This window comes from Megalobrama amblycephala, linkage group LG11 (assembly GCF_018812025.1).
Source record: "Megalobrama amblycephala isolate DHTTF-2021 linkage group LG11, ASM1881202v1, whole genome shotgun sequence".
In the NCBI taxonomy this organism is placed as follows: Eukaryota; Metazoa; Chordata; class Actinopteri; order Cypriniformes; family Xenocyprididae; genus Megalobrama; species Megalobrama amblycephala.
In genome coordinates this window covers 12,558,133-12,624,817 of record NC_063054.1, presented here as the reverse complement: position 1 = coordinate 12,624,817, position 66,685 = coordinate 12,558,133, and the positions used below count along the sequence as shown (strand labels likewise).

The window sequence follows — 66,685 nt, the reverse complement described above, 5'->3', positions numbered from 1 at the left end:
AAAATGCAGCAGCTAGAGTTCTTACTAGAACTAGGAAGTATGACCATATTAGCCCAGTTCAGTCAACATTGCATTGGCTTCCTGTTAAACATCGTATAGATTTTAAAATCTTGCTAATTACTTACAAAGCACTAAATGGTTTAGCTCCCCAGTACCTGAGCAAGCTCTTAAAGCATTATAGTCCTTCACGTCTATTGCAATCTCAGAATTCAGGCCAGCTGATAATATCAAAATCAAAATCAACCGCAGGTGGTAGATCCTTCTCCTATTTGGTACCTAAACCTGGAATACTCTGGAATAATCTTTCTAGCATTGTTCGGGAAGCAGACACACTCTGTCAGTTAGTAGACTAAAAACACATCTCTTTAACCTGGCATACACATAACACATTATCAATTTATATTTTCAAATCCGTTAAAGGATTATTAGGCTCATAAATTAGGTCAGCCGGAACCGGGAACACTTCCTATAACACCAGATGTACTCATTACATAAGAAGAAGAATGGCATCTACGCTAATATTAGTCTTTCTGTTAATCCCGAGGTTTACCGTAGTCAACCGGATCCAGGCCGTATCCAGGTGAGACAAGGACCTGGTGCCTTGACACGACCACAACACAGCCCTGAAGTATCAGCAGAGATTGAGTCAACTAGATCATCCACTGTGAAGGCCTCATCGACACGACAACCAGTGGCGCAGCTCCTCAACAACCGTCCATACCAGCGTGATGAATATGATATTTTGCAAGTTCTTTACCAACCTACACTTCACCCAAAAGGCCTGTAGGTGGAAAAGACTGAAATTTAACCATACTTTGAAACTTCGTTGTGGTAAATCCTATCGGACGCTTATGATAGTAACCTGAGTCGTAAAGCAAAGCACTGTTTGCAATAAGCAAACAGAGGGGAACTGGCCCCCTGACTAAGCCTGGTTTCTAGCTGATCAACATTATGAAAACTGGTAAAACCTTTAGGAACTTCAAAAGATAAAACAGCAAAATTCCTAATAACACCAATGTTTGCCACCTGATGTCATTTTCCTGTTGGAGTTTTTAAAATCAATCGGAGAAGCAGATTCCTTGCCGCTGTAAAATACGCTTAATTGGCTTGCTTAGTTGGGGACACTTGACATTTGACTTGACATTTGATATTCAACAGTGCTTTGATCTGCCTGCATTGACACTATTCTTTAAGAGCTGCTGTGCAGCCAAAATAATGTACCAGTTATCAATGTAAAGCTGCTTTGACACAATCTACATTGTAAAAAGCGCTATATAAATAAAGGTGACTTGACATACTGTACATGGAAGACAAAATCTATAAATCTGTTTACAGGAAAACAATACATGACAAAATATGCAGGCAGTTTACAATTACGAGCAATATACAATGATCTAAACAATTGCAATGGCATATCTTACTTTAACTGTAATAAATATATTCAATATCTCTGAAGTATATTCCCATTCATACTTACATTTTTAGCACACCAGGGTGACTAGGAGCATGAAATTGTCCAGCCATGACTTCCTGTTCCACAGGAGTACAAATATGTGTAAACACAAAGGCCAAATTATCTTAATCATTCATCACAAAGAGAAAAAACAAAGAATATAGTTCTGATGTGCAGCAAAAGATTGTTGAGCTTCACAAAATAGAAAATGGCTATAAGAAAAAAAGCTAAAGCATTGGAAATCCTCAATTTCCACTATCAGGGCAATAATTAAAAAGTTCCAGTCAACTAAAAATGTTACAAATCTGCCTGGAAGAGGATGTGTGTCTAAATCGTCCTAATGCGTGGTGAGAAGGAAAGTTAGTGGCCAAAGACTCTCCAAGGATCACAGCTGGAGAATTTCAGAGATTAGTTGAGTCTTGGGTTTCAGAAAGCCTAAAAAAATTTATCAAACAGCACCTACATCCCCACAAGTTGTTTGAGAGGGTTTCAAGAAAAATCCTCTGCTCTCATCCAGAAACAATCTCCAGCATATTCAGTTGTCAGACAAGACTGGAACTTCAAACAGGACCTGGTTCTATGGTCAGATTAAACTAAAAAAAGAGCTTTTTGGCAACCCACCAGATGGGTTTGGTGCACGCATGGATAAATAGTACCCCATGCCCATGGTTAAATATACTGCTGGATCTTTAATGTCGTGGGCCTGTTTTTCTGCTGGAGGTCCTGGACATCTTGTTCAGATACATGGTATCATGGATTCTATCAAATACTAACAGATAAAAATCAAAACCTGACCGCTTCTGCTAGAAATCTTATAATGGGCCGTGATTGGAGCTTCCATCAGGACAATGATCCAAAACAAACATCAAAACCAACACAAAAATGTGTCACTGAGCACAAAATGAAGCTTCTGCCATGGTCTTCCCAGTCCCCTGACCTGAACCCTAAAGAAAATGAGTGGAGTGAACTGAAGAGAAGAAGCACCAACATGGAGCTGGGAATATGAAGGATCTGGAGAGATTCTGTATGAAGGAATGATCTCTGATCTCTTGTCAGGTGTTCTCCAAACTCATCAGGCATTATAGGAGAAGACTCAGAACTGTTATCTTGGGAAAAGGACGTTGCAATAATTGGGTGCCAATAATTGTGGCCAACGTGAACTAGAGAAAAACATTTATTTCATAATGAGCTTTCCCCCCCATTTTCAATTGTTTTACTTCAATGATAGGTTAGAATTTTGTTAATTTTTTGAATGAAAGATCAAAAGGATAAACATTGCAGATTTATTTTCACAGCCGCCTTGGCTCATATTTACTAAGGGTGCCAATAATTGTGGAGGGCACTGTATATACCGGTGACAGGTCGAGTTGCAGGGATATATAGTATTAGCCTGACGTGGTCATACTCAATTCTAGTCAGAATATGAGTCTGATACTGCTCCATTGGGCTTTGATTATGGGGGCGTATTTCAACCGATCCAGGAAAGACCTCAATTGGATAGACCTACAACCAATCAGAGCTACAGAGTAAGTGACATATGTTGAGCGACGCATAGTTGTCAACAGAACTCAACTGCACACATGCTGGAACTAGTAGAAGATGAGCGTAAACAATCTTTGCTGGTGTTGTAAAAAGAATTTAAGTATACACAGAGTACTTGCCAACACGAGCTTAATTTTTGAGAGAAGTATTAAAGGTAAGGTACAGCCATCATTGTTGTAAACTAATTCAACCCAAGCGCTCTTTGATGACGTGGCTGATTACATTTCTGGTGATAATCTGTCAATCATCGCCCTGACAATGTGATTGGTCCGAACAGTTTCTGTTCGGGCATAATTACTCCTCTACGGATCGAGTCCAGACCAAACTTCTCGACCTAAAAATGTTGTGGGCGGGGCTAAATTCGGCTGGCATCCAGACTAATATAGTATAACTTTGTCCTGCCACAGAAAGATTTTACCCCAGCTCGGAAATTGTCATCTGTGACGGTTATCTTCCCCTGCATGAGAGAGCGTCGGTAGCCATGAGACGCAATGAAGTGATGTCATCTCCCTCTCTTCTATTGATTGGCTAGAGGAGGAGCTGTCAATCTAGAACTAGTGGACCAATGAGGATGCTTAAACCCGGCCTAATTTACATGAAACTCGAACTGCAACATTTGGAAACGTAAGAACAGAACATGGAAAGTCCAAAAACATTTACTTACATTTTAATTATATAAATTATAATACATTACTTGAACATTACTTAAATCTATACAAACATCACATTATTATGAAAGCAATTGTATGTTCATTTGTAAAGAACTCAATTGATCAAGTTGGCATAAAGACACATTTTTTTACAAAATGTATTTACAAATCTAAATTACATCAAATAGCAGCAGTTGTTATACAATTATTGTAAATAAAATTTTGAAAAATTACACTTGTATTTACTTCTAAACGGACTGTAAACATAAATAACAATAAACATTAGTTTTGATTAACACATTGGTAAATGGAAACGGTTTTGCAGTTAAACATTTTGTACTTAGCAAAATAATTAGCTGAATAATTCTGCTGGCAGGATCGGGCACCTCTGCAGTAGTACTTCATTAAATAAAAATACTAACTAAAAAAAAACACCTATGCATAACTCAGGCTAATCATGATTTCATCATGATGGTGTTCAGCATAAACTAACAAAAATAAAAATAAATAAACCTTCAGCTGTACAATTGAAGTTTTTTTAATTAGTCTAGGACTATATAAGCCAGCTCAGTAGCCCATCTCAGCCAGCTGGAAAACTTCCGGTGAAATGTCACTTGTTGGTGTGTTAAGCATCAGTAGTGTAATACTTGGTCTAGTCTGGTGCTCCTCATTTGGGAGTCACACTTGTGTTCTACATGGTAAAAAGTGACCAGACACCTGAAATGTAACTTTTTTCTCCCTAAGCAAAACCAGTGTAATATATTTTTGTTCAAGTAATATTTTTTCTTTTTTCTTTTGTATTTTATGATACTAATTAATATTTATGCAATAATTATGATCCATTTTTCCCAATTGAAAACAATACAACATTTTTTCCCCTTATTTTTCTCAATTATTTTTCAGTTAATGCAGTATTTCTGATTAATATAGAGACTAATATAGGGCCTTTCCAATCTATTTTTTTCTAAATTGAAAATCATGTCATTCCATGGTGTAACCACAGCCTGTATAGCGCCCTATACAGAGAGGCTTGTGAATTCCCTATTAAAATTACTTACTTTTAAGTTGTGGATTTGAATGTATATTTAGAAATTCTCAAATACTACTTTTTGTCAAGGTTTATATATTTTTTGTTGTTTGAAATTTTGATTTTAACCTCTTATTTTAGTCTTCTGACTCATGTATGTGTATAGCCCTACAAATGAATTTGTGTGTATAATTGTGTGTGTGTGGGTGTGTTTGTTTTGCACTCATTCCCAAGGTTTCACAGACAAGGCTTAAGCTAGTCCTAGACTAAAATGTGTGTTTGAGCTGTTTTAACTGAAAGCAACTTGTACTGACATATCTTAAAATATGTCAGTGCCATTGTTTTGACTCAAGATGAACACAAGTAATGTTTTTTTTTTCTCTAGTGTATGTTTATAAAAGCTATTTAAATATCCTAATTGAACTAAGGTCTAATCCTGGCTTAGGCTAAGCCCTGTCTGTGAAACTGGGCCTTGATGTTTTAGAGTGTAACCTCTTCCTTGCTGTCCATTTCTTTTTTTTTTTTTTGTAGGAGAGCCGGAGAGGTCTCCTAACCTAGTAAGGAGTAACAAGATGTCTCCTGCAGCTGGTTGCCTTAAACATTTAAGTTTTCTCAACTTTAATTTTTTACAGTGAATAAATTATGAACATGCAAAAACAAGAGGACCAATGAAATATTAAAAACTGATTATGTTGTAGTCAATATGTGCTTTTTTTCAGAGCTTTTTTGTTTTTTGGAAACCTGTAGCTGTAGTTTCCTTTTTGTCAGATAAATACCTTTGCTTAGTTTAGTTTTATTCTTCCCTCATATTTTAAAGGTGCTAAAGAGGATCTTTTCGTCGACTGAGAAACCAAAGACTGTTAGTGAGTTTTTTAAATGAGCGCATGGGTAAGAACAACCACCCTCCTTCACAGCTCATTTCGAGGGAACGCCTCCCAAAACTCGTGCACGAGTATTGGAACACAAGTGTTTACCACTGGCATTCGCTGTGTCATGTTAGTGGATTCATTATGTCGGACTCACCGCAGGTAACTCATAATCTGCAGTTGTTACTCCTGTCTCCTGACAAAAACATCGCATGCGGCGCCTGTAGAGTGTGGTAAGTTACTGGAACGCGCAGCCGTGCACGTCTCGCTCAAGGGACGTCATGGCAGTGATTGACAAGCCAGAGGGCCAATCCGTGCACGTCTTTCACAAGGAACGTAGTGGCAGTGATTGACAAGCCAGAGGGCCAATCGTTTACGCGATGATCGCGTAAACTATTGACAATTGGCTGATGTTTTTAAGGCCCTACCTCGTGCACAGATGATGTATATTAATATTATTCCTTTCAGTGCACCTAATAAATAGTCTTTTATCAGTTAGTAAAGACAGTTTCAAGTAATATTGCAAAAATGTATAAAACAAAACATCCTCTTTAGCACCTTTAAAACATATAAATAATATTAACATAAAAATAAAAATATTTTCCTCAAATTTTGATGGTTTAAGCATAAAAACCTCTTGCACATCAAGTTTGTCCACTATGTTTGGTGTGGTAAGTTTAGCAATAGTACTATTTAAGAGCCTGCTTACTGTGGAGTGATAGGCTCAAGTCATCACCAGTGCACTGCTGCATTTTTACAGTTACCAAAAAAGGTAATTACTAATGTTGTAGGACTCGAGAACCGGTCTTGGTCTCGAGACCGGTCTTAAGACCATTTTTTTTTTTTTGAAGGTCTTGGTCTTGTCTTTGTTTCGGCCACATCTGGGCCCGTATTTATAAAACTTCTCAGAAATGCTCTTAAGAAGAGTCTTAAGAGTCTTAATTCTTAGTAAACTAATCCTGGCTTAGCCTAAGACCTGTCTGTGAAACTGGGCCATAAAGTTACAAAAAGTTTATTTAAAGTCATTAAATGTATTAAAAATGCATTAAACATATTAATTATTGTTTAAGGTAATATTTATTACATTTATTTAAAGTTATTACATTTCTTATTAAATCAGTTACAAAAAGAATCGCCAATCAAGTTTATATCTCTTCCAATCCGTGGGGGCTATATGGCCCTTCTGCAAATCACATTTTATTTTGCCTTTTAAGATGATTTGATGGCTTGTTTTTGGACTATATAGGACATTTTGAGTTCTGAAACTTGTTTCTATAATACAATGACCTCTTATGCGGCCCAGACAGTGCAACTTCTAGCCCTGGGGCCATATTCACAAAATATCTTAAGGCAAAAAGTAGCTCCTAAATTGCATTTAGGAGAAACTCTTAAAAATAATGGGCATGTCAGTCCTAATTTTAGGACTCCTAAATATTTTACTCATCATTTTAGTGCTAAAACCAGCTCCTAAATCTGTGAAATGTTAGGAGTAGTCAAGAGAACTCCTAAGTCACTAAGACCAAATTACAAACAATCCTAATGGCCGTTGCTGCCAATCCACCTAAGCAATCCACCCAAAGACACTGAACACCATTAAGGGAAAAGCGATAGAGCCTTGGGTGCTGAAACGTTTCTTCATAAATGCAATAAATATTATGATTTATAGATTCGAAACTACCATAAAACTGCGAAAATAAATCTTTAATAAATAAATAATGTCCGATTACCTGTGGCAGTTGTTTTCACGAGTTTACACTTGCAAATGATCGAATAAAGTAAAAAATAGAAGTGTATTTGGCGTGCTGTCCAAGGGGATCGAGGACTCAAAGCTTGGAATTTAACCCAAACCCAGAGTTCTCCCTCATATCCCCAGCCGAGGAATGGGGTTAGCAGAGGGATACAGAAAACTGTTGATGTAACTATAGGTGAGTCGGCTCTCATCTGTGTATATATACTTCCTCTTGAGCTGATTAGATAGACCGTTTGAACGTGCCTCTCCCAAACTTTGTTTATTAAACATAATTTGTCACTTGAAATCTGCATTCTCTTGAGACGAAGACATGTAAGAGGCTGATAATTAGCTGAACATACCAGTTTTATTAGTGACACAGCCTACATTTTAAAGTTGGTCTCCGCAGCTTTGTGAATAGGTTTTTGAAAAAAAAAAAAAAAACTTAACTAAGAACTTTTACTGCCATTTAGGAGAACTCTTAGTGGTAAGATAAAATGTTTTGTGAATACGGCCTCAGATTTTTATTTAGTTTGTGACAGGGCTACGCAAGAGGAGGTCTGTATCTGATGTTGAGCTGCAGAATCTAATTTGGAAGCAAATGACAGCAAATATTGAAGCAGATGCAACACCTGATGCATTCACAACATTTGGAAACAAGGTAACATCTGATTTGAGGATACTACATAACACACCCAAAACATCCAGACTGAAAAGGAACATGATCTCAAGGTTGTATTATTTTACTGCTGTAAAAGACATAATATCAACATTGACCGTGCATATTAAACAATAGCGTACTTGTATCAATGTTTTGAATCTGTACAGTAATGCACAGGACTATAGTTTTAAAACTTTATACTGTTATTTTATGTACTTTTTTGTAATGTTTGAAATAAAGGTTACAAAAAGAATCTTTACATGCATTTGAAACAATAACAAAGAAAATCAAATACACAGTGTTCTCCACTACAAAAATACTATTCTGACATCCTTACAATACTAAATGTGTTCCTCCTGCCAAGGAACACAACCTGCAGGTGAGACAAAATAGTCACACAGAAGGTTTCGTTGGCTTTCTGCTGTAACTGATACACTGCTTTCACTTCTTTGCTCCACCGGCTGGAAAGACCCAGTCCCTTGATTTCTCCAGGTTCCCTCAACTAAGCTGTGGTCCTCATTCTCCCAATCTGCAAAGGCTGGTGGTGTATATGCCTCAGACCTGCGCTCACGGAGGAAGTTATGGATGCATAGGGAGGCCATAGTTATCTTAACCACCTTGTCTGGCTCCAAAAATATGGTGTTCCTGAAAACCCTTAATCTGTTTGCAAGAATTCCAAATGCATTTTCTGCCACTCTACGTGCCCTTGAAAGACGGTAGTTCAGTACCCGTTGACTCCGGTCTGTCTGCTTGCATGGATACGGCGTCATGAGATCAGGCCTTAAAGGATATGCCTCGTCACCCACAAACATGTACGGCATCTTTACGTCACTGTTAGGCAATTGTTTAGGTGGAGGAAAATTCAGCGAACCCTGATCCATCGCTTTGCACAAGTCCGAGTGAGCGAACAGTCCAGCATCAGAGACCCTACCTTGGGTTCCTACACTGGCATAGATAAATTTGGAATTTGCATCTACAGCAGCCATGATTGTCACAGAGAATCTGCCCTTGTAATTATGGTCGAGGCTGCCAGTTTTTGCTGGAGGCTGTAAATAGATCCGTTTTCCACCAAGCACACCTAGGCAATGTGGAAATTGCCATTTCGATTCAAAGTCATGGGCTACTGTCTGCCATTCTGCCTCTGTTGATGGCATCTAACAATAGAACAGAAGAATAGAACAGAATAAGATTTTGTGCTTCATTTTAACTTCATTTTGTGCACATTCTTTTATTTGTAACATGATAGATACTATGTATATATAGATACTACTTTATGTAAACATGCCCATCTTGGTGAGTATCCTAGCAAGCAAACATAGTTGGTTATGTCTTAAGTGAATGTAAACAGTGCACATGCAGAAAGACTGCATGTGTAATAGTATGTACTGGATTGTGCATTATGTCTTAAAAGGGAAAGAAGCCTAATATTCCTGCTGTCTGTGTTTTAAATGACAAAGAAATCACTCACTGCTCATGACTTAATAGCTTTGGTAACTTAAATAATGATTCATCTTTATTCAATTCATACAGTGAAGATAATATGCAGTGTTATTTAATATTTTATTATTATTCAATTTCTGTACCTGAAAACTACTGTTAGATACATAAATAACCTGAAAAGCACTATTTATTTTATTCGAATATTTGCTCTATTGTATTTATTTGTGCTGTTGCTTGTAGTTTGATTATTTAATCTTATTTTCTTTAATTTTCTTTTACAGTTATCCTATTTTCCCTGAGCATAGCACATACCAAACCATACCAAAAGGTGTGACCCTAAAAAACTGTGCTAAAAACCAAATCGTGAGTAATTTGAACCGTTACATCCCTAACAGATACCTTGTGGTTGTGACCGCATTATAAAGTTCGAATTATTACTAACTATTACTTAATGTACATACATAACAAAAAATACATTTTTATTAATTTCATTCTCATCCCAAGTCTTTAAAATCCATTCTCTGACCATGTCTTTTAATTTTTTTGTATTTCTGTATAATATATTCATTGTTACATTTCATTTTCCTCTTCAATTCAGGTTCTTCTTTACTCAATTAATGCTCTGCATTATCTTTTTTTGTTTTTTTGTTTTTTTTAATACTCAAGTATATATTTTTTGTTAATACTGTAAATATCTGACAATCATGCCAGTGAAGCTTTGGTTTTATATGATTCCTGTAGGCCTATGCAGTAGGTGGCAATAAATTAACCAACTTCGCTTTATGGGAAGTTAACACTTATATTAGGCTATATTTCATTTCACTAGGCTAATCAATAATCAGTTATTATAGTAAGGATAATTATAATGTAATAATTAGTGGTGTTTGTGAATGAATCGTACAAGTGAATAAATCATTTAGTTCATGTTCATTGTTTTGTTTGTACATGATTCACTGTTTTTAACAAAATCGGTTGAGTCAAGGATATAATGATTCTCTAATAACACATAAAACACTAATTTTTCACTGCCTACAGAAATGGTCCGAGTAAAAGCTTTATTGGCATAACTGTCGTGCATTAACAGTATTTACAAAATATGAATGGTGCTTTAATTATAAGTAAAATAAATATATAACAATAAATATAGTATATACAAATATTAAATAGAATTTAGAAAATCAGTGAATGGATTTAGAAGACTGCGGGATAGAATGAATAATGTTTTTTTGTAAGCCTGTATTGCTTGATGTTAATACATATTCTTGAAACATACATTAATAATAAAAATTATTTCAACCTCATTTTAATGCTTTCTATACTTGGCGTGAACAATGCAATATAATATAGCCATGACTTAATGCTGTACCGTCTTTATGTCATTCTTAATTTAAAATAAAATGTTAATTAATAATCCCCGTTTCTGATAATCCCAGGCTGCTATAGTTATGCAGGTTTGTTTATGCATGAAACTTTGTTCTCTCAACATAGGATCTCGAGGCCATGACTTCACATTGCGTGGTCACGACAAGATACTATAAAGTCAGATACGAGATACTATCATATAATAATGTAAATCAGAGCCTACCTTCAGGAAGTCTTTTTTCATGACCTGGTGAAGAGCAGCACAGGTCTCCATAACTATCTGTGAAATAGTGCTGGCCCCAATCCTGTATTGCAAACTGAGGGAACTGAATGTTTCACCTGGATAACAAAAATAATTACAAAATATACAGTAATAGACCCTTAAATACACAATAGCTAATTTAATTTGACATTATTTTAATATTGCCCTGACAGACCCACCTGATGCCAAATAGCGCAAGGTCACAGATAGGCGATCTCTTGGGGATATTGCCCGTCTCATTTTTGTGTGCTGCTTGGTTATGAGGGCTCCAACCATCCCCAGCAGGAACTCAAACTCCTCCGCTGTCATCCGCAGCAGCTCCCTGCATCCAGTCTCATCATTCAACTATTTGTATGGTGGGCACAAAAATATAATTTCTATCAGAATAAATCTGAATAAATAATGTTTCTATCAGAATAAATACACAAACGCGTTTCAATTGTTGGTAACACTTTACAATAAGGTCTCATTTGTTAACATTAGTTAAAACATAACTAACATGAACTAAAAATGAGCAATACATTACAGTAGCCTATGTATTAATCTTTGTTAATGTTAGTTAATAAAAATACTACCGTTCATTATTTGTCCAAGTTAGTTCAGAATCACAGTGCAATAAATAAGGTTAACAAATACTACTTTTGATTTTAATAATGTATTAGTAAATATTGAAATTAACATTAACTAAGATTACTAAATTCTTCAGAAGATTGTTAGTTCGTGTTAACTAAAGTAGTTAACTAATGAACCCTTATTGTAAAGTGTTACCCAATTGTTTGAAACAACAATAACAAAAAACCTTGTCGAGGCGCAGCAGCAGCTACCTGCGTTCATTACACAATTATTTACCTCCAACACTCTCTGCGGAACTGACACTCCTTGCTGCCCGCGTCTCTTCAAATATTCTCTCCTCCATATTCGCTTTTTTTTCTTTTTTTCTTTTTCGCTGCAAATCAGTGCACAAATAACTTGGATTGCAAGCTGCTTGTTGTTGTTTGCCATATTTGAGAGAAGAATTCTCGCGCGTGCGCTTAGATCTCTTCTTCTTTTTTAATGGCGACCAACTAGGAGCATTATCGCCACCTACTTTACTGGATGGCAGATTAAACTTGCATGAGTGATAAATCTGAATTCTATGGTCTGAATGGATGTTTTATCAGCCTTCCTAATCTAATCCTAACCTTTCTCTAAAAAATCACATACAGTCTTTGTAATCCATATAAACCATTGACAGGGCTCTCAAGTTTTGGAGACAGGCAAGAGTGATTTAAACCATTAAAAATATGTAGCAAAAGAGGTTACCTTTGTTGAATTAATTTATTTGTGGGAGCCTGTGTCTGTATTTGTGGAACTAATGGTCACTCTTTGATTTGTTAACCAATCCAGAATGCACTAAACACACCACTTCATTATAGATAAAAATAACAAATGAATAAAAATATATAATCATAAGCTGACCAATAAATACATAAGTAACTAGGTGAGTATATAATTCAGCAGCAAAAAGTATTCTAGCCTAATTCTTGGAAGAAAAAAAAAAAAAGCTATGGAATGGCTTCAGATGACTTTGAATATAGGCAAGGCAAGGCAATTTATTTGTATAGCACATTTCATACACAATGGTAATTCAAAATAAAATTATTAAAACTATTTGGAGAGAGAGATGTTTAATGTAACAAAATGTCAGTGATCGTGTGATAGCAAAATATAACTAGGCCTAGACAGACTACTTGTTCTGAGCAGGTGTCAATGAACAGGCTGTAAAACTGTTGGCTAAGTTCAGACACTCATGAAAAACTGATGCTGATTATCTGATTATCTAACAGCAGTCAAGTTGTCATTGTTTGTGTCAAACAAGTTGTGAATTTGTTGTAACATTAAAACAGGAGATCGTGACTTACTGCTCAAAGTGATGCTCAGAGCTCCAGTGGTTCCCTCTGTGGGTGAACGAGGATGATGGTGAACAATTCCAGGATATGCTTTTTTTTTTTCATTGGTTGTTGCGTTAAATCTTACCCAGATACAATAGTGCTATTTTCTGATTGGCTATTGTGTAGCCTCTTTCTTTTTTTTGATTGGCTGATAAGTGGCAGGTTCGAGACCGGGAAGGTTCCAGAGAGAGCGGCGCGGCCAGATACATTTTGGGCGCTGCGGCATATTAAATATATGATAAATAGTTTTTCTGCGTGAGAAATACAATGTGTGGCGGGAGTGCGTGACAAAAGACCGAAATGAGTGACTGTCACGCTCAATGCGTGACACTTGAGAGCCCTGCATTGATTCTTATCCCCCGAGAGAGACTTCATAGAGCTTCATCCGGTGCTACGTGTTCAGCTCCTCCGTTCACACTCAGCCCCCATGGCGGGATTAGTGCTCCTCAGACTATTCCCATTCATACATATTATATTCTAGACCCTAGACCTGAGTCATATATAAATTTAATTAATGTTCTGTATATAGCTGCCTGTCCGTTAAACCTTTTCCTATAATATCCTCATTCTTCATTCTGTCCTCCCCATTCTTAAAGTGCTAAATAAAAGAAATGCAAAGAAATTTGCATGAGTTAATTTACTTTTTCTTTAGAATCGATTTTGCCTCCTTTTCTCCCATAGGTACATTAACATCCACCTCCCTCTCATCTAGAGAGCTTTTTTTTTGCTAATTTATCACCAGCAATATCATTATACTCCAACATGTGCTGGTATCCAACAAAAATACCCAACTATTTCAGCCTCTTTCAATCTGTATAGTGACAAATATACTTCCATTAATAAATCTTCTCTGTCTGATCTTGCTTGTATATTATTAAAGCTGAAAAAGAAACTTTATCTTTAAGCATATTTATTTGGTCTTACGTGTTCAACTCATTGTAAGTACTATTATTATAGCTGTTAACTCTGCAGTGTACACAGATAACTCATCGGGCATCTTCAAACTAATTTGTGCTTTAAATTTCAGAATATATACACCTATTCCAACCTTTTGAGTGACAGGTTCCTTAGAACCATCTCTAAATATTTGTAAAATTGAGTAAAATTTGTTATTTAAAATAACATTAACCTCATTTCCAATGTATTTTCTTTGGACTTGTCAGCTCAAATCTACAACAGTTCAGGGATTTTCCATGGTGGAGCTTCAGTAATCGGTACATTAGGACAGAAGATCTTATTGTCCATGCCACATTCCTTAGCCCACATTCTACTCTTCCATCCAAAACTATTTTCTCCATCATATGAATATTCCCAGTACTCCTCCAGTACTTTGCAAGTTAGATGATTATTTGCTGATTGTTGAAGATTCACCCAGTATGTCATTGTCAGTTTTTCTCTAGACATCTAGAGGCATCTCTCCCATTTCTACCCCAAATGCATGTACAGGGAATGTTGGGGGACTGCTCCACAACATATGCTTAAAGCTCTGGATTGAATAATATCTCATTTTTTCAATAAAGTCTTGGTTGCCGACCCATATACAATACACCTATAATCAAAGCAAGAACTAATCAATGCTTGATACATGCACAACAATGCACTACGACTAGCTCCCCAATTGTGACTAGCAACTGACGCATGCAATTTAAGATCTTTTTACACGAAGATTCAAATTTACTAATATGATATTTCCATGTTAATTTTTCCTCAGACCATGAAGCAAGGTATTTAAAAAACGATACTCTTTCCAGTGTTTGATCATTCAACTTCAGATCCATAAGTCCTCTTGTTCTTTGTGAATAACATATATTGTGTTTTTGAGACTGAAAACTTAAGACCCCAGTCCTGTGACTATTCCTCCACTTTTTTAATCAACTCCTGCCTTTAACTACATTTTTAATATTACAGCCTCTCTTCCATAATGCTCTGTCATCTGCATAAAGAGCTAAATCAGGTTTGTCTTCCAGTGGCTTTGGTTCCATTTAGTTACATCTCTTCTTCTTCTTCTTCTTAGTTTTATGGTGGATTGCAACCATGACGTAGGTGCATGCCACCACCTACTGTACCGGAGTATGTAGCATTATCGTTCGATGAAACTACTTTACATAATAATAAATTTATATAAAATAATAAATCCTATAATATACCCCTATATCTGTCACAAACAGAAGAGGACAGACGAGGTGAGTATGTAAAACAGTTCTTTATTGCAGGTAATGGACAGAGCTAGAACACAACAGGTAAGGATCTTGACCGATGGATAGTTTGGCTTGAATTTAGCTGAATGGTAATATAGTCTTTTCTGATGCAGGTGATGTGGAGATGAAGCAGACAGATGGACGGGAACCAGGATGATGAGGTAGACGAGACTGACGATGAGGATCAGGAACCACAGGTAAGTGCTCAGGTGAGTACGGGTGAGTCTGTTTGTCGAGTGACGAGACCAGACAATGGGGTGAAGGGAGTACACCATTTATAAAGGGTGCACTGATGATGGTGAACAGGTACAGATGATCAGTATTCCGGGGATTGTGAGTGAGTGGGCAGATCTGGTGCTGATGGCTGGGTCGATGGTGTTGCTGACTCCGTGACAGTATCCCTCAGGTATTCCACAACATCTTTCTGTGCATCTTTTTTATGCATATGTTCCCAAAACACCCTCAAGGTTCCATTTCTTCCTGTCTGACTTATCTTTTGCTTTAATCTAATCCTCTCTTCCCTATACTTCCCACAATGCAACAATATGTTCTGCACTTTCTGTGATTTTACATTCCATACATTCATCTGATTGACTTTTACCTAACAAAAACAATGTTTTATTTAACCCTGTGAGCTCAAACCTCAGTCTGGTTAAAACTGACTCTTTCCTTCTGTTCTTTCCATTCACACCCTGTGCATTGATACATTTCTGTTTATTGTAATAACTAATGCTGCATTCACGCCACCGTGTAATTACTGTAATCTTGAGATGACAACACATGACGTTATATTTGGAGCTGTTCACGTCTTCAGACTGGGAATTATGCGTTTCTATAGGTGCGTTCACGACTTATATTTTTTATTGTTTTCCTATTGTGTCTCCTTCTCAGTGTGTCGCTCACCATCTTCTCCAATCTTGTGTGCCTCCTCAGTGTGAAGCTGATCGCTTTCTCCAGCCTGGTGGACCATAGTCTCAGCTGACTGCAGTCATGTTGCAGAAAGTGCATTGTCTCTGTGTATCTCAATCAACTCCTTAGCTTGTGAATCACTATAATGTACACAAATTCAGGCACTGGTAAAGACCTTGACTCACTACACATTGGGACACTGATGACTCTATTTATGGCAACATGACAACATCCTCTTTCTACAAGATCACTACGTTTAAGAACAACAGCAGAACTATTTTTCAGATTTCTGATTTTTTTTTTGTATTATGCTATTTAAAATACATTATGATAAATACTTTGTTACATATCCCTTCAACATATCAGCTGAAAATGAATTATAAATGGTTACTAGTTCACTATCACTTCCTTTCTATCAATGTGTGTTTATGCTGAAATAATTAAAGAACAGTTTGTTTTTCTTTAAATCATCTATCATGTCATAATGTATATTTCCATTAAAGGAAGGTAATGAACATCGATTCTACCTGGTCTATACAGGGCATGCTGGGACTTTTTAGGGAGCAAATGCCGAGTGCCTTGATAACTGAACTTGAGAGCTGATCGAGATTTCATATTATATGAAATAAAAATGTTAAAGGCTGTTTTTCGTGTTTTTTTGAAGCTTTGATTGTGTTTATAGTGTGCAATATAACATGTGTTCATGTTTCGCGTGTAAAAAAACACAGTATTTTTCACATAATTTACTTATCTGTATACCGCTGTTTCCACTGTCATAAAAACGGGCTGATGACTTCCTTGTTCTATGAAGTCCCTCCTTCAGAAATACGTAACGAGTTCTGATTGTGCCAGCGGTTCCTGTGTTGTGATTCGACAGCAGCTTCTGCTCCATCTTTCAAGAATAATCTTTGTGCGAATCTGGCATTAAACTGATTGAGATTGAGGAAGCTGTCCTCAGCAAAATGTGCTGCACATAGTTTTACATGTGGATTATAATTTTCGGGAACCGAGTTAAACATAAATTGTAACCATTGATCTCTAAGTACAGCGTCCCTGGGAAGGCCAGACAAAGGTGATTGGACTGCGGGATGAAAATAACAGCGTTTCAACGACAGGGCAACAAACACACTCTACAAACGCAACTCTTGCTCTTCTCCGTGGGAGCACAACAAGACCACGCCCCCTTTTTTTGTGTATTCCTGTGGGCGGAGGTTAGTCAAAAAACTGTTTTAGTGACGTCATTAAAGAAGGAAGTAGAGGGATGTAGTCCAAACTGGCCGTTCGATGTAGGCGACTTCTGTTAAATAAAATATCTCGCTTGGCATTGAACTTTGAGCTTTAAAATTTTACAGATTTTATTTATACTCTAACAACAACATTACACACTAACTAAAGTTTGAAACATGGGATCATGAAGAACGGGACCTTTAATAAAAAACCTATCGTGAGTACTTTTCAAGCATTAGCAAAATTGTAAGAATTAAAAAGTTTTTCTTCTTTTTTTTTTTTTTTTTGAGATATATTTAAGTAACAAGGTTCAGTTTAAATTGCACTACAGGGCGACAGCATGACATTTTACCTTCTGTGCTGAGACAGTGAAGCAGTACAGCTCTCCTGCTTACATCCAGACAGGAATCTCCTGAAGCATCAATAATTTGTAGGTAATTTTCAAAGATCCGCACCCATGTGCTAAATGGCATAGTAGGCTCACCAGGGCAAAGCAGGAAAAAACTTGGGACAGGCCCGTTAGCAACAGCCATCTTCATGAACATCGATCATGACCAATCCTCATCGCCAATTTGTGGTATCTATCAGGAGTTAAACAATGAAGCACATAAGACAGGAGTAGAGAGCTTCATCCATCTTGTTTTTTTGGTCACTTCCACATTATATCTTTAGACAACTGTTCAGACTTCCTTTTCAAAATAGTAGTTTACAACACAATTCACACATGAACACAAAATACACCAAGATATTGGTGCTTATTGACTGCTGATGAGCATCATATCTTTAGAGAAAATGTTTAGTTGTCTGAAAAAGTGATTACTAATTTTGGTTTGCTGCTCTTCTGTTTATGTAATAACTGTACTAGTTTATTACTGGGAGCTATTTGATTCAAATATGCAGATGACACATCGAGCGCAGCATTAGTTCAATCAGGCCATGTAGGCATAGTGCTGCGACCAGCTGACGCGGTCAGCTGTCAAATCGCTCCAATCACTACCATTCTCCTATTAGACACGGGACATATATAGGTGGCATTACTGCTCGGTAAGTATGCTCAAACTGCTCGCAACCCTCCCTCCCCATTATAAGCGTGAGCATATTACTGTGCACCTTCTGGTTGTCGTCTTCTTTAGTTTCAGATCACTAAGGCTTTCAAGTCCCGGCTGGCATGGACCTCACTGCTGAGAGACACTCATCCTCATAGCCAAGTTACAGTATAGATGTCCCACTTCCACATCTACACAATTACCATTGTTCGCTTTTATCATTGTTCCAGGGGATTAATGTTAAAGCTCTTGTATGTTCAATTAATTTTGGAGCAAGAACCCCCATAAGGAACCATGCCGCCAAAGATAAATTGTGTTCAATAAACTCAAGTAACTTGCCATAGTGGTCCTGTCTGAACTTTAGTTAGTCTCTTCCAAAGGAATGAGAACTGTATAATGAACTCATCTTGGAAGAGTTTATCCCGTCATGTGATATTTCAAATTAACACTTCTAAAACCAAAGATATCCACATACATTTCAGGAAAGAGCCCAAACTGGTTGCTACTATTACTTTTTTGCCTGTATTTGCATGAGTTAACAAGAAACATTGTACAGTACTGTATAGAGAGAGGGGATTGGAAAGAACTCAAACTCAGGTCACCTGTGATATGTCGGAGTGTTGACCACAAGGCTATTATATCACCCCTAAATTCTGAACAGCCATTAAAATCTCATGACATAGGCTATGTTCTTTATCTAATGTCCCAGATATGGAACATTTCCTTTGCAGGGCCACAATTAAAGTCTCACATTGACCATTACAGTGGGTCTGGCACACGACAGGAAATGGGTGTTTGCATCCTCCTCTTAAGTACAGACTTTCCTTCATTATGACATCACAGGGAACAGGAAGTCATTGGAATGGAAAAAAATCTTTAAAGCCTGAGCAGCCGTGAACCACACAATATACAAACAGATGCCAGGTGCCTGAGGAAAGACTGAGAGATGAATGAAAGGGAAGGAGACATGACCTGCCCCAGCTCAGAGCACTGCTGGTGGGCCACAGGCTTCGTCAAGGGACTCTGGAGTGCTGCGAAAAGCAGGATGTTTTGGTTTATTTAGCACTAAATGTGGGTGTTTCCGACAAGGTGCACAGTGCCCTCCTCACCACAAAGAAGTAGATTTATGAGAATGAAGACTGGTAGCATGGGGGATAAGTAGAGTAGAATCTCTACTGTGCTACTCCTATGCCACAATTTATTTAAAGAAAATACATTTTTCACAAGGGGCATTTCAATATATATGCTGTGCAAAAGTCTTAGACATGTCAGTATTTTCAAAAAAAAAAAGTGAAAAATTTGGTTTTAAGCCAGTTATTTATATCTTTTGCTGTATGTGTCTATTTTCAAACCTTCATTTTTGCCATTCATTGAAATTATCCAGTGAAATTTCTGAATGCACAAGGAGTCTGACAAAGGCTGTTGCTCTACACGGAGATCTGATCTCACCATCACAAGTAATCACGAGTAATCACTAGTCTGTCTGTGATTACATGAAGAAACAGATGAAACTGAGACAAATTAAATCCAGAAGAACTGTGGCCGTTTCTCCAAGACGTTTGAAGAAACCAACCTGCAAAGATACAGTACTGTGAAGAGTTTTAGGCACTTGTGTAAAAATGCTGTAAAGTGAGGATGCTTTCAAAAATACTGTCATAAATAGATTTTATTTATCAATTAACTTTTATGAACTAAATCAAATCAATATTTGGTGTGACCACCCTTTGCGTTTAAAACAGCTTTTGTCCAGGTACACTTGCACATAATTTTTCATGTAGTTTTGAAAGCTTTCTTCAAGCGTCTTGGAGACTTGGCCACAGTTTTTCTGGATTTAGATTGTCTCAGTTTCATCTGTTTCTTCATGTAATCACAGATGGATTCGATGATGGTGAGATCAGATCTCCGTGTGGAGCACTGGCTGTTGTCAGACTCCTTGTACATTCAAAAATCTCACTGGATTATTACAATTAATGGCTAAATGAATGTTTGGAAATGTGAACTGATATTTCCTACTGACACACTACAACAAAATATATAAATAAGTGGCTTAAACTCCTTTTTTGGGGGTATTCATACTTAAACCCCTTGTTTGGGGGTATTCATATACGCGTATTCATACTGAACGGCTCACGAGGAAAATTCCAAATGGAAGTGATCATCCCTATGCCCTATGCGATCATCCCTATGTGAGCAGTATTTAGTATGTAGCCGTTTGGAATGCACCTGGCAAAGGGAGCGGTGTAATTTCCCCATTATCTTCAGCAGGGATGTTCCTGTGACAACGCAGCACAGTGTCCATCAGCAGATGTCGCTGTTTTAATGGCATAATTCTTTTCTTTCTTTTTTTTTAGCCTAACTGTTGCAAATAAAAAACATACATTTTATATTTTAAAAATAAAATATGCTATATAATATATAAAAAGTAATATATATATAAAACTTTTAAAAATATAAATTGTATATTTATTTATGCCGGCGCTGCATTGTCACGGGAACATCCCAGCTGAAGATAATGAGGAAATTATGTCACTCCCTTTGCTAAGTGCATTCCAAACGGCTACATGGCTACAGACAATTCATCCACAACTACAGTTTGCTCAGCTCATCACTGACTTCACTCCTAAAGGACTGGCCCATGTCTCTGTCCTGGACCCCATCCGCTATCGAAGCATTCCATCATCTGAAAGAAGTCTTCCAATCCATTCCGATCCTGGTACATCCTGATCCAGATCTCCCTTTTGTCGTTGAGGTTGATGCCTCCACCACTGGGGTCGGAGCGGCAGGGGATCCTCTACGCCTCCATCCATGCGCCTTCTTCTCTCAGAAACTATCCCTGGTGGAGCAGGATTATGACATCGGTGATCAAGAACTCCTTTCCATCAAGCTAGCCCTAGAAGAATGGAGACATTGGCTGGAGGAAGATAATCATCGCTTCAAGGTCATTACATAGAATCCTGGAATATCTGCGGGAAGCCAAATGCCTTAACCCTCGTCAAGCTAGATGGGCCCTTTTCTTCACCAGGTTTGACTTCACAATCACCTATCGTCCTGGTAATAAGAATGGCAGAGCAGATGCCTTGTCACGATTTAATCAGACTGATCCTGAATCTAGCTCTCCAGAACCCATTCTCCCTCCAGCCATGATCATCAGTCCCATTCAGTGTTCATATTGCCACCAGAACCAAGACAGCTGGAGCTGATTCCTCCCCTGGGTGGAGTACGCCCAGAATTCCCTCAGGCAATCCACTACCGGACTCATGCCATTCCAGTGCATCCTGGGTTACCAACCTCCTCTGTTCCGCTGGTCTGGTGAACCATCTGAGTTTCCAGCTATCAATCATTGGTTCCAGCAGAGCGAGAGAGTGTGGGACTCAGCACACGTGCATCTCCAACAGGTAGTGCGGAGACACAAGAGACAAGCTGGTGCCCGCATAACATCGACTCTGCAGTACCAACCAGGTCAGAATCCGTCTCCCCGTGCCTTGCCGTAAGTCACCGTTACATAGGTCCCTTCACGGTGCAGAGGCAGATCAACAATGTCACTTACAGGCTAAACTTGCCCCCACAATACAGAATTTCACCATCATTTCACGTTTCACTACTCAAACATTACACTGAACCCTTGTCTCCTCCCCTCACAGGATCTGGTGGTGATGAGGTACCTCCTCCTCCCGAACTAGCTGACGAGAAGGTCATCTACCGGGTCCACTCCATCATCATCTTGCGGCGATGGGGTAAGTAGACAGGTGAGTAGCAGGGGCAATCGGATCAAATACCTCATTGACTGGGAGGGCTACGGCCCTGAAGAACAATCCTGGGTAGCTCGGGATGATGTACTGGATCCATCTCTCCTCACCCAATTCCACACTGACCATCCTAACTATCCAGCACCTAGAGGTCGAGGTAGGCCCCGTCGTCGCACCTTCCGGACTTCAGGAGGCAACCCGTTAAGGAGGTGGTACTGTCACAGAGTCGCAACCATTTCAGACACCCATCAGCCCATCGTCACCAGATCGGCATGCTCCGCACACTTGTTCACTCTCCCCGGAATTCTAATTCATCACACCTACACCTCCTCATCAAGTCACCCTTTATCAGCTACTGCAACCTGCACTCCTTTGTCTGGTCTCGTCTATCAACACGTACAGACTCCTTACCTGCTACTCACCTGTCTACTTACCTGCCACCAAGGATCCAGTCTCTAGTCTTCTGTCTTCTGTCATCAGTCATTCGCTTCCAGCCATCATTTGTTCCTCCAAGCCATCAGTCTGCATCTGCCAGAGAGACACTCAGTTTACATTTCAGCTAAGCCATCATATCTATCTATCTATCTATCTATCTATCTATCTATCTATCTATCTATCTATCTATCTATCTATCTATCTATCTATCTATCTATCTATCTATCATTAATAATAAAAATCTGTATTAATAAAAACAATTTGACTTTTTAGTTATTTATTCAGGGTGCGGACATTAAGATTTATTGAATGGAAAAGAGCCACCCTAACACTCTGCTACCCACATGAACTCTCATTTTATGTTACCCTGAAGATGGAAAGTCATACAGTTTACAGATTAAAGAATTTTAATTTTTGGCCGAACTAACCCTGGCATGGATTCACATCAGTGTTATTTTGGAGCTAATCTATTTTCCAGAGTGTAATCTTGATGTGTAGCTGCCAAAAAATTTATATTAGTAGATTTTGGCAAAGCCTCAATTGATTCACACCTGTGGTTGTTATTGTTAAGATATTGTTTTACTTTATTGTATAGACAGCTAAATGATTGAGAAACAGTTTAACCCATGAGGCGCCACGAGGTCAAATATAATTACCACGTGTACTACAAACGCACCGCTCTTATCTATGTTATTCCACTTAATCTTTATTAAAATATCAGGTATAACTGGAGTACTGTTTGAAGTAGACTGTCTGGTGACCTTCTGTCACACAATCAGAAGGTCAGTAGGTAAGAGAACATCAAAGCCCAGGAGTAAGGCACTCGTGAAACGTGAAAATAAATAACCAGCGATTAGACAGATTAGATAAATAATAATAATAGATTAGATAAATGAATAGATAAATTAGATAGATAGATAGATAGAAACTAATTAGAAGAGACAGAGAGAATCCTGACTATGATGACCATCACAGATTAGTGGCCTGCATGTCATTGCACTCCAGTATGTGTTTGCTAGTTGGCCAAGTGTGCTGCACTCTCTGTCATTAGGCCCTCTGTTTTTCTCTCACACACAGTCTTTTCCCATTTTATGATAAATAGAGAGATAGTCTTTTCGCATTTAATAAAAAATAAATAAATAAATAAATGACGGGGCCGGGGTGGCTGGCCTTCCTTGGGGCAAAAGCTGCTTGTTCCAAAGGTCTTTTCTCTTTTTTCAAAATCATCACAATCATGACCTAATGATCTATATTTGAAATGAACATCTTTGTCTTGTGAAAACACAGTTATTCTGATGATACAAGTTTTTCATAACAGATCCTGGGTTTGTCAGATCTTGGTCTGATTGTTTATTTAATTGTTCATTTGTTTGATGTGGAATACAAGCTCCACTTTAAGGGTCATTTGAAATTTAAGAGAAAGAGCTTGTCCCTTTACCCTAATAAATGTAACACTGCTCAGATGAGTGGTTGTGTTCTGTTAAAAATAGTATTTATACTTTCATTTCTACATTGCTAGCAAAACAATATGAAGATACAAAGATACAGATAAAAGATAAAAAACAAGGACAAAATATGATTTCCAGTTAGGTAGTCTGAACACTGCTACTGAATGTGGAGTTAAATTTCAAAGGTGTACACTTTTTCCCCCTCAAAAAACAATTTAAAATTGTTATCTGATTATCTTGACATGTACTGTGAAATGTTATCATCCCTCTAATTTTTGTCTTTCACCAAATAAAGACTTCATAGATTCAGAATTTTTTTTTTTGCTCCCACTTCATATTAGGTGGCCTTAACTACTATGTACTTTCATCAAAAAAAAAAAAAAGTAAAATGTATTTATTGTGTTCTTATAAAACGGTTAGTTCCTTTCCTTGATTCTGATTGGTCAATAGTTGTGTTTTATTCACGATAAAACACGGCTATGACTGCTTCACCCAGCGGTTCTGTATATCACTACACAACACCCTTAGCAACCACTTTTAGCAATGTAAACTGTTTGTTCTCAGTTGATATTGTTCATTGAAGCTTACTGTATTATGTAGAAGAGTATTGTGTGAACGAGATCAAGTAAGCGAGTTTATTTCCTGCATTCAGATTTAGCATTTTCATTCAGGTCAGTCCTATGTTCATAATAATAAATCTGTTTAAATGTCCGCTGCAATATCTTGTCCTTTTAACAGTCAAGGGGTTTTCCAGTAACTGACAGTACTAGTCAAAGCATTTGTCAGTTGCGCCTTGTTCCGTGTTCACAACAATTCAGTCTTTTCAATATAAAAGTCTTCGCTACTGACTGACACACTCGTAAAAACAGTCTTTGCTGCCATCTGATGGTGTAATAATGTAACTTCTGTTGCTGTTCACGGTCAGGGACTATTTTTTTCTGGCGGAAGGAAGGCTTTTAGTGATTTTGCTTCATGAAAGTTGCATTAATACACATACCCTTCAGCCGTGACTTATTCACGATACAGCACAGCCTCGAGTACCTTATTGCTTACATACTGTATTGCAAATCCCTTTTGCTGCAATTGAGGTGGGATACGGGTAAGGTTAGGGACAGGATTGTTGGTATAGGTAGGTTTAAGGGTGGGTTAAGGTTTAAGGGGTCAACAGTGTAATTATCAATGTAATTACAGAAATTAATTACAGATGTAATTACAGGCAGGTATTTTTAAAATATAAGTACAATGTAAACACATGTATGTACACAATAAGTGCATTGTATCAAATGATTAATTTAAATGTAAGTACATAGTAGTTAAGGCCACCTAATATAAAGTGGGACCATTTTTTTTTTTTCACGGACACTATGGTGCTGACAAATAGTGGAGAAACTTGAGAGGGGAGCAGTTACCCATGCACTAATGCTCTGATCAAAAAAGCAATTTTTATTTTTACTTTTATTTTTTTTTTATAACTCATACAAAATTCAACTCATTTTTAAAAATCAGTTATAGGCTATACATTTTAATTACTTACTCAGCCAAGTTGCTTGTACTTAAACACACACACACACACAGACACACATATATATATAGGCTATATATATATATATATATATATATATAATTGTATTTTTGTTTTAAACAGTGTAGCTGTAATTATTAATGATTAAAAGTAATGATTACTTTTTAAAACAGCAACAACCTTTGTGCCAAATCTATCTTATTTGGCACTTGTGGTTTGGTTTTGGTTTTGGGATTGTGTGAAGCAGAGTCAGGTGAAAAATAAACGGGACCATTAGGTCTGTCATGAAGTCTGCTCGACCAAAGCCTGGACTCTGGAGGGAGTCCGGTTTGTCAAAAGAAGAAAAAAAGACGCGCAATAATTTGAATAAACAGTTGGAATATCACGCTGGGTTCGTTGCTCTTATTGGTAGGTACGGCGTTACATCACACTAATTTAATGACGCGGAGTCCCTGTTTCCTTCATTTGTGTCTTTAAGTGCTTCTTGCAGCTAGAGAAGAGCGTGCAGAGCGCTGGTACTATTCTATTCCATCATTATTGCCTGTCACTCATTTTCTGCTTCATTCATATGCCGCCTCGTCCTGCTAGAAGGTTTTATATCATATTATTCTATTTATCATCTCACAAACCACAGCAGCTTTTTCTCCAGTCATTTGCGAGGTAAGTGGCATTTTGTCCATAGGCTATGACAATGAATGAAGTTTATCGTGAAGGAGTTGCTATCTACTGACGCTCACATTTTTGTTGTACAGAGTCCTCTGAATACCCGCACCGTCTTCTCTCGCTTTGTATTTTTCCCCGTCTAGTATCATTTTTGTGTTTCTTTTCGACTTTTACGCGATTGTTGTTTTCTTTTTCAAAAGCTCTAGGCCTATTATTGAAAAATATTTCGGATTTGGGATGCTGAACATTATTGCCTTATTTCTGTTGTTGTTTTTTTAGAGTTTGGAAACGTAATATGAAACAATGTTACCTTAAGCACAATGCTTGTTGCTGTTTGATCAGAGGTTTAGTAATATTTTTCTCGACGTCTTCATCTGCGGAATTTAGAGAGAGAAGTTTGCTATGTTTTATACGTGTTTTTTTTTTGCTCATTTGGGAAGCTGGTTACAGGTGTATTTAACACGATTTGCTCTACACATTGTATTGATACTATTCAATAATGTGACAATAATGTAAAATTAAGTCATACAAATAAATATTGTTAGGTCAATGAAGTGATGATATTTTTTAATATATATATATATATATATATATATATATATATATATATATATATATAAAAAACAAGTCATGTATAGCCTTAATTTATTCAAAAATACTTTGAAAAACAATTCATACATACAAATGACTTGAATTCCCCTAAAAAAAATGTCAGGTTAATATAACTGTCCTGATGGCATAATGAAAGAAAAAATCTTCTTAAAAAGGTAATTGTTAAGAGGATAACCTTTTGGCATAATGTTTTATTATTATTATTTCTAACATTTTACAGTCCAGTCTTACATTTTACAGTCCTGTTTCATATGTAGGCTACATAATTAACTGGGTAATAACAAGGTACTAGTCCTGAAACTACACCTAAACCAAATCTTAACCCATGTAGTTACTTTATATTATTCAGTACTTTCTAGGTAAGTACACTCTATAATGCACATACTGTAAAATAAAGTGAATTTCAATGAAATTCAATTTTCATTGAAAATCTTGGCAAACTGTTTAAGTTTTAAACCTCTGTTTAAACTAGATTTATGAAAGATCTTAAGATATATGATGAAGGCCATGAAGTTGGTCATAACGTCAGAAATAAAGTCAAGTCTGTGTTTGTAGAGGGAGTGTCACACTTTTTTCTAAAGTTTCTTTATTTTTGCCAATTTTTTGATTTTTCCATTTATTTATTGTGGACATGCTTTTGTGGACACACTTAACATGGGTGGTAACACAAACATTTTCAAAGAGGTGTTAGTGAGGATTGTACAGGTAAATGCACAGGGGTCCAAATAGGAAGATTGAAGTCACATTTTCTCTGACTAAACAAAGCACAAAGTACAGAAAGAAAGAAGATGGGAAAAAAATGAAAAACAAAAACCTGTATAATGTAATGTACTGCTAACTCATAACTATTGCTAAAATAATAATCACATTTCATTTATGATATAAAAAAATCTTTAGACTCAATGAGCCTTCAATCTAGCTCTGATACAAATTAAAAACAGCATATTTAAAATGTCTGCATTCATTCTCTCCCCTTCCTAATAGTTGTAATATTAAATATAATGAGCCATATTATATATTTTTTGTAATTATTTGTTTTGGGTTTTTTAATATTTTAAGAATTCTAGTTTTATGATTCCAGTACAAAAAAAAAATCTCTATTAATTTTGTGTTTGTCTAATTATTATTATTATTATTTTTTTTTTTTCTGTCAGTAGGGGATTGAGAAGATGGTTTGAAAGTTCAGGCTTGTGGGAAATAGGTCAATTGCAGCTCCACAAATGCCAGACCATGGCACAGAGTTCCATCTAAATCAACAGACCAAGAGAAAACGAGTGGACATTGGAGTGAAGAGAATTGTTAGCTCAGCAACCACATCAACACATACAGCTTCTGCTGTCATCACTGTCACTCGTGCAGCCAAATCCACTGTCATTTTTGATGCCATGAACTCCCATCACAGTAGGAAGCAAGATGTGCTTGAGTGCCAAGGGGCTCATCTCAAGCATCGGGACTCAGGTGAGGCTAAGTCAAATGTTCTCCGCAAACTGCTTAAAAGGGCTAGCTCATATGAGGATAACATGATACCCTTTTCTGGTGCGACAATCATCACCAAGCTACTGAAGAGCAATAAGGCAACGAGAGAAACAGGAGGCAGGGAGCCATTGTTCCCCACCGGAAAGCAGAACCTGAACCACCACAGGAGGACACTTGCAGCAACTCATCCCAGGAGAGTTCAAAAGAGTGTCTCTTACCATTTGGACAAATCACACGGAGCCACTTGGACTCTGAGCAGCTAAATGAAGAGCACCTTCAGGCCAAGCGTGCACGTGTCGAGAACATAATTCGTGGAATGAACCACTCACCAAATGCGATGGCACCCTCTATCCCCAGTGAAAAAGATTGTGAGCAAGAGGGAGAGGGAGAAACCAAGGTTCCTGCACAGTCCTTCAGCCCACGGGAAGGCAATCGTGAGAACAAGAGGAAACAAAAATTACCTCAGCAGCAGCAGCAGCAGAGCTTCCAGCAGCTGGTTTCCACACATAAAGAGCAGAGGGCTGACGAACGCAGGCAGTTGAAACTACAGTTAGAAGACATGCAGAAACAGCTGAGACAGCTTCAAGAGAAGTTCTTCCAGATCTATGACAGCACGGATTCTGAACCAGATGTAGGGAATCTCTCAGAAGACAGTGCACGATCTAATGGAATGCTTGGTCACAGCGGTATCACTGAACATCTCATTCAAAATTCTGTGGCTGATCGAACTGATAATGAGATAGCGGACTTGGATCCGGAATGCATTCTAGATGAGGCGAGGGTCCTGCTCAGTGAACAAGTATTTCTAGATGGAGAGATGGCCAAACGGGAGGGTTCTATGAGGAGCAATGGTTTGATGTCTATGCATGCAGTAGGCAAGCATCTGGCAGAAACCTTAAAGCAGGAGCTGAACTCTGCCATGTCTCAAGTGATAGACACCGTGGTGAATGTTTTTTCAAAACCTCCACGGCCACTGTTACAAGTATTCCCATCACTCCCAGCAACCCAGGACCGCTTTGCTTTTAACGGGGACAACCCAAATTTCCACACTGCTAATCAGAGGCTGCAGTGTTTTGGTGATGTTATCTTTCCCAGCCCATTTGACTCATTTGTTGGAGTCCCTCTTCCTAGTGCCAGTGACCAGACGGAGGCACTACCACTGGTGGTACGAAAGTCTGCATCTGATCACCACCAGTCCACAGATCTTGGAGCTCAAAGTGTCCACCCACATCCCTCCCTACACACTTCTTCTCTTTCTGGAAACACAAGCTTCATCTCCCCATCATTCCGCCATCCATTTTCGCTTCCTCTCATGGGTTACTCATTCCAGAGCACACTTAGTACTTCATCAACAGGATACTCTACTAAAGACTCTCCTGATTTGATGGATCTGTCAAGGGAGACCACCAACTTACGAAAAAAAGGGGCATCCAGCCACCATCTGATGCATAATGATTCCTGCTCACCAGTTCACTCAGAAAGCACTGCTGAAGGGATGTCACTCATCAAATCTGAATATGGGGACATCCAGGAAATGTCAGGCATCTCACCACTCTCAGCGAGTACAATATCCTTTTCATAGTAGTGAAGGCTATTTTTTTGGTGCTTCAGATTTTACAATTCAGTTTTTCTCATGCTTCTCTCATTTACATGTTTAACCATAGTTACACAAATTTCTCATTATAGTATAAAGGAGATTATTCCCCAAATGCTTTTCTAGAGAACTAGTTCAAACCAATTTTAAAGTGGTTTTCATGACAAGTCAACATGACATCATATTTAACTTTAGTTACTATTTACATCTCACATGTTGACATGTTTTGAATCAGTGCACAGTATTCTCCAGGAAAGAAATGTCAGCTACACTTTATTTTAAGGTATTCGTGTTACCGTGACATTTAAGTACCGAGTAATATTAATTAACTACATGTACTTACTATAGGGTTAGGGTTAGGATAAGAGTTTGGTTTAGGGTTAGTTGCTTGTAATTATGCATAATTTACAGTTATTACTACAGTAACTTAATGTAACTTGTAATAAAGACACTGTAAAACAAAGTTTTACCGAAATGTCTTATCTACATATTAATTAATATGTAATTGAACTTGCACACTCCACCACTGAAATTACTTTCCTTTTCACCTGATGTTATGTCATGTTAATGTTAATCAGCAGCCAAATAGCATTGAAGTGAATGTACTTTTCATTTCATGGATATTCTTTATTGAATAATAGAAAGAATGACTTCAGATTTGGATGTAGATCTTTGAGCACTAAAATAAAAATGCTAACTTTACAATTCCATTGTTATGGCATGTGTAGGATTATGTCCAAATAGGACAATGCAGTTGAATTTGGTTCATGTTTATGGCACATATTGGGGAATCGGTTTATTGCCTTATTGAGACGATATGGTGCCCCTCTTGGTAGTTTGTGCCCTGTATTCTGTGAATAGGAAGTAGCATAATTGGAATATTTTTAATAAATTGATATAAATTATTGATAAATTTGTGGGGCAGCGCTGACAACAAGTTTCTCTGTGTGTGAATGACTGTGTGTCCAAGAATCTGTATGTGTGTGTGGGAAAGAGAGAGAGCAAGAGAAAGATATATTGCGCTTTACATTAAAAGTAATTTCTTTTAAAAAATAGAAATAGTTTGCCATTTTTATTCTATTATTTTTCATATTCATTTGCTTTACTGATGTCTTTGTTGTTTTGATTCTAGCAGCAAGACTCTTTAAAATAACTGAATTAACTTGTGGCAAAGTTATATGGACCTTTAATGGGGTTGACAGACTTGAAACTACTTCATAGCTGTGTGTTTAATAGGAAATGATTGGAACTATTGTTATATAAAATTTTGATTCAGATAAACCTAAACAACATAGATTTGCTTGCTGTTTTTTTAGCAGATGAATGCTCTCCTGTTTGTCTGCTGTTATATTGGCAGTGGTCAAGGTTTTTTGTTTGACAGTCACAAAAAATGCTTTACACTGATGTCAGAGCTCAGAGAGGCCTTAAAGGAGGCAACTCAGCCCTCTTTGTCTGGAAAATTTGCCCAGTCAGCAATTTCGTTGTCTGGCAGAGGTCAGTGCAGGACAACGGCAGAAGTGTCACACGCAGTGCAGTTTGAACTTTCAGTGTGTTCTTATCTTGATTATTGATGGACGCTGAAAGAATGAAGGAAAATGTGCAGTGTTGGCAGAATGATCAGACAGTTAGCCAGACTGTTTGTTTCCCTTCAAACATCTAACATTTAATAGCACCAGGCATCAATACACTATGTAGGGTTTTTGTTATTTGAAATCAACAAATATCATTAGTACATAAAAAAAAAAAAACTTTTAATTGATTTTAGTTACTAGTTACGTCTTAAAACATGTTTTGAATCAGTGCACATTACTCCCCTAGTAAACACGTCTTATCTAATTATTAATTAATATTTAACAACATGCTCGCTCCACTTCTGAAATTCAACAAATTTCATTACTGAGTACATAAAAAATGCCCTACCATGATTCACTTCTGTAATCTTATTATAATTATTTATTTTTAAGAGTGTCTTTTCAGATTATTGTCACCTATGAACAAAACATTCCTAGTTTGCCATGCCCAAAAGATCCTCCCAAAGCCCTTACCGCTATATTTGTGTTCCGTCCCTGGTAAAATGAAGGTTACAAACACATTTGGAGGTGATATGCAAATACTATCTTTATCTCTTTGACATCTGGAGGTTTGGGATCAGGGCACGGGGAAAGACGTTGCTCGCTTTGCCTGTAAAATTAGTTTCTGATGTAAAATATGCTGGTGTGGTGTTTTTCATGTTTTATTGAACGTGACGAGCCGACACCTTGAGTGATGAGATAATAATGTCAAGCAAATATTGTGCCTTAGCATTGGGCTTATTTTCCTTCACTGCTGGTCTCACATCCAGGAGGGCTTGTCCCCAAGTCACCTGAAGAAGGCCAAATTAATGTTCTTCTACACTAGGTACCCAAGCTCCAGCATGCTCAAGATGTACTTCTCAGATGTGAAGGTGAGTGTAGACTGATAGTGATTCTTTAAATCCTAATGTAACTCATTAGCATTTAACATTCTGTGTGTCTTAGTTTAACAGGTGCATCACGTCTCAGCTGATAAAGTGGTTCAGTAACTTTAGAGAGTTCTACTACATTCAGATGGAGAAGTTTGCCCGGCAGGCCATAAATGATGGTGTGGTGGCAGCGGATGACATCAGAGTGAGCCGTGATTCTGAGCTTTACAAAGTGCTCAACATGCACTACAATAAGGCCAACGATTTTGAGGTATGTGCTCACTTACAAACACATGTACAGGCTCAGATGTTCTGACAGTGTTGATGATTGAGATGTTTATTAAATCTTTCCCTCCCATTTTTTTTTTTTTTATTTGCCAGCCAGTCCTAGCATTTTTGAAATTTTCACAAAACTTTCATGGCCCTCAGAATATTTTGTTGTATTAATATATGGAACGTGCAGTATATAAAAAGAAAGAACACAGCCTTTGCTTTTAAACAAAACAACAAAAAAAAAGTTTTATTCTAGCTTCTTGCATTCTTTTTTTTATCAACACTTCAATGTGGGTAAGTTTCATAAAAAAAAAAAAAAAAAAAAAAAAAAATATATATATATATATATATATATATATATATATATATATATATATATATATATATTTCATTGGTAATGTTAGGCAGTTTTGATTTATATGCTTTATTGCATTATTTTACATGTGCGTGAGCAATGCTTCTATGGCTTGTTTCTGCTTCTTCTTCACCTGTGTTTTGATCTGGAGATTCTGTACTCTTTTAGAAGATGTGTAAAAGCATCACCTACCGTATAAAGGCCTGTTCACACCAAGAACGATAACTAGAAAGATAACAATGAAGATATAGTTCTAAAAATCATTCTCAAAATTAAAGAATAGCAGAGTTCACAACACAGCTATAACGATAATGGCACAGGGAAACAATATCTTTGGAATCACTTTCAGAACGATTTTATCCAGCTGATGAATGAACGATAAATACACTGACAGCCAGTCAGAATCCATCCTGCTGTAATGAGCTTGAGCATTTAAAGTGACAGACAAGAACGTGATTAGAATAAACAGAACGATATTGTAGGCTGGTGTGGGCGCTAATATGGTTATCTTTATAGTCATCGTTCTTGGTGTGAACAGGCCTTAACAGTGAATACATGGATTGCCCGAAAATTCCGTCAATGGCGGCGAAAGAGTTTTGGTTAATGTTGAGAGTGAACTATAAGAAAAAAATGATTTCCTAAAGAGAGTAACCATTGTGGCTTTGTTTGTGCTTTCAAAACATTGCTTCAAAATGCACTTTTGTGCACAAAATCGCACACTTGCACATTTTTTGCTGTTCGAGTTGCAATCCATTTATGATATTGTAATGCAACACAATATATTGAATAGATGTATTGTACTAAAAAAATGTATTGTTTTGTGAATCAGTCAACCCGTTCTAAGTTTGTAAAAAAATATTTTTCTGTTCTCACGCAGCTCACTCATAAAAACACACAAAGACACTGTTTAGGGATGTATGGACACAGCCCTTCAATAGAGGAACTAAAAGATATTCACGTAAATGCAAAATAAGTCTTCACAAGAAATGATCCAATAAGAAAAAAAAAAAATAGCAAAACATGTAACCTGAGCTTTTGGACTTCATATCACCAACATAATTAGCTTATTATAAAAACAATGGAAAGTCTTTGCTGTCTTCACTAGAGAGTGCAGAAGACATCATTTTGCAGCAGCAGAGTGGGACAGAAGTGCTGTGAAAGGCTTTGTTTGAGTGTGTTTATAGGGGAAGGTGACCTGCCAATGCTGAGTGTTCCTGTGGCACAAATGTGCTGGAATCATGTGATAGAAATCTACCCCCTCTTTCTCACTGCAACAGAATCTCTCCATGCCCCTCCCCCCAAGACTCCATCCATGGTCAGGGAAAAATGTTATTGCTCTGAACTCTATTAAGTCAAATAGATTCAAATATCAACTTTGTCTCAGATGTTTCTCCTAACATTCATGTGGATAACATTACTTAGATCATTTGGTCTTAGATGAATTTGACAGAAATTGTTTGAGTTCATATTTAAGTCATTGACTTTTGATTGCTCAGATTTCCAAAGATACCAAATGTTTGCATAGTTTCAGACATTTTTGTGATCTTTGACTAGCTAGAGTAGGCACATATCAAATATGTTATATTAAAGATACAAGATATTAAATGCTCTGGTTTCACTTCCTTTTGTTGGTTCTTTAACACATTCTGTTGACTATAAGTAACACTGCACCTACTGGTCTATTAACTCTCATTAGAGTGTTAGTAGAGTATTAGTAGACTGGTAGGGTTAGGGTTAGAATGAGTTGACATGTACTTGCAAAGTTACTTACAGTCAGTAAAATGTCTGTTGGGGACCATCACAATAAACAGTTAGCAGATATTAAGCAGACAGTCACTAATACTCTGAGAGTTACTTGTCATGTAGTTGCAAAGTTACTTATAGTCAACAGAATGTTCAAAAGGGACCATTAAAATAAAGTGTTACTAATGATCCCAGTGATCTAATTTTTCTTCCTGTTGATGTTCTTTCCTTATTTGACTGAATCAAAGAAATGGGAATATTTTTATACACACACACATACACACTGTTCTGGTTCCAGGAACTGCATCAATACTGTTATTTACATAAATAAATGAGGAATTTGCAAATAGTGCAGAGATCAGTGTACAAATCTACTGTTAGCTCCATCACATGCTTCATGAGTGTGTATCTGTGTGAAGACATGGAAGGGAACATGTTTTGCATGTTAAGGATTTTCTCGGTAGGTGTCTAAGAGATGTGATGGCTGATTAAAACTTTGCTTAGGGAAAGTGTGCCAAGCCATGCAAATTTCACACACAAATCAACCACCTTGACTTTTACCTGCAGTAAGTGTGTGTGTGTGTGTTTATGAGTCTCTGTTTATCCACTGAAATGGGAAATCATGCTACTTGTGAACTTAAATGTCCCTTACACCCCTCCCCTACTGCTTACATCATCAACTGAAACCAGATCCATGCCTAACTAGCAGCACACACTCATAGGCTGCGTACGAAATCGCATGCTCTCCTGAGTAGGTACTTATTTTGAATAAGTACCTTACTTTGCGAGCTCTAAAAAAGTATGTTCTATATAGTATGAATGTGTATAGTATGAATGTAATACGAACATACTATATTCGCCATGTTGTCACTCTCATGTAGCTGTGTTTCCATTACCCTTCAAATTGTGCAAATTAAAATTATGCAAGTTAAAATTACGAATTGAAAATATACCCAAATTGAAACACGTCAATATCGCAAAAACTCCCATATATTGCAAAAAAGTTTTTACACTTGCATGAGGTGGTTTTTCAGGTGATTCGAAAAAAGAATATTTTGCAACACTGCAATGGAAACAGTTTTTTTGTATTTACAGGTCACCTGGCGTATGTAAAAGTCGTTCATTCTTTAAAGATGTTTGGACAGAAGACGAGACAGAGTTCTTTATTAAACTCATAAAAGGAATTATGGGTATACTGGATTCTAAACGACAAAGAAATGCCACAATTAATCAAGACCTCAAAGCATATAGGAGGGTGAAACACCAGAAACACCTCACACATAGCCGTTCCCAAGCATAAAGGGCTTTCCTTACCATTATTGAATTACATGCCTACGTCTCCTTAGATTAAAAATAATGGCTAGTGCAGTGGCTGTAATATACTTAAACCTAACATCTGTTGCCATGATTTGTGGAATGACTTATTGCGAGAGGAAAAAATTAAGTTTTAATCAAAAGATCAGTTAATGGAAACGGCATCATTTCACAGTAGATTTATATAGACAAATATCTCAAAAGTTTTGTGCAAATCTTTAATGGAAACCTAACTAGTGTCAGCTGTGTTGCTTCACTGCAATTCACAAATGGGATAGTAAAATGTCCATCAGAGATTTTTTTTTTTCTTTTTGCCTGCCCTTTTATGAGCACTGTGAATTTCAACATATTTCTTTTGTCACATACTGTTTTTCACCTAGTAGGAAAGTATGTTATTTCAGATGCAGCCTCATACTTCTATAGATCCACAGCTTTGTTGATCCTAGTCTTGGGTTTCTGCTTTTGTTTGTTTTCTGCTTTTGTTTGATGCTAATGTGATTCATTGTCACACTTGCTCCTTTGAAAGGGAACTCATGCTGCATCCCCAAGGGGTCGCTATGGGGAATACTTCTGGCATGCCAGGTGTCTGAATCTTGACATTGACAGGCGGCAGTCTATGACGTCACCACAGGTGTGACCATGAGTATAAAAGGGCACCTGGAAATAGCGTCATCCTCTTTCTTGTCTTCAGTATACTGGTTTGTTTTAACGCGTGTTTATTCAAAACAAATCTAGGATTATGACGAGCACTAACGCCAAAGTCATTCAGACAGTGTGTTTCTCCATGTCAGGTTCACATGACACCAGATGACACAGACAATATGTGTGTTTATGTGCATGAGTGAGGAGCATGCGCACTCAGCCCTTGAGGAGGCTGTTTGTGTGGATTTTGAGTGCCTTTGAGGAATTTTGCTCTCGTCTGGCCCTTTTTTCGAGAGAATTGGGCTAGCCATCTGTGTCTCACGGTTCAGGACCTGCTGCGGCTGAGGCGAGTAGGAGACTAAAGTCGTGGGGCTCGCAGGTGGAGCTTGCGGATGAATTCAGAGAGGTATGATTATTTCTCATTCATTTGCGGTTGATAAGAGCAAGCTGCCGGATGATGATGTGTTATCTCTCTCATCATCTGATCCGGCAGCAAGCGCACTCCTTGCTTTGGGCTATTATGAGCAAGACAAAGCTGATGAAATTGATGATGTTCAAAAAAAATAAATAAAACACTCTCAGCCTGCTTGCGCGCATGTGACAAGTTTTTGCATGTTATGTCCCGCACCATGGTGAGATTAGATATGCTGTAGAAACATGAGAAGCTTGATCCCCTTTGCGGTCGCCTCGATGAATGTTTCTTGTCGAGACATAACTGTCCATCTCTTACGTGCCTTCCTTTTCTCCGAGATCTTCACACTGAGGTAAAGAGATCTTGGAGAAAGCCATATTCTGCCCGCATCCATCACACTCAGCCGATGTATGCTATTGTTGAGGAGATGCAGGAGCATGAGCATGCGCCGATGCCTCTGATCAAAGAAACGTTGGCCAGCTATTTCGTGATGGGCGTGATCATGCTGTATTGATAGCAGTGTTTTTATTTTTTAGCGTTGTTACACCTTCTCTCGCTAAGGTGATATTTTTCTGAGGTCTCTGCTCGCCCAGAGCCCTGTTTGGATGCAAGTTGTAGGCTCTCTATGAGCCTTCTCGCTGGATATCTTGAATTTTTGGGCGTTGTTAGGTGTCCTCTCAGTTTACAGAGTCATCCGCTCCTAGAGCTCGGATACGTTTGCTAAGTTGTTAGGCTCTCTCTGAGCCTCCTTGGCTACTGCGGGTGTCGTCTGGCCTCCTCTCACTAGTGAGAGTTAAATTAAGTTATATATAAATTATATATAGAGTTATATATAAATATTATATTTAGGTCGTTGCTCTTTAGGGCTCCACCAGGGTAATAGTTTGAGTTGAAGGCTCTCTGTGAGCCTCTTTGCTAGACATCCTGAGTGTGGGGCATTGTTAGGGCCTCCTCTCGATTAAAGTGTCATTATGCTGAGGCTAGAGGTCCTAGAGCTCAGCTTTTATTTGCCAAGTCATCAGGCTCTCTTTGAGCCTCCTTGGCTATTATGAGCATCGATAGGCCTCTTGTTTGTGATAGTAGTTTTTATTTAGGCCTCCGCATTTTAAAGCTCCGCCACAATAGCAGTTGCAGGTTGTGGGCTCTCTGTGAGCCTCTTTGCTAGACATCCTGAGTGTGGGGTGTTGTTAGGCCTCCTCTCGATTAGAGAGTCATTATTCTGAGGCCTCCGCTCCTAGCTCGACTATTATTTGCTAAGTTGTCAGGCTCACTGTGAGCCTCCTTGGCTAACTTGAACGTCGTCAGGTCTCCTCTCATTAGAAGGAGTTATCTTATTGAGGCCTTCGCTCTCTAGAGCTCCGCTAGGGTAACAGTTATGAGTTGAAAAGCTCTTTGTGAGCCTCCTCGTAAGTTATCCTGAGAGTGGAACGTTGTTAGGCCTCCTCTCAATAGGAGAGTCATTATGCTAAGGCCTCAGTTCTTAGAGCTTGGTTATTATTAGCTAAGTCGGTCAGGCTCTCTGTGAGCCTCCTTGGTTAACATAGGCTTTGTAAGGCTTCCTCTCGTTAGTAGGAGTTTTCTTATTGAGGCCTCTGCTCTCTAGAGCTCTGCCAGGTTATCAGTTGTGGGTTGTAGGCTCTCCTCTCGATAGGAGAGTCGTTATGCTGAAGCCTCCGCTCCTAGAGCTCGGCTATTATTAGTTAAGTTGTCAGGCTCTCTGTGAGCCTTCTTGGCTAATATGAGTCTTGTCAGGCCTCCTCTCATTTAAGAGAGTTGTTTTACTGAAGCCTCCGCTCTCTGAGCTCCACCAGGTTAACAATTACAAGTTGTAGGCTCTCTGTGAGTCTCCTCGTTGGATATCTTGTGTGTGGAACGTTGTTAAGGCCTTCTCTCGATTTAGAGAGTCATTATGCTGAGGCCTCCACTCTTACAGCTTGGCTATTATTAGCTAAGTTGCCAGGCTCTCTGTGATCCTCCTTGGCTAATATGAGTGTCGTCAGGCTTCCTCTTCATTTAGAGAGTTACCTTTTTTGAGGCCTCTGCTCTCTAGAGTTACGCCTGGATATCAGTTGCGGGTTGCAGGCTCACTGTGAGAATGAAACACACTTCAGACACCTTGGCATGCCAGAGGCATTTACCATAGCGACCCCTAGGGGGCATGCCAGAGGCATTTACCATAGCCACCCCTAGGGGGTGCAGCGTCTCATTCCCTATTCTTAGGGAACCATGGTTACATGTGTAACCTGAAACGTTTTCTCTCATCCCTTTTTCCTCCTTCAGAACAAATCAACACACCTATGCACAAAGCCTCTTTAAGGGGGTGTTTACACAACATGGTTTTCTACTAAAAACTGAAAACTTTTTATGTGTTTTGGCCATTAACAACACGACAACAGCGTTTTGGAGGCCTGAAAACACAAGTAATGCTATGCGTTAATCCCCTCTCCTCCAGGTGCATTTTTGATGTGCATATGACAGGCTTTTTTTTCTCTCCGATTCTCTAATACTGGGCTCTAGATTAACATATGAGAGTAGTGGCACCAGGTAATATAACACAAAGTATAGCATTATAAATATTATTATTTTATAAAGAATGAAAATATGAAAAAAAAAATAGAGCCACAGTGTTTACAGTTTTTGGTGAGCTCAACCTGCCAATGGTTTGCTTGCTTAAAATTGTCTTTGCATATCAACCCTCTGGAGTCGGGAAACGCACCGGCGCGTTTTGCAGGATTTTTTTCACATTGCAGCAAAACAGACTTAAAATTCTCCATCAATTTTTTGTCATAGAGACAGAAGTAATATATCAATTGAAACTATAGAATGTCTTCTTTTATTTGTGAACACTCAGAGTAAAAACAAAATGGTGTGCTTTTTGCAAAATAAAGAAAACTAACATGATGCGTGATCTGTCGTTTCTCTCTGAACGAAGTCCAATCTGATAGTTCTGACTTAGTGAATACTAATCACACAAAAATTAGACTTACATTAAACATTAAAATTTCAGGTTTTAAATTGTGTAAGTCAAATCAAAAACAAAAATTCTCTGTTCATGTAATCTGTATGAAAAGAGAGACGTCACACATCCATGAGTCAGCTTATTATCCACTAATTCGGCCACGCCCACGGAGCGAGCACTATTCAGACGCAAATTCTGAGGCAATACATGTATACATTGTCGCAATTGTGTATTTATTATCTTCAAAAGTGTCTATCTGCATGTTATAGCCATGGTTATAGTGATCTCTGGAAGCCTCTGTTAGTTCCTGGAATGTCACATGGTATGCCTGTTCTTCATAATGAGTTATTTGTGGACTTAATGTGCACAGAGCGCCCTCCGGCTGCAAGTATGAATTGAAAACACAGTATCCAGCGCTCATAGTGATGACAATAAATATTGAATAAATATTACTTGTCTGTATATAAAATTGACATAAACATATGAGAATCCATCAATATTTATCCAAATGTGCATGCTTTTAAGCTAAAAGCCTATATGAAATGCTATAGAGGTAACATGAATGTTCAGATGCTTTGCATCACAGAAATACATTATATTTTTAAAGTCGACATGAAACGGAAGTTGCGATTGTCTTTTCTTCTGTACTATGACGTCTATCCAAGTGAAACGGCATCTGAAATGAGAGGGCGGGACTTGATTTCGTCCTTCGGGAATTGATTGGAAGTTGGGCGTTGCTAACAAAATGGAGGCAGATATGAATTACTCACTCCGAGCACTCACGTTACTATAAGCGCTTTATTGAGGATGATGAGGATGGTTAACGGCACTAAACAGCGAGAGAGACTGACTGGCTGACTGACTGATGGTGCGTGTCCGTTGGCGCGGAGCGAGCGGTTAAAAGAGCTAGTGTTTTCGGTTCATCCCTATGGAAGCTGAGCCGCGCGTAAGTTAAGTGACGCTCAGCTTCCATAAGAATGAATCTAAAAATGCTCTGGTCGCTTGCTCTGCTCCAGTGGACATGCAGCCTGACTGACTAAGCGTGTCGCAGGTTCCTTTCCATGTTTATTGTACACCCCAATGACTGGCATCAGTGGTGGTTAATGCATTAATCTCTATAAAGTGAAGCACAGCATTTACCCCATACGTCACTGCAATTCCAGATAGCTCCACCCTTGCGCCATAGCATGTGACAGGAAGAGACGATGAGTCGTTTTGAAGGGGGATGGGAGGTTAATGATTTTGATTAAAGATTATGAGGGCACATGAATTTTTTAAAAAATAATGAAGTTCACGGATAAATTATTGATAATAAATACTACAATATTCCATAAAAAAATAAGAATTGTCAATTTTGATTTCATGCCGAACTTTAAGTATATTAAAATAGAAAACCATTATTTTAAATTGTAATAATATTTCACAGTATTGCTGTTTTTTCTGTATGTTTGATATACAGCATGATGAGCATGAGACTTATTTTAAAAACATCATAATAGTAATGCGTCCAATCTTTTGACTGGTACTGTAATTTAAACTATAATAGGCCTATACAAAATTTTCTTCACATGATGTTCAATAATATGTGCATGCATGAGATCACAAAAATCATGTTTTCTTTCAAGAATGGACATTATATTAACGTTAATACAGCTGATATGATCCTGTTATCAGCATGATCACAGAGGGTTTTTTTCACATAGTCTACCTGACTGAATGGGCTCATTTTGTGGGTCATTATGCAGGTCATTATGTGGGTCTTTGTCTTCTCAGGTGTGAATCACAGCATTATTCATGAAGATTCACACCTCCATGCATACTGTGTGTCTTGACAAAAAGTGTTTTGCAAAATTTAAATCAATATATTGTTTTATATGAACGATTAGGCAGGATCATTTTGGCATTGATAAAATGGATCAGCATGTTTTAATGGTCAAATGACTGCTTTGAAGTCGTTAAACAACTGCTTTTTCTGTAGTTTTTGACTTACAGAATTGAAGCATTATTGAACACTATATTTCAATAATGATTTCAGTTATCTCAATAGGTTCTTAAAGCCTACAACTGCAAAAGAACCAAAACCCACAACGACACCGACCAAGCAAATAAATATAGTAAACAATAGGATCAAAACAACAAATTATTATCATGGTTTTTGCCACAAATTACGTTTTATTGTGTCCTGAAAGCTTTCACGCTCTCTCTCTCTCTTTCAAAAGTACTGTATCTTACCAGTGCCCAAGGAAGTCGACCGGAAGTTGAAGTCGGCCGCGTGCCGCCATCTTGTAGCAGAACTTCACTTGCGTTAGCCATCCCATTGACTCCCATTCATTTTGGCGTCACTTTGACAGCAAATAACTTTACATCTGAGGCGTTTAAAGACTCAATTTGTCCATTATTTATTTCTAAAGATACACGACAATGTATAAAGGGCTCCATTACCTTCTATGTTACATTATGGCCCAGTAGAAACAGTTTTTGTAAAAATAGGCTAACGATTGCGTCATAACCACTCGACTCTCTGTCGCACAGTAGAGAAATTACCGTACAGACAGGAGGAGAAGCTCGCAGGCAATAGTATGCATTAACTTAATACGGCGTACTGGCGTTACATTTTAAAATACTATACAAAATAATTAATCAGAATAATTACTCCTGCTCACTCATGCCAAAGAACTCCCCGCTCAAGCTCGCCGTCTCTGCAAGATTAACGATGGCAGTTTGCACGCACAGCTACTAGAAGATTTACATCTGTCAGACAGGTTGCTGACGTCATCAAGCTTAGTTTGAGTCTGCGCGTCAGAAACGGAAGTGCTAAAAATCGCTAAAAATGGGCTTCACTTGTCTCAATTGAGTTCCAATGGGGGTCGCTGTGTCCATTTCTTTTACTGTCTATGTATCTTACAGACACACACTCGCACAGAAACGTTTGGTCAGCGCTGCTCTGACAAATTAATCAGAGTAAAATAGTTTAGCAACTTAAGATACATGACACACCAGCAAGGTAATAACTGTGCGGTTCTTGAGATAAACATAGTTTCGCTATTAGTAGAGACACAGAGATGCACAGATCAGGTAGGCTAATTCACATATGCTGCTTATTCTCTTTTTCTCTCTAGTGTGTTAATAACTGTATCAACGGTATTATTCTGCTATCAAGGCTCAAGCCTTCGTTACTAGTTACTAGGAATTAGCAATGGAGGCTTGGGATGAGATGAGATGAATAATTGACTCCGGGCCATTGAATTCTTAGGAAAAAAATGGCCACGTAACGGCCACGATGCGAAGCAGAACGTCAAGAAAACTGGACATTTTTTATGTTCCCAGAACCAACACTGAATATTTGGAGAACATTCTTAAAACAAAATCCGTTAGCTGTGGACTCCCAGTTGAAGATCTTTGGTTTAGTTACCAACATTCTTCAAAATATTTTCGTTTGCATTCCGCAGACGAAAGAAAGTCACACAGGAACAACATGAGGAATGACATGAGGGTAAATGGTGACAGAATTTTCATTTCTGGGTGAACTATAGCTACCTTTAAGTTATAGGTTTTATCATATTCACAATGTGGCAAAACATACAGTACATCTAGTAGTTATTGAAAAGTGTCAAGCTTGCTGACTGTTCTCTTTCAGTGTGTTTATGTTCCATTTTCGGTGAGAAATTGTGCTGATTTCAGGATTCAGATTTCTAAAGTGATATCAATGTGTTCTTTTAATTGTTCTACACTTTTACCTGAGGGTGAAACACAGTCTTTGGGATATCCACACCTCTGACCTTGAGCAATCAAGGTCTCTGCAGTGCAGTGAAAAACAACACGCTACAGTTTCAGAGGTGTGATTGAGTTTAGTCATGTTCCAAGATCCCCTAGGGTCCTCATTTGAACACAGTCACAGTCTCAGGCAATTGCTAGAGATGGCCACATCACCATGGATATATATTAGGGCCATACTGTATACACATCCAACAGAGGACTGACCTTATGGATCTATTATGTACCTTTGTATGTTTTTACGGTAACATTTTATTGCAATAGTCTATAATCTATAAGTAACTTTACTTGTAATTATAAAGTGTAACCATTTTTACTTCTCTTTCTACTTTTCTTATGTTCTTACCTGCTGACTTTGAAAACAGTTACTTCACAACTACATTTTCACAAAATAATGCCAATAAGCTTATTAGTAGTAGTATTTAATTGGAATTCTTTTTTTAAATTTATTAATTTATAAAGGCTGCTGCTGAACCTTTAAGAAATCATATCTGATTAGTCACAATGTACCAGAGGACAAACCACCAGACACTGAGAGGTATTGATGCAATAGTCAGATTAGTGGTAAACAAATGTTGTTGTTTTTTTTGTTTTTTTTTTCAAAAGCTGATACAAAAACTAATGCAACCTGTGCATAGTTATTTATCATTACTAACACTAAACAGCAACATTATTTCAAGTTTTTTAAGGAAGGAATTAATATACTCTACCAAACAAAAGTTTAGACATAATTGAATATTACTGTAGAAACTAATACAGTGCATCAGTGATGACATATTTTTGTAGGCAAACTCAGAAGTTAGCATTACCCTGAACCCCTCAACAAAAAGCGTGTAGAATGTTTCAATTGGCTTTTGGATTATTGCAGAAAATAAGCTCTTTGGCCAACAAAGGTTTTCTGAGTCTTGCATGTTTTGTTCATCATGACAATGAACACTTTTATGAATTTTGAAGCCTAAATACATTCGGCAGAAGTAAAAAGCTAAATGTATGATATAAATTAACTTGACTTCAATGTCACCATCACTAAGTTTCTACTCGTAGTTACATAGCTACTGTTACCTAGAATTTTAAGCAATTAACCTCACACCTAACCCTAAATCTGAACCTAACCACTTCTCAACAATTTAGAAAACATAACAGTGAGTAGTGCTACTATTTAAATTTATAATGTGGAACCATTTTATCACACATAACCTGAAAATCATGGCATCCCCTTACGCAAAGAAAATATATTTCCTAATAAATGAATAACCAATATATTGAAATGGGTTAATGGTATATTGTTATATTTTGCAGTATATCCCCATATATTTTTGTTATATAAGGGTCATGATTCTGGCCTCGAGTCGAGCCTTGCATTTCACTCTCACACAGAGTTCAGTGTGTTTACTTACCCTTCATCAAGGCTGCTCAATTTGAAGCCTTGCTTTCATAGAGGTCATCTCTGAGCCCTCAAATCAACCAAACAGATTGCATTATACCTGTGCAGTTCTCAACTGACATGGGAAGTGTTTTCAACTGCATTCCCATGTTGGTTATGGATTAAATGGAGCAGTTTAGAGTGTATATGCGTGTTTGTGTGTGTGTGTGTGTGTGTGCGCGGTCCATGGATCCTTCAAGTATATCGCTTCCTCTATCTCTCATGGTCAGTGTGTGTTTGGTGAGTGCAGATCAAATAAAAACATGTTCCCAGAAGAAGACTGAGTCACTGTTCTCTGCACTCTTAACAAGGTCAACTTCAGAGTTTTGTCAACTATTCGTAAAGGAACAATTCACCCAAAAATGAAAATTCTGACATTATTGACTCTAATAAACAAAGTCATTGACATTCCTTTCCAAACAAAAATGCCCCCTTTCTGTATAAATTTAATTAGCCTTATTATAGATTGTGCTTTATTTACAAAATAAAGGTTTGGGTGCATTTCCATGTATTGGGTGGATTTATATGTCGGATTCGTGAACGTTAATACACCAAGTGCAACTTGTTCCTGGATCAACATCTTTGTTGATTCTAGAACAACATTCCAATCAACCAGTCAGATTTGAGGGACAGCTTTACAGTTTATGTCAAGTTTTGGCTTACAACCAAGGTTAGGTGATTCTACATCAGTTAATTCACCTTCATCATTTCTCTCTGATTTTAGGGATAAGTTAAGATAATTGTTAGGTCTAAATACATAGAATTAGGACTACATTTTTGCAAAATGGTAAATTGGTAATGCAAATTAGCAACAGTTCTAATTTTATGGGTGCGTTTGCAGCGTTGCCTGATCTAAATATTTCCTTAAGTGAATTGGCCGCTAAACCAGTGCAGTTAGTGCATTCAAAAAAAATAAATAAATAAATAAATAAAAAAAAAATTGCTTTTAGCAGGTGCAATTCATTCTTAAGGAATTTGGCTTTGTGACTTTGTAGAGCTGCCAAAACACTGCTCTCTTTGTTTGTGTCTGGCTAGTTTGGAAACCTGTTTAAAAACAGTCCTTATTAACTGCAATTCCTGCTTACAGAGCTGCTTCCCAGCTAACAAGGAAAATACTCATAACTTTGGCTATAGTTCTGGCAAGGTTCTTTCAAAGTTACGTTGTTAGGCCTCCTGTTGATCAGAGAGTCATTGCTGAGGCCTCCGCTCCTAGAGCTCGGCTATTATTTGCTAAGTTGTCAGCCTCTCTGTGAGCCTCCTTGGCTACTATGAGCATCATCAAGCCTCCTCTTGTTAGAGAGAGTTGTCTTTGTTGAGGCCTCTGCTCTCTAGAGCTCCGCTAGGATAACAGCCTCCTTGAAAGATAACCTGAGTGTGGGCATTGTTAGGCCTCCTCTTGATTAGAGAGTGGTTATGCTGAGGCCTCCGCTCATAGAGCTTGGCTATTATTTGCTAATTTGTTAGGTTCTCTGTGAGCCTCCTTGGCCAGTGTGAGCGTCGTTAGGCCTCCTCTCGCTAGAGAGAGTCATTTTTATTGAGGCTTCCACTCTCCAGATCTCCACCTGGATACCAGTCGCCGGTTGTAGACTCTCTCTGAGCATCCTTGCAAGATATCCTCAGTGTGGAGCATTGTTAGGCCTCCTCTCGATTAAAGAGCCGTCATACTGAGGCCTCCGCTCCTAGAGCTCGGCTATTATTTGCTAAGTTGTCAGGATCTCTGTGAGCCTCCTTGGCTACTATGAGCATCGTCAGGCCTCATCTTGTTAAAGAGAGTTGTCTTTATTGAGGCCTCTGCTTTCTAGAGCTCTACGAGCATAGCAGTTGTGGGTTGTAGTCTCTCGGTGAGCCTCCTTGAAAGATATCCTGAGTGTGGGACATTGTTAGGCCTCCTCTCGATTAGAGAGTCGTTATGCTGAGGCCTCCGTTCCTAGAGCTCGGCTAGGCGGTAGGTTGGTCATTAGGCTCTCTTGGAGCCTCCATGGCTACTGACATCAATGTGAGTGTTGCTCCTCTCATGCCTCCTCTCATTGTGAAAGTCATTGTATTGAGGCCTCCATTTTGTGAAGCTTCGTGGGCCAGCTGAACTGAACTCGGTACAGCCCTTGGGTTAGAGTGTTGCCCATGCCTCCTGTTTGAGGCCTCCACTCTTCAGGGCAGCTTGAATGGAAGCTCTGAGTTTTTAGGCTCCCTGTGAGCCTTCTGGGAATCTGGCCTTAGTATAAACATAGTTAGGCTTCCTCTCTTTAGAATCATCCTGTTGAGGCCTCCTTTCTTGAGAAGCTCCGGCCTGTGGTTGTTGCTGGTGCACCAAAGAATGAGGACTCCTTGAGTCTTTTGTCTCAGCCAATAGAGCACTCATTCCTTCAGCATGGTAGCGTGGGTATTTTGTTCCCCATAGAGACCCCTAGGGGATGCAGTGCGAGTTCCCTTTCGAAAGGGAACATCTCAGGTTACGCATACAACCATGGTTCCCTGAGAATAGGGAACAAGATGCTGTGTTTCTTTATTTTGCTTCCAGTATTTCTGCACAGGTCTCCTTCAGACAAGAAGTGGATTAATTTTATTATCTCTGATTATTAAGTGGTGCCCTTTTATACTCATGGTCACCAGTGGTGATGTCATTGGCTGCCGCCTACCAGTGTCAAGTTCATTGTCGTGTTAAGACTCACGGTTCAGACACCAGGCATACTGGAGGCATTCCCTATAGAGATCCCTAGGGCACAGCGTCTCTTTCCCTATTACATGCGTAACCTGAGACGTTTTTCTCTGGCTGCTTTAATAGCATGAAGTTATTAATTACAGTGCTAGTTAGACACTCACAGACATCAACAATTGGCACATAAAACTCAACAATATGTTTAAATATGTCAGTGCAAATTGCTTTCAGTTAAGTAGCTGAAACATTCATTTTAGCTGAGGTAAACATTGAGAGATTAAAAAGAATGCAGTCAATTAAAAAATAAAACCACTTAAATTTCTCATTGTATTCGTTATTGGTGAAGATACACTCTAAAAAATGCTGACTTAAAAACAACCCAAGTTGGGTTGACAATGGACAAACCCAGCGACTGGGTTGTTTTAACCCAGTGGTTGGGTTAAATGTTTGCCCAACGTGCTGGGCAGTTTTATTTAACCAAAAGAACAACTAGAACAGAAAAAAAGAGGAGGTGAGCAGAGACATAACAACTAAACTGACTTCCAGCCATTATAATCCAAAATATTCCTGCCACACATTATTACACTTATTACCAATCACACTCTAAAAGATGTTGGGTTAAAAACAACCCAATTTGGGTTATTTTGGCAACCCAGCGCTGGGTCAAAAAGGGACGAACCCAACGCTGGGTTATTTTGACCCAGCAAGTTGGGTTAAATATTTAACCCAGCATGCTGGGTTGTTTTTTGTAACCTAAATTTTGGTGTAAAATGACTACATTACAGTATTTTAATTAACACAAATGGGTTTTTAATTAAACCCAGTAATCTTAGACATTATAAAATCACTTGTAAACACAGAATGACTATCGAAAGGTAAAAATTTATTAAAAACAAGGACAAGGGCAAACATGGTCAAAAGTAACAACATGCATGTGAGATGAAAATCAGAAAAGAATTGCAAAATCAACAGCCACAGTTTGTACAGATAAATTAAATTGTTTTTCACATTTCAGTGAACACTGATGAATAGAACTGGCATTTAAGACCAAATAAGACTTTTTTTTTGCATAATATCCACTGGCAACGAAAACACTACACAAATTATTTGTGAAAATTATGTGAAAGAATGCGAGTTTGAATGAGAGTGTGAATTTCTCCACTAAACAACAATGAACAAGCATTGAAGATTTGTCAGATTATATGCTAAAAGTTCGTTGAGTCCATGAATACATACAGAACACACATCACGGCCAATTTTCATGACCTCCTTAGGATAACTGATGTCCAGTCATGAAGCAGCTCCATCAGCACAGCAAAGGCATGCAACATCCTTTAAATTGTCCAGGACAATCTTCTCCTTTAAAAGCACGGTCACATCAGTGATCTTCGTTGGAGAAGGTTATTCTCTTTTTTGACCAGTATTCATCCTTGTCACCACCTGTTGATCATTGATTAAAAAGAGGAAAAAGAAAATTACTAGGGAACACAAAACAAATTCCTGAAACATTTGATGGTTAAAACTGAATAATTTTCAGACAGGTGCATCCACATCATTGTGAAGTGACTCAAGAGCAGCTCTGGAGATGAAGTTCAAGTGGATTGTCCTCATACAGTGAGACTGCAGATGGATTAGATTAATCCATATACAGTAAAAATGTCCAGAGCTTACTTTTTTAGCCATAAATTTAATTGTGATCTTGACATGATATTGTTAACTGTCCAGCCCTATTCAAAAACCATGTTTTTGCCACAATGTCTTCATTTAAGGGGCCAGTGGCTCCCACAGCATGTAGTGTGGAGTCCTGCGAGATGTTTTTTCTGTCATTATGAAGCTTAAAGAGTTAGTTCACCCAAAAATGAAAATAATGTCATTAATTACTTACCCTCATGCCATTTCACACCCGTAAGACCTTTGTTAATCTTCGGAACGCAAATTAAGATTTCAGTTGAAATCCGATGGCTCAGTGAGGCCTGCATAGCCAGCAATGACATTTCCTCTCTCAAGATCCATTAATGTACTAAAAACATGTTTAAATCAGTTCATGTGAGTACAGTGGTTCAATATTAATATTATAAAGCCACGAGAATATTTTTGGTGCGCCAAAAAAAACAAAATAACGAATTATTTAGTGATGGCGGATTTCAAAACACTGCTTCACGAAGCTTCAGAGCATTATGAATCTTTTGTGTTGAATCAGCGGTTTGGAGCGCCAAAGTCACGTGATTTCAGCAGTTTGGCGGTTTGACACGCGATCCGAATCATGATTCAACACGCTGATTCATTATGCTCCGATGCTTCCTGAAGCAGTGTTTTGAAATCAGCCATCAGTATATAAGTCGTTATTTTGGGGTTTTTTTGGCACACCAAAAATATTCTTGTGGCTTTATAATATTAATATTGAACCACTGTACTCACATGAACTGATTTAAATATGTTTTTAGTACATTAATGGATCTTGAGAGAGGAAATGTCATTGCTGGCTATAGAGGCCTCACTGAGCCATCGGATTTCAACTAAAATATCTTCATTTGTGTTCTGAAGATGAACGAAGGTCTTACGGGTGTGGAACGACATGAGGGTAAGTAATAAATTACATTCATTTCATTTTTGTGTGAATTAACCCTTTAACAGTTAACATGCCAAAAAACTCTTTAAAAAAAAGTAGTATTGAAGTATTAAAACAGACATGACATACCTCACACTTTTGATGAACTTGGAGGGCTCCTCTTTAAAGTATTAGTTCACCCAAAAAAGAAAACTGTCATAATTTACACTTCCTCATGTCGTTCCAAAACCATAAGACTTTTGCTAATCTTTGAAGCACAAAGACATGAGGTTGTTTGGAAAGACATGAGGTTGGGTAAATGGTGACAATTTTTATTTTTGTGTGCACTATTCCTTTAAGAAAGGAAGACCAAGGAGAAGGGCTCCTCTCCACAGTTGGTTTGAGTTCTGCAATGAACAACACGGACATCAATTATTTAAAAAAAAATGTCAAGAAGTCATACTGTTGTTGCATAAACATTTTAATTAACGTTAAACAGGCAGTAGACAACAGAAACGTTCATTTTCTAACAATAAACTCACATAAACTCAAAAGAATGGAGCACTCCTAGGTCTCTGGTTTGATCTACAAAATCAAACATGGTTTTATCAAAAAACAACTGATAATGACATGGAATTTTAAATTACTTACCATAAATCATCTTTCCCTCTCTCCTTCTGTACGTTAGCCGAGAAGATCGCGCAGCAGTCGCCTGTCGGTTACTCCTGGTGCGGTCCAAATGAACAAACAAAGCGCAACAAGTCAGAAATATTAACGTTACATGCAAAACATTCATTTGAACAATTATCGCTTCAATATCATCAAAATAAACCAACCTTTATCACATATCGTAGTTTCATTTCCTTAAGGAAAACTAGGTCATTACATTCGGGTTAACCGCGAAGATTAAAACGTGAATCTGTTGATAACCTTCCATTAACAAACGTCAAGAAACTTGTAAATATGACACAAGAAGACCACTATATTTAAAAACGTCTCTTTGATTGAATAAATGAGGCCGTTGAGACATGAGGCGAATGAGGCAAAAACCGCGAAAATTTCCATCTAAGTTCTTTTCTGACTTTTTTAGCCTTCAAATACATCTCAAAATACTTTTGGACAGAAATAAGTGAAAATATCTTTAATTAATTATCTTTACTTACCATAAACCGTCTTTCACTCGATTCCATCCGAAGACGCGGAGAAAATGGCGGCTTCTCGCACCGGAGTCCTCAGTGCTGTTAACGTGACATGCATGCTCTCCTTCACGTCCGCGTTCCCAACCCAGCACTGCTGGGTTATGAATAAAAGGGATCTTCAACCCAAAATTGGGTTGAATTAACCCAGCGTCCTTACCCAGCAGTCTCAACCCAGCGGTTGGGTTGAAAAAACAACCCAGCATTTTTTAGAGTGCAGTTTGTCTTTATTTCTATCATACATCTGCAGAAGCTCTTATTGAGAATTAACAGAGGTTCAGATGTTGATGTTATATAGAAAATGTTTGGTTTTAATTACCATTATGGTGATTAGTGTTTGCTTTAGTTGGGCCCTTGGCCCTTGACTTTTTAACAACTTTTTTTTTTTTATGGCTGCTTTAACTGTGTGTTTACAAAGCACATTTGTTGTATTTAAAAAAAAAAAGTGAGAGAAAATGTGGTCAGTGAATGGTGATTATGTATTGATGATAATGAAATCATCATGTAGTTTCTTGATTCACTGATCTCATTCAGTGTCTAATCTCTTATCAAAAGTGTTACACTATTAACACACTATAATCTAAACTAATCTAAGCTGCCAGCGTCTGTTTACATTATAATCCTATGGAGTAAACCGTGTTTTCAAAAAATTCCTGAGCGCTTTTTAAAACACCACCGCCGGCGTCTTTTTTCTGCAGCTCAGACCGTCTTTTCAAGTTGAAAAAAGTTCAACTTTTCTGAAGAAGAAGAAAAAAAAAAAAAACGGCCTACGTCATGCGCCAAGCGAGTAGCGAGACCTGTCATTTCCATAACAACAAAAACAACAAGGAAAAATGGACAAGGTGCTGGTAGATAGACTTACCATTCTAGTTTCTGAGCACAAGCAGTTGTATGATATGAGCACAAAACTCTATCATAATATACATCACAAAGAGACTGTGTGGGCACAGATTGGACGGATCCTTGGTTGTTCATGGTAAGTGTATCAGCTACTACTTTTTGTTAACAAAATTATCACCTAGCTAACATTAGCCAGCATTAACTTTTACACAAAAACAGTTATCGGTAACACTTTAGAATAATGGTCCGCCATTAATAAGTAACTATGCAGGAAGTAATGCAGGACTAATGAGTAGTACTACATTAACACTTCAGCTACTACTATTAATATATAGAAACAAGCTAATCAATAATTAGAGAATGAGATTGGCATCATTAAGAACTAATAGGTAACTATGAAAAATGATAAAGAATTACTAATTATTATTAAAGAATTACTAATTAATTACTAATCACAACATTAAAGTGTCTGAGATGTGAGCAATTGTCTTTTTTACTCTCAACATGGTCATAAAATGCAGAAAATGCATCATTAATTACTCAAGTGTTACCTAGTCACTATGCAGGAACTACTTGTCATCAGGACCATTATTTTAAAGTGAAAAAGATGTTTTTCACTTTAAAATAATGTCCCTGATCACTAGTAGTTCCTGCATAGTGACTAGGTAACACTTCAGTAATTTATGATGCATTATATGACTATATTCAGAGTAAAAATGATGACTGATTACGTCTCAGACACACGATAATGTTCTTTACAATTTGTCCGTTAGTTAATAGTTATTAATGATGGTAATCTCAATAGGTAATTATTGATTAGCTAATAAGGAACTATCTTCTAAATTTGATATTACTTACTGATTAATTAAGCTTGTTTCTATATTAGTTAATAGCAGTAGCTGAAGTGTTAATGTAGTACTACTCATTAGTCCTGCATTACTTTCTGCAAACCTACTTATTAATGACAGACCATTATTCTACAGTGTTACCCAGTTATCAATACCATAACCAGCTGATAACAGCAGCTGTCAACTTTACTTCTTTTAGGCAACGCTTGCCATTGGAAATGGAGGGACAAGTACAAAGGTGAAAGGAGAAATTAGAAAGACAGGAGAAGTGGTTCTGAGGGAGGCTCTAAACGCCCATGGAAGTTCATGGGCTAAAGGCTAAAGGCAATAGACCGGAAAGAATCGCCTGTTGCCAAGTACCTTTAAAACAGATGAGAGATTTTATTTAAACCTATTATTAAAGTGATCTTATGTTAATCTTATTCATCCTAGCTTGTCAAGAACTAGAACAGAGAGCCATTATATAATTTACAGAGACTACAAGATCACAGCAGCCTCTGGCAGTGAAAATGGATCCTGTGAATATGAGGCCATCTAGTGGCATATGCTGCATTACAAGATGTGTTGGACTGGCTTAATTATTGCATTCCTCCGGGCTGATGGTTTCCCTGAATTCTGTCTGCGTTTTTGCAATCAATGGTGCAAGGATTTGTACCAGGGGCCTCATTTATAAAGCGTGTGTATGCACAGATTTGACCTTAGAGTGTGCGTACGCTTAAATCCATGCCAACGCTCATGTTTATGAAAACGGTCTTTGATGTGGAAAAGTGCTTAGTGCCACGTCAGGGTCTGAGCAGACGTATGCACTTTTCCTTGTCAGATTACTGCAGGTTTTTGGAAATCTAATCTATTTTTGCAGCTCGCCATTCTAAATTAAAGAATTTGAATGATGACTGGTCATCTTTTTTATGTAAATAACATTAATAAGGTGTTGTTTACAACGCGGAGAACTGAAACCATTCAGCTGCGTGCAAGTTCAAAATCATTTGCGATTTATAGGTTTCACATCTGAAAGTGAACCGAATTCTCCTCCCCATTAACTTCAAAAGCCAACGTAAGAGCCAACTTCCTCTTTCTTGACACTTCTGAACCACACAACACTAGGCTACTGTTGCAGCTGTTATTATAGCAACAAAAGACGCCCTCGTCTGCTATTTGCAACCAAAACGCTGTCAGCTTTTTTTTTTTTTTTTTTTTTTTTTTTTTACTAAAGAAGTACCCTTATCAACTTTTTCATCAAAAAAGACACCAAGTGTGAACGCCCTTAAACTACAGCAAGAGTTCCAGTAATTAAATGAATCAGTTAAAAAATCAGTTAAAATGAAAGATTTTTAAAATCATCACATACCAAAAAACAAAAACAAAACAAAACAAACAAACAAACAAAACTAGAACTTCACTTAGGCACACAGACATCAAAAATCAGCATATGAATCTCAACAATGGTGATAATAGAAAAAGAAATACTAGATAAACTCTGAACATCACAAAACAGGCTCAAAAAGTCACAACAAAAACAACAGCAAAAAATACAATCAAATAAAGAAAATAGCAAGACCATTCAGCTGCATAATTTATTCATGCCGCAATGCATGCTGGGAGTTTTGTACTATGCTGGCACCCAAAATGCATTGTGACATGGAACTTTTGATTGTCACTATTGTTGAGATTCATATGCTGATTGTTGATTCTGTTATTCTAAGATAATTTTTTCATAACAACAATGTACTAGAAACAAAATGTTTTTCCTTTTTACTTTTTGTGTACAGACAATGTTGTCAAATTGATCTTTACTCACACAGATCCTAAAAATGCTGTATTATGCTGCCAATCCAGTAGTTAACAAAGTCATTTTGTAAAGAAGTTTTGTAAACTAAACACCTATAGACTGAACGAATAATGCGCATTCACAAATTTGTGTTTTTGCAGTTACAACAACCATAGAAAAACTGATGTTAAAAAGTGAAGGGTCAAAAGCCCAGCTAAAGCAAACACTGATCTCAATAATGGTAAACTTTATATATTTTTTTATGAAACATCAACATCTAAACCTTTGTTAATTCTCAATAAGAACTTTTGTACATGTATGAAAGAAATAATGTAAAATTAGTTAGTAAACTGGTTTCACACTTCACACAGTGTGATAGGACCTTAAGGCTGTGACTGGAAGTCAGTTGTAGTCTGTGTTAGGGATGCACCGATCCGATACTCCGATCAGGTATTGACTCTGATACTGCCATTTTTGCCGGATAGGGTATCGGCCAGATGGGACAGATAAATATTTAAGTCGTTAAATTAAAGTTCACATAAATGCCTCCCTCCGCTGCGCCTGTCAGTCATTCTAAATTCAGCATTCAAACTGCGTGTCGCATTCAGTTACGACAATCATCACAATGAAACTCTTTCCAAGATGATTAAATGTTTCTATTATTATACTTAATCTGTAGACAAAGACACTGGTAATACAATATGCATCAATGTATCTTCACTTTGTGCTTTGAACTTTTCAATGCGGAGCGCTGCCGCTGCACGCTGTGACTCCATGTTGCTTCAAGCACATCATTCTGCACACGGGATGCACATAAACGCTTTGTGCCGCTCTGTATGGGAGCCGTTCATATTATAATACTTTTGTGCAATGAAAGATTGTTAATAGCATTTTTTGTTCTGTCCTATATATCATATGTTGCTGTCTCATTAAAAAAAACTCGGCTATAAATTTAAAAGAAATGTCTTTTAATTTTATAGTATATATTTATATATAAATATATTTAGTTTATGTCATGTATGACTCAAACATTCATAAAAAACAAGTCATGAGTCATGGATGAAGGAGTCAGCTGGACTCCTGTTTATTTTGAATGTCTACCAAGCTAGTGAAGCTATTGGTTTATTTACATTGTTGCTGTTACATTCACGCCTTCACGGACTCCAGTTCCCAGCATCCTCCTGTTCTCCACACCTGTCTTCACTAACCTCATCAGTCTTCCTGCCACCTCCCCAGATTCCCAGCACCTGTTGTTCCTTGTCAGCTCTCCCTTTAAGTTGGACTCACTCCCTGCACTCCTTGTCTGTTCTCTTGTTTGTTTAAGCGTGTATGTTGTTGTCGTATTCCTGGATTGTAAATAAACCTCCTTTTAATTGTGGATCTCCGTGCTCGCCTCATCTCTCAGCAACAGCACGTTAACAGTTGCACAGATGCACAATTTTTTAATAAATAATTCATTACATTTGTGTCTGATATTTTGTTTTACAAAGTTAGTAAAGTAATGTTTAAGTCAAGCCTGATGCCTTGCACAAAAGAATGATCCCAGTTTCTTCCACACAGTAAGGCATACAGTTTATTAGGTAATTTAGCACATTTTTTGTTATTAATTGAATATAGGATCGGTATCGGCTGATACTGAATCCCAGGTATCGGAAGCAAAAAAGGTGGATCGGTGCATCCCTAGTTTGTGTGTTTCTGCTCATCTCTTTGCTTTTTTTCTGTTCTTGTTGTTCCTCTTTCCTTCAGTGATTCTGCTTAACAGCAGGTGCTCATCAGTGTCTGAATTCACTCACTTCTTTTCATCCACTCTGTCAAGTGGACTATATTAGTAAACTAATGTAGGGAATAGTGAATGAGGGTATAGGGTGTGATTTGGGACACAACCTCTGAGTGTCGACTTTGAGTGCTGTTTATTCATAGGGCCCTATTTTATTTATCTAAGCACATGGTCTAAAGCGCACGGCGCAAGTGCACTTAGGGAGTGTCTGAATCCACTTTTGCTAGTTTATGGGAAAAATGGTCGGCGTGCCTGACGCATGGTCTAAAAACAGAGAGACGAGCAGACCATCTATGGGACAAGCCGGATTCCACCAAAGCATTTTTATCTTTATTCACACAATAATAATCTTTTACATTGTAATCCTTTTATTTTTATTATTTGGCATGTGTGCTGCTGCGTGTCCCTGTGTGTAATAAGCAGAGTGCACATGCATTGTGCACCCACCTATATTTTAAATAACAACGCTCTTTAAATAACAAAAAAATATATATATATTGTACCATTGACTTTAGACCAGGTTTTTGATGGTCAATGGCACAGTCTATTTCAGTTGCCTCAAAATAGCAATGTGCCAACAATGCACCTGAACACACCTCGTTTTTAGACCAGCATGCCCATAGACACACAAATGAGTGCAAATGCATTTGCTATTTAAATAATGTGGGAGCTGGACATGAAAATAATAACTGCTTCAGGCTGAAACTAGCAAAAAACATGCATGGCGCCTCATTGCGCCGGGTGTATGATAGGGCCTATGATATGTTTCTGTAGGCTGCTTCCTTGAAAATGACAGATATTACCCAGAATGCATGGTTTCTATGGTATATTGCTGTTTTAAATGAAAACAGTATGTTACCGTTAAAATTGCTTGTTTTTACAGCATTTTTTTATATTGATATCTGTCTAATGTGATTAAAATCATAGTGCTCTATATATCTTAATGCTATTATGTTTATTCTGGTTATAAGCATAATCACATTAACATAATTGCAGTATTCTGTTTACATGAACTAAAGTTTAAATCACAGTATTGCCCTATTCACATTATACATTAATTGCATTATAAGGGTGCATGTAAACACAAGTCAACACTTTAATTTTATGGTATCTTTAACTTCCTCTCCCCTTGTGTTTCTGCAGGTCCCTGAACGTTTCCTGGAGGTAACTCAGATTGCGCTACATGAGTTCTTCAATGCCATAGTGGCCTGTAGAGATGTGGATCCATCATGGAAGAAGGCCATTTATAAAGTCATCTGCAAACTGGACTCTGAGGTTCCGGAGATATTTAAATCATCCATTCGTCTTCAGGAGCTCCTGCATGAGTAACTTATAACTTATAACAAATATATGTTTTTCTATCCTTTTTAAATGTATATTGATAATTTTTTATCTCATAGTTGAATGTGATATATGAAGTAGCATTTTATTTATTAATGCTCTCATTTGGTAACCTTTAGTGTATAACTCTAATCCATACAACCTATTGATTGTGGACCAATCTCACAATCCCGGTGTGAGACATTCCGATTTTGTAGTGTGTATTTTTCTTGGAAGCAGGCCATTGAATGTGAAGGGTGAACAGAATTATGGTGAAATAATTTTTATCATTAATTTTATGTACCCTGTAATTTTGTGTATTCCTGCTATGTTGTTTTCTATTTGTTCTTTGGTAAAGCTCCAGTACATTAATTATTTCAAAATATATAACTCAATATGCAAATTTATACTACTGAAAGAAAAGTAAAAGAGCTGTTTTTGCTAAAGAGCAAGTTTCATTTTTTTCTTTTCTTTTGTGGTTTGTTGGACCGCTTAATATGCCAAAGAGAGTAATCCCCTCTTGATTGAGCTTGCTTCACAGAAGCTTACTTCATAGAAAACAATTGTGCTCACTATTTGATATAGAAAGGCTGGCACAGCTGGAAATGGCTCTGCTATCAGCAAATTCATCAGTATATTCCTCAATCAGACTCTATCAGTATATACTTCTCACTATATCAGAAGTATATGAGTGAAGTGGAGTCACTCCTAAGTGTCCTAACTCACTGTTATTGCCTCTTTTAAAAAGAGATCCAAAACATTTGGGGACAGTGTTAGTATATTCATATATGAAACTGAAACATGTTTGGCTCCAGCTTGATCTCTTATTTGAATTCCTTCTTGTCATACAGTACACACTTTTGTGAATAAAAAGTTACCGTGATAAGATACACAGAAAAAGAACAACAAACAAAAACAAAACTTTGAACTGAGATATAGGCAACATTTTCATTGCCTGATAACTATTTATGACACTATTTTTTATTTAATAAAGATAAAAAAATAAAAAAAAAAGCTTGTTTGACTTGTTTCATTCTTGTTTTACAGATTAAAACTAAAATTACTGTAGCTGTAAATCAGGCGACTGAGGCACAGTGGTTGGATCAGGGGTTATCTATGTTAAGTCTTATTTTCCCAGGATAACCATAAGTTCCTATGTTACCATAACCCATGGGTACCAAATTATAAATATCCTGCAATATCCAATGTCCAGCAGAGTTTAGTTGCAACTTGCCCCAATACACTAGAGGTTCTAGTAATCCTGAAGACCTTGTTTATCTTGCTTAGGTGTGTATAATTATGATTGAAGCTAAAATCTGCAGGATACCCTGCAGAGTCCTGTTCTAACTCTAATCCAGACTCTGGGAACATAGGGCCTCTTGATCATGTGTTCATTAATTGCCATACAAATCTGGGAAACATAGGATCCATGTACAGAATCATTTAATGCAATGCCTCTCAATCCTGTTCCTGCCTAGCTAGAAATGTTATTGTTCTAAGAATGTTCTGAGGAAATGATGCTATATTCTGGTAATGTTTTCAGCAGCAAGTTTTATTTTTGTTCCCAGAATATTCTGGGTTATACGTTTTAAAGGTGCCCTAGAACTTTTTTTTAAAAGATGTAATATAAGTCTAAGGTGTCCCCTGAATGTGTCTGTGAAGTTTCAGCTCAAAATACCCCATACATTTTTTTTAATTAATTTTTTTAACTGCCTATTTTGGGGCATAATTACAAACGAGCCGATTTCAGGTTGCGGCCCCTTTAAATCACGCGCTCTCTGCCCACTCCCGAGCTCTCGACTCTATCACAGCATAAACACAGCATAAAAAGTTTACACAGCTAATATAACCCTCAAAATGGATCTTTACAAAGTGTTCGTCATGCATACTGAATGCATGCGTCGGATTGTGTGAGTATTGTATTTATTTGGGTGTTTACATTTGATATTGAATGAGTTTGAGGCTATGCTCTGTGGCTAACTGGCTAACATTACACACTGTTGGAGAGATTTATAAAGAATGAAGTTGTGTTTATGCATTATACAGACTGCAAGTGTTTAATAATGAAAATAACGACGGCTCTTGTCTCCGTGAATACAGTAAAAAACGATGGTAACTTTAACCACATTTAACAGTACATTAGCAACATGCTAACGAAACATTTAGAAAGACAGTTTACAAATATCACTAAAAATATCATGTTATCATGGATCATGTCAGTTATTATTGCTCCATCTGCCATTTTTCGCTGTTTTCCTTGCTTGCTTACCTAGTCTGATTATTCAGCAGTGCACATCCAGACGTTCTGCCCTTGTGTAATACTAACTGCCCTTGTGTTATGCCTCAATCATGAGCTGGCATATGCAAATATTGGGGGCGTACACCCCGACTGTTACGTAACAGTCGGTGTTATGTTGAGATTCGCCTGTTTTCCAGAGGTCTTTTAAACAAATGAGATTTATATAAGAAGGAGGAAACAATGGAGTTTGAAACTCGCTGTATGTCTTTTCCTTGTACTGAACTCTTGTTATTTAACTATGCCAATATAAATTCAATTTTTAATTCTAGGGCACCTTTAAACTTATCAAATAAGTCTTTAGTGGGAAGTTTCCCATCGGGCACTTGATGTGGAATCCAACGTCGCTCGGATGTCAAATTTTGGTCGAAAATGAAAGGTTGATGTCTAAACTCAAAAACAGCATTACCAGCTTCACTTATTACAAACCAGATTTTATTGCTGTCATATGTGTATAAAAGTTTTTTACTGAGATAAAAAGAGGTTTATATGTTGATGTCTGTTGGAATTAATAATTTGGTTTGATGTCACCATTAGTGGTCAGTGTGATCAGTGTTTGATTTAGTTGGGCAGTTTGTCTCAACTTTTTATTTGTTAGTTTTTCTTTGGCTGTTGTAACAGTTTGTTTTGACAAGTACAGCAAAAGAAAATGTGATCAGATGATGTTAGTTATTTGTTGATGATAAAGATATTATTGGTCTGATTTCACCCAGTCTAATCAAATTTCATGTTATTTGTTATAGCAACTCTGTGATTTTATAGCATTAGATCCAGCAGTGTTTTAATCAGATAATCTCAAAGATTAAAAACTGGATGAGGTCAGTTGATCAGACCACTACATGATGATAGTATATTTATCAACAAGTAGCCAACATCATCTGATCATATTTTCTCTTGTTGCTACTTCTATAATAAACAGCCAGAGAAAAACTAACATTGAAAAGTCAAGAGTCAAACTGCCCAAATAAACACTGATCAACATAATGGTAACAAAAACCAAATTATTATTTTCTATGAAACATCAACATCTAAACCTCCGTTAATTCTCAATAAGAACTTTTGTATGACAAAATAAAATCTGGGGTGCGTTTTCCAAAAGCATCATTAGCCAACTGTTTGCAAGTTCCAATGAACTCTATTGGTAACAATGAAACTTGCAACCATAGGTAGTTTTGGGAAACTCACCCCTGGTCTATTATAAGTGAAGCTGGTAATGCTGTTTTTGGAGTCATTTAATGATGTTGGAACTTCACGTCAAACAAAGGTTGTTTTTTTACTGAGCAACATTTGAGCAACATTCCACATTCAATGCTAAATGGGAAGCTTCCTGTTAAAAACTTTATAACAGTGTTACAGGATAATGTTTTAACAATGTTATCACTAAATATTTTTAGAATGTTTTTAGAGAATGTATTCCTACACAGCAAAATCCCCAGTGTTAAATAAATAACCCTCAGTGTACATATGTGTCCACACTACAGTGTGTCAAAAGTAACACTGAAGCAGTTGTTAAAGTTAATGATATAATTAAGTGATGATTGAGTGATGATTGACCATTATTGAAGACACCTGATGTTAAAAAGCAAAATCATTGAAAGAAAGAGAAACAACAAGAACAGAAAGAGAGATACAACAACTACAACTGACTTTCACTTGTATTGAGAATTAACAGAAGTTTAGATATTAACCCTCTGGAGTCTGAGGCTGATTTGGGGCCCTGGAGAAGTTTTGACATGCCCTGACATTTGTGCTTTTTTTAGTTGTTCATAAACATATTAATGGAAAAAGTGTCATTACACTGTATTCAGCACAAACTAGGCTACCATAATATGTGAGAAACATATATGTACATGTTTGTATTTTTGAAGGAATAACGATTATGCGTGGTTATTGAAAAAACAAAAAACTTAAGTCACTGAAATAAGGGCAAAAAAATAATATTATATATGTGTTCACAAGACTTCTGGGTATTGGAGGTTTTTTTTGTCAAGACACTTTTTGTCAAGAAACACAATATGCGTGGAGGCGTGAATCATCATGAATAATCCTGTGATTCACACCTGAGAAGACAAAAGATTCACATAATGAGCTGTAATGACTTGCATAATAATGAGCTCTTTCAATCAGGTAGGCTGTGTATAAACCCTCTGTGATCATGTCTTAAGCTCATCATGGTGTATATCAAACATACAGAAAAAACAGCAATACTGTGAAATATTATTACAATTTAAAATAATGGTATTCTATTATATACTTTAAAATATAAAGTATTTCTGTGATGCAAAGTGTCTGAACAATTATGTTACCTCTATGGCATTTCATATAGCCTTTTAGCTTAAAAGCATGCACATTTGGAGAAATATTGATGGATTCTCATATGTTTATGTCAATTTTCTATACAGAGTAATATTTATTCAATATTTATTGTCATTACTATGAGCGCTGGATACTGTGTTTTCAATTCATACTTGCAGCCGGAGGGCGCTCTGTGCACATTTAGTCCACAAATGCCTCCTAAAGAAGAACAGGCCATGTGACAATCCAGGAACTAACAGAGGCTTCCAGAGATCGCTAACTATGGCTATGCAAAACACTTTTGAAGACAATAAATACACGATTGAGAGAGTGTATACATGCATCTGAATAGCGCTCCCTCCGTGGGCGTGGCCGCATTAGCGGATAATGATCTGAATCACGGACTTCTGACATGGCTCTTTTTTCATAAAAATTACATAAACAGAAAATATTAGTTTTTGATTTGACTTACACGATTTGAAACCTGACATTTCAACGTTTTTTTAGACATAAGTCTCATTTTTGTGTCATTAGCATTCACTGAGTTACAGTTCATTTTCTGAGAACTATCAGATTGGACATCGTTCAGAGGGAGACAACAGATCACGCATCATGTTAGTTTTCTTTATTTTGCAAAAAGCACAACATTTTGTTTTTACTCTGAGTGTACACAAATAAAAGAAGATATTCTATAGTTTCAATTGATATATTACTTATGTCTCTATGACAAAAAATGATGGAGTATTTTAAGTCTGTTTTGCTGCAATGTGAAAAAAATCCTGCAAAACGCACCGGCGCGTTTTCCGACTGCAGAGAGTTAATGTTTTAATGAAAGTTTAGTTTTAGTTACCATGATGGTGGTAAGTGTTTGCTTTAGTTGGGCTCGTGACCCTTTATTTTTGAATATTAGTTTTTCTCTGGCTGCTCCAACTTTGTTTTTGTAAAGCACATTTGTTATGGCCAGAGAAACTGGGCTGCATTTCCCATAAGCATAAGTTGATTGCATGTGTCCGTTTGTTGCAATTGTTCAACGATAAACTCCAGCTTACAATGCTTTTAGTAAATGCAGCACAGAGCATGATGGTTGTGCTTATAAAAACAGTGTTTTTATAATCTGACGTTTAAAAAAAACACATACACACAGACATCAAGAATCAGCATATGAACCTCAACAATGGTGACAAACAAAGTGCTTTATGTTGCAGTGCATGATGAGAGCCAATCAAAATTCATCCATGACTCCCATCATGCATTGCAGTATGAATAAATTATGCAGCTGTAATTTTCATTGATTGTTCCTGTTTGCTTTTATTTTGCTGTTGTTTTGTTGTGACAGTAGCTTGTTTTGTGATGTTCAGAGTTTATTTGTTTGTCAGTATTTTGTATTTAGCCTATTTAAGCTTCTGTGCACAATGTATTTTTGAAATTGTTCATATTGTCGTTGTATCTCAAGCTGTAAAATCACAAGCAACAATCACCAAATACTAAAGTTACACATCAAGCATATAGTCAGAGATTTAGACTCTGAATGACATCAGTGAATCGGAACATTCTTGGAACAAACTTGAATGGATTAAATGCAGAGGACAAATTCCGAGGGTAACACTTTAGAATACTGTATCGTACTTACTGCATAACTAATAAGGAATTACTGCAGAATTAATCGGTAGTTCTTCATTAACACTCAAGTAACTACTATTAACTACTAAGGAATATGTGTTAACTAATCAGTATGTCATAGCATTACTTTAACACAATTAAAAAATGCTATTAGTTAATCAGTAACTAATCAATTCAGTCATGCCTCCTGAAGAACTACGATTAAGTAACTACTAATTCAGCTTCAGGAGGAATAACTATTAAGTAACTATTAATGAACTGTGAAACTCAGTATCAGGTTATGGCCCTTTCTTCTTTACTACTAATGTTAGTTGATTTACTTAGATTTATGCCTACTGTACTGATATATATATATATATATATAATATATATATATATATATATATATATATATATATATATATATATATATATATATATATATATGCTCTGCAAATATTGTTAAACATTCGTTCATTTGCGCCACTGTATGTTTCTGTCGGTGGGTGCTATAATGTTGCACGTCTTGCATCACATGCAGGTCAAAGTTTGAGCGCACACATGTAATATCTGTGAGTTTTGTAATATCTCCCGTTTTGCAAGAGAAAAGGGACTGGGATTCCAACTGTCAGCTCTCGCATTATAACAATGCGCTGGCGACACTTAAACTAAACACTGTAGATACCACATTAATGAACTGTAGAATTAGAAGAAAGTTGTTTATTCATTTATATTTTTTAAACGAATGGTGAATTCTTCATGTTTTTCCTCGTGCTCGACCATTTCCGTGGATGGCGCTTGAGAGTGTTAATTTTTTTATTCAAGTGTTGTCTGCAACCAGAAAATCAGGATGGATCCGTGACCTGCCAATACCTCAGGTATGTTTATGGCCTTATATATATTTTGTGTCTGTTTTTACTCAAGATATTTCACATTACTATTATAAAGTGATGCCAAATGAATTCTGTATTTAAGGCAATGATCATTACCACATCATGCTCAAAGAATTACTTCAAACCCACTGATAATTAATAAAGAATTACCACATCATTCTCAAGGAATTACTAAGAACCTGGAACAGTATTCTAAAGTGAAAACAATGGGAACCCATTGATAATTAATTGAAGAATTACCAGATCATTCTCAAGGAATTACTAAGAACCTGGAACAGTATTCTAAAGTGAAAACAATGGGAACCCATTGATAATTAATAAATAAAATTTTCCGTGGATGGCGCCGTTTTAATTTTACTTTAAAAGATGACACATTTTAAGAACATTTACATTTATTGCAGTGTTAATAACATTTTCAAAAAAAAAAAATTCTATTTCCATACAACAAAACAATGAAAAAAGTGAACACTAAAACAAGAAAACAATACCAAAATTTTACACTTTAGAATACTGTTCCAGGTTCTTAGTAATTCCTTGAGAATGATGTGGTAATTCTTTATTAATTTATTAATTAATTTATATCAGTGGGTTTGAAGTAATTCTTTGAGCATGATGTGGTAATGATCATTGCCTTAAATACAGAACTCATTTGGCATCACTTTATAATAGTAATGTGAAATATCTTGAGTAAAAACAGACACAAAATATATATAAGGCCATAAACATACCTGAGGTATTGGCAGGTCACGGATCCATCCTGATATTTCTGGTTGCAGACAACACTTGAATAAAAAAAATTAACACTCTCAAGCGCCATCCACGGAAATGGTCGAGCACGAGGAAAAACACGAAGAATTCACCATTCGTTTAAAAAATATAAATGAATAAACAACTTTCTTCTAATTCTACAGTTCATTAATGTGGTATCTACAGTGTTTAGTTTAAGTGTCGCCAGCGCATTGTTATAATGCGAGAGCGATGTACCTCTCCGCTGACAGTTAGGAATCCCAGTCCCTTTTCTCTTGCAAAACTCACAAAACTCACAGATATTACATGTGTGCGATCAAACTTTGACCTGCATGTGATGCTGTGATGCAAGACGTGCAACATTATAGCACCCACCAACAGAAACATACAGTGGCGCAAATGAACGAATGTTTAACAATATTTGCAGAGCATATATATATATATATATATATATATATATATATATATATATATATATATATATATATATATCAGTATAGTAGGCATAAATCTAAGTATAATCAACTAACATTAGTAGTAAAGAAGAAAGGGCCATAATCCTGATACTGAGTTTCACAGTTCATTAATAGTTACTTAATAGTTATTCCTCCTGAAGCTTGAATTAGTAGTTACTTAATCGTAGTTCTTCAGGAGGCATGACTGAATTGATTAGTTACTGATTAACTAATAGTTACTTAACACAATTAAAAAATGCTATGACATACTGATTAGTTAACACATATTCCTTAGTAGTTATTAGTAGTTACT

The 66,685-nt window shown here is 37.2% G+C and overlaps 1 protein-coding gene and 1 pseudogene across 1 annotated transcript; one reads left to right on the top strand and one right to left on the bottom strand.

Moving 5' to 3' along the window:
* Positions 1 to 7,989: 7,989 nt before the first annotated feature.
* On the bottom strand, positions 7,990 to 12,053 carry si:dkey-121j17.6 (protein ALP1-like). Its single transcript, XM_048206177.1, has 4 exons — positions 11,842 to 12,053; positions 11,172 to 11,337; positions 10,954 to 11,069; positions 7,990 to 9,082 (listed from the first exon to the last, which is right to left on the bottom strand). Exons 1-4 carry the CDS (start codon positions 11,992 to 11,994, stop codon positions 8,270 to 8,272), a joined length of 1,248 nt encoding a protein of 415 aa, XP_048062134.1. The 5' UTR covers positions 11,995 to 12,053; the 3' UTR covers positions 7,990 to 8,269.
* A 13,857-nt stretch (positions 12,054 to 25,910) lies between these two features.
* LOC125277720 lies at positions 25,911 to 59,062 on the top strand (annotated as a pseudogene).
* The last annotated feature ends 7,623 nt before the right edge of the window (positions 59,063 to 66,685 follow it).

Bases quoted from the DNA above. Each gene is read 5' to 3' on its own strand.
- si:dkey-121j17.6 (XM_048206177.1), bottom strand. From the start codon at position 11,994: ATGGCAAACAACAACAAGCAGCTTGCAATCCAAGTTATTTGTGCACTG. The intron at 11,070-11,171 runs GTGGGTCTGTCA...TTTGTTATCCAG, and splicing joins CTTGCGCTATTTGGCATCAG to GTGAAACATTCAGTTCCCTC. The intron at 9,083-10,953 runs GTAGGCTCTGAT...TTCTATTGTTAG, and splicing joins TGAAAAAAGACTTCCTGAAG to ATGCCATCAACAGAGGCAGA.